Source organism: Euleptes europaea, chromosome 2 (genome assembly GCF_029931775.1).
Source record: "Euleptes europaea isolate rEulEur1 chromosome 2, rEulEur1.hap1, whole genome shotgun sequence".
NCBI lineage: Eukaryota > Metazoa > Chordata > Lepidosauria > Squamata > Sphaerodactylidae > Euleptes > Euleptes europaea.
In genome coordinates this window covers 137,453,004-137,523,830 of record NC_079313.1, presented here as the reverse complement: position 1 = coordinate 137,523,830, position 70,827 = coordinate 137,453,004, and the positions used below count along the sequence as shown (strand labels likewise).

At 51.1% G+C, this 70,827-nt stretch overlaps 1 protein-coding gene across 2 annotated transcripts; it reads right to left on the bottom strand.

Annotated features, from left to right (window-relative positions):
* Positions 1-34,687: 34,687 nt before the first annotated feature.
* Positions 34,688-67,374, bottom strand: HM13 (histocompatibility minor 13). Of its 2 annotated transcripts, XR_008933175.1 has the most exons (13): positions 67,184-67,374; positions 62,859-62,957; positions 60,265-60,347; positions 55,614-55,702; positions 54,408-54,493; positions 54,185-54,310; positions 52,142-52,199; positions 51,245-51,328; positions 47,912-47,948; positions 47,659-47,761; positions 43,774-43,859; positions 36,770-36,974; positions 34,782-34,830 (listed from the first exon to the last, which is right to left on the bottom strand). XR_008933175.1 is itself a non-coding variant. In XM_056844094.1 (12 exons), exons 1-12 carry the CDS (start codon positions 67,364-67,366, stop codon positions 34,749-34,751), a joined length of 1,116 nt encoding a protein of 371 aa, XP_056700072.1. In that variant the 5' UTR covers positions 67,367-67,374; the 3' UTR covers positions 34,688-34,748. The 2 variants fall into 2 exon arrangements, 1 of the variants encoding a protein (XP_056700072.1); XM_056844094.1 differs by lacking the exon at positions 36,770-36,974 and having other exon boundaries at positions 34,688-34,830.
* Positions 67,375-70,827: the final 3,453 nt, after the last annotated feature.

Genomic DNA, 70,827 nt, shown 5'->3' with positions numbered 1-70,827 from the left:
AGAGCTGTTAATTCTTCAGCGGGGCCAACCTGGCATTGCTGAGCTGGCCAGCCCAGCTAGTTGCAGGAGCTTCGATGAAGGTGAGGATTTCGTTTCTCAAAAACCTTCCCAGACAAGTGCTTATCGGCTCTACATCTTGAACACATGAACACATGAAGCTGCCTTATACTGAATCAGATCCTTGGTCCATCGAAGTATTGTCTACTCAGACCGGCAGCTGCTCTCCAGGGTCTCAGGCAGCGGTCTTTCCCATCACCTACTTGCCTGGTCCCTTTAACTGGAGATGCCGGGGATTGAACCTGGGACCTTCTGCATGCCAAGCAGATAGATGCTTTACCACCGAGCCACGGTGCCTCCCCAACACATGAAGCTGCCTTATACTGAATCAGACCATCAAGGTCCATCAAAGTCAGTATTGTCTACTCAGACTGGCAGTGGCTCCCCAGGGTCTCAGGCAGGGGTCTTTCACATCACCTACTTGCCTAGTCCCGTTAACTGGAGATGTCGGGGATTGAACCTGGGATCTTCTGCATGCCAGGCAGAGGCTCTGCAAACTGAGCCATGGCCCTTCCCCATCTTAAGCCAGCGTTGCATAGCTGAAGCATCACGTCTCCCTCCCAAGAACCAACCCGCCCACCTCCACAGCAAGCGTTCCCGTCTCCTGTGCCATCTCCCTGATCAGGGGCTGAGCTTTCCCACACTCTAACACCTGAGCCCCCCTCGGATCGCACACCTGCCACAGCCTGACCGATGCCTATCAGCCCGCCGGATGGAGATGAGAGCCGTGCAGAGGAGATGTCCTTGGCATGGTGGTGAACGCAGCTGGGGTGGGAATTGTCTGGGGGACAGGGCAGCCAGAGGAGGAGCGGCCAACACACCTTGCGCTGGCAGGCGCGGCGGCCAAATTTAGACCCCACCCCAACTGCGACGTCCTGAAAGAAGAAAGAGGAAGATAAATTGGAGGCAGCTGCAGCAGGCTTTTAAGGAGCTGATTGCAAAGTCTGCCTTGTCCTTTGCACGTAAGAACATCAGAAAAAGCCCTGCTGGGTCAGACCCAGGCCCATCAAGTCCAGCAGTCTGTTCACACAGTGGCCAACCAAGGGCCTCTAGGAAGCCCACAAGCAAGACAACTGCAGCAGCAGCATCCTGCCTGTGTTCCACAGCACCTCATATAATAGGCAAGCTCCTCTGATCCTGGAGGGAATAGGGATGCATCATGTGTGTGTGTTAAGTGCCGTCAAGTCGCTTCCGACTCAAGGCGACCCTATGAATTAAAGTCCTCCAAAATGTCCTATCTTTGACAGCTTTGCTCAGATCTTGCAAATTGAAGGCTGTGGCTTCCTTTATTGAGTCAATCCATCTCTTGTTGGGTGTTCCTCTTTTCCTGCTGCCTTCAACTTTTCCTAGCATGACTGTCTTTTCCAGTGACTCTTGTCGTCTCATGACGTGACCAAAATATGATAGCCTCAGTTTAGTCATTTTAGCTTCTAGGGTCAGTTCAGGCTTGATTTGATCTATAACCCATTGATTTGGTTTTTTGTCAGTCCACGGAATCCGTAACACTCTCCTCCAACACCACATTTCAAAGGAATCTATTTTCTTCCTATCAGCTTTCTTCACTGTCCAACTTTCACACCCATACATAGTAACAGGGAATATGATGGCATGAATTAATCTAGTCTTGGTGGCCAGTGACACAGACTTACAGATGCATCATGACCAGTATCAATTTTTACTAGTAGCCATGGATAGCTCTGTGCTCCATGAACATGTCCACTCCACTCCCCTCTTCAAGCCTTCCAAGCTAGCAGCCATCACCACATCCTGGGGCAGGGAGTTCCACAAGTTAACTATGCATTGTGTGAAGAAATACTTCCTTTTGTCTTAATGTATGTAGGGTCTAGGCAACAGCACCCTGCACATGCTAAGAAGTGGTCTTTGCTTGTTGGGCTTGTGTGTACAACAGAGGGAGGGCCCTGATTTAGAATAGGTTGCCGTTCTGCACCCACCTAAGATTCGGACCATTTCCCAAATTTATGAGAACTGAAGACGGTTCCCCCCCCCCCCCCGCATTAAAACAGGAGGCCCATTACCACACAATGAGAAGATTTACATGCTTTCAAGGAGCACAGCCTTTGCATTTCTGCATGAGTCCAGCTCTGGGTGAGCTTCTTTAATAGAATGAGAAAGGGCCAGAATGGTAATTCTCTACCACTTAAGGGAACATAAGAACATAAGAAAAGCCCTGCTGGATCAGACCAAGGCCCATCAAGTCCAGCAGTCTGTTCGCGCAGTGGCCAACCAGGTGCCTCTAGGAAGCCTACAAACAAGACGACTGCAGAAGCATTTATCCTGCCTGTGTTCCAAAGCACCTAATATAACAGGCATGCTCCTGTGATCCTGGAGAGAAAAGGTATGCATCATGACTAGTATCATTTTGACCAGTAGCCATGAATACCCCTCTCCTCCATGAACATGTCCATTGAGGGAGACTCAAACCAGCTTACAATCACCTTCCCTTCCCCTACACACAACAGACACCCTGTGAGGTTGGTGGGGCTGAGAGAGTTGTGACTAGCCCAAGGTCACCCAGCTGGCTTCATGTGTAGGAGTGGGGAAATAAATCCAGTTCACCAGATTAGCCTCCGCCGCTCATGTGGAGGATTGGGGAATCAAACCCGGTTCTCCAGATCAGAGTCCACCGCTCCAAACCACCGCTCTTAACCACTACACCACAGGACAGGGTGGGCGATTCCACTACCATTCTGTTCAGATTATAACTCATGCAGAGATGTGGTAGAATTACATGTCCCTTATGGATAGTTTCCGAGGGTGGCAGGTGTTGACCTGCAGTAGAAGAGCAATGTGCAAGTCCAGTATTTGGGTTGCCAGCTCTGGGTTGGGAAATACCTGGAGATTTTAGGGGCGGAGCCTGAGGAGGGCAGGGTTTGGGGAGGGGAGGGACTTCAGTGCCATAGAGTCCAATTGCCAAAGTGGACATTTTCTCCAGGGGAATTGATCAGTTGTAATAGGGAGAGATCCCCAGCCACCATCTGGAGGCTGGCAACCCTAGTCCAGGAGCACCTTAGAGACCAGCAAATTTTTGGGGTATAAGCTTTGGTGACACAAAGCTCCCTTTGTCAGATAGTACCTGTTTCTCAAAGGCGTATACCCTGAAAATCTTGTTGGTCTCTCAGGTGCTACTAGACTCGTATCTATGTCCCTTGGGTACACTGACCAGGCCCAAAGCTGTGACTCATACAGAGAAGCAGCAGGCACACTCATAGAATCATACAGTTGGAAGGGGCCACACAGACCATATAGTCCAACCCCCTGTTCAATGCAGCATCAGCCTAGAGCATCCCTGACAAAGAAGAAGAGTTGGTTTTTATATGCTGACTTTCTCTACCACTTAAGGGAGACTCAACCTGGCTTACAATCGCCTTCCCTTTCCCTGCTCACAACAGACACCCTGTGAGGTTGGTGGGGCTGAGAGAGCTGTGACTAGCCCAAAGCCACCCAGGTGGCTTCGTGTGTAGGAGTTGGGAAACAAATCCAGTTCACCAGATTAGCCTCCACTGCTCAGGTGGAGGAGTGGGGAAATCAAACCCGGTTCTCCAGAACAGAGTCCACCTCTCCAAACCACCGCTCTTAACCGCTACACCACTCTGGCTCTCCAGGGAGAGCAGGGTGACCTCTGAAGGTTGGAAAGGCACCACGCTGGCAACAAGTGTTTGTCGGGGTTCCTTCAGCTCCCTGGAGATGTCCGTCATTTCGGTCATGTGCCCATTTCTCGCAGCCTTCTCATAGATGCCCAACCCCACACTTTGGGTAGGACCGCTCTAAACCGAGCAGTGGGTGCTGGGGCAGAGCGTGGGGTGGGCGACGCGGTGCTTTCCCTCGGTCCCCGCCACTCTGTCCCCCGCCGCTTTCTGGCACAGGAAAGTTTCCCAGGGTGGCACCGGCCGGGGATTGTCCTCCCTATTCAAATCCCCCCACCCTGCGGAGGAGCGCCTTGCCGGTGCCCCTGTTCCCACACGGGCTATCAAAGCAACTAATTAGCCCCCATCTGCTGCTGGTGGACCCCCCCTTCCCCTCTCCCCGCCGCCGGTGGCATGTGAGGCTCCATTGAGGCGCTGGGGCAGAGGGCTTTGTCTGCTGGAATGCCTTTTTCTGGAGAGGCCGGGCAGCCGGAGCTCGGCAAGAGAATGCAAGGGGGCCGCCGGCCGGCCTCCGCATCCATCTACAGCTGGGCTCTCTGCTCTGATGAGATGGATCTGGAGTCAAAGCTCAGGTCTCCTGGGGTCAGAGATCACGGTGCTGAAAACCCGCTGCAGAGGGGTGGCGGTTTGTGTTGGAAGGAGAGGGGCCGAAGAAGGCAGCTCCAGCTCACCTCCAGGACACCGCTGGCCGAGCCCAAGGGCAGGCACAGAAGGCAGCTTCCCAAGGAGGGCCTGCCCTTTGCAACTGGACAAACTGGAGGACTGGAACACACCCAGGTGTAGCTTGGGGGCATGTGCAGAGCGCCAAAGGCAGCAGGGGAGTCGCAAGAGTAGGGTTGCTAACCTCCAGGTGGTAGCTGGAGATCTCCCCCTATTACAACTGATCTCCAGGTGATCGAAATTAGTTCCCCTGGAGAAAAGGCTGTCACTTAAGAGGAGGGCAGGGAGCTGTTCCTGTTGGAAGCAGAGGATAGGACTCACAATAACGGGTTTAAATTAAGGGTGGAACCGGCTGGATATTAGGGGAAAAAGTTTTACAGTAAGAGTTGTTCGGCAGTGGAATCGGCTTCCTGGGGAAGTGGTGAGCTCCCCCTCACTGGCAGTCTTTAAGCAGAGGCTGGACAAGCACTTGTCAGGGATGCTCTAGGCTGATCCTGTATTAAGCAGGGGGTTGGACTAGATGGCCTCTATGACACCCTCCAACTCTATGGTTCTAAAATAGCCGCTTTGGCAATTGGACTCTATGGCATTGAAGTCCCTCCCTTCTCCAAACCCCACCCTCCTCAGACTCCACCCCCCAAAATCTCCAGGTGTTTCCCACCCCAGAGCTGGCAACCCATGCAAGAGTCTTCGGTGATCTGTCACTGAACCAAGATGATTAGGGGGTTGGAGCACCTTGCCGAGGAGGAAAGGCTGAAGCCTCTGGGACTGCTGCATTTAGAAAAGAGAAGGCTAAGGGGGGGGGGGGAAACGACATGATTGAGGCTTGTAAGGTTATGTGCAGGATGGAGAGAGTTGACAAAGATAACTTTTTCTCCCTCTACCAAAATATTAAGAACTTGAGGGTATCCCGTGAAGTGGACAGGCACTCTAACACTATACCACACCAGATCCTAATTAGCAATTAAATTCTTGGAGAGATGGGGGGGGATATCTTATTTTCAATTTTTAAAGATAGTTTCAGAGGGCAGCCTGATTGGTCTGCCGTAGAACAGCCAGATTCGAGTCCAGCAGCACCTTAGAGACCAACAAGATTTTCAGGGTATAAATTCCCAAGAGTCAAAACTCCCTTCGTCAGACAAATTGATTTTTTTTAAATTAGTGCTATTGAGGCTCAGACTTTGCTTGAAGTAATAATTGGTGTCCTATTGTCCTTTACTCCAAAACCCAGGTGTATTCGGGGTGGTGGTGATTACAAAGCAGGGAAAGGCGCTCTTTGCATGCTTAGAGGCACAGCCTTCTTTGTTACCGGGTCACAATGATAATTTCTCTACCACCTTTTGACCCATTGGACTCACACACGCATACAGCAGAGATGGCAATTATACCTCAGCCCAATCCTTTGCTTCACTGGAATGGGGCTGTGGCTCAGGGGTAGAGCGTCTGCTTGGCATGCAGAAGGTCCCAGGTTCAATCCCCGGCATCTCCACTTAAAGGGACTAGGCAAGCAGGTGATGTGAAAGACCTCCGCCTGAGACCCTGGAGAGCCGCTGTCAGTCAGAGTAGACAATACTGACTTTGATGGACCAAGGGATTAATTCAGTAGAAGGCAGCTTCATGTGTTCAAGTTGTAGCAGAGCATGACAATTCTACGTGATTGTTGGTGCGGTCCAACAAGAAACGTGCAGTGTATTATTCTGCAGATTGTGTAGCTCAGTTTCCATTGTAGGAAGGGATCGGTGGAGGCTGAAAAAGATGATACTCCAGAATTAAAATCTAGCTAGTTAGCAGTCAGCCAAAGGAAAGCTTTGACCTCTCCTGCCTCGAAGCGGAGCAGAATTGACATGTTTTGGACAAGCTTTCTCAACATAGGAGGAGTCTGTGGGCAGGGATTCTGTAATGAAAAGCATTTGCAGAAGGTCCCAGGTTCAGTCCCCAGCATCGCCACTTAAAAGGATCACAAGAAGCCAGGTTGTAGGGATGCCAGCCTCCAGGTGCGACCTGGGGATCCCCTGGAATTACAGCTCATCTCCAGACTACAGAGATCACTTCCCCTTGAGAAAATGGAGGGTGGACTCTGTGCCATTGTACCCCACTGAGGCCTTTGTCCTCACAGAATCACAGAATTGGAAGGGACCACTAGGGTCATCTAGTCCAACCCCCTGCATAATGCAGGAAATTCACAACTGCCTCCCCCCTGCCACACACCCAGTGACCTCGACTCCATGCCCAGAGGATGGCTAAGATGCCCTCCCTCTCATCATCTGCCTAAGGTCATAGAATCAGCATTGATGACAGATGGCCATCTAACCTCTGCTTAAAAACCTCCAGGGAAGGAGAGCTCACCACCTCCCGAGGAAGCCTGTTCCTCTGGGGAACCGCTCTGTTAGAAAATTCTTCCTAATGTCAATGTCCTCCCCAGGCTCCACCCCCAAATCTCCAGGAGTTTGCCAACCTGGATCTCCTGGCCACCCTAAGGTACTGGGAGAGACCCCACTGCCTGAGACGCAGGGTGGTTGCCAATCAAATATTTATTTATTATTTATTTTATTTACCTCATGTGTCCCAATGGGGACCCAAAACACTTTACATCATTCTCCACTCATCCCATTTATCGTCACAACAACCCTGTGGGGAAGGTTAGGCTGAGAATATGTCACTTGCCCTAGGTCCCCCAGCAAGATTCCATGGCAGAGTCGGTATCTGAACCCGGTTCTCACAGATCCAAGTCCGACACTCCAACCACTGCAGGGTTTGGCTCCAACTGGGGGAGCCGCACAGTGGGCTACTCTAAGGTAGCTTGGGCTGACAGAGTGTGACTGGCCTAAGGTCACCCAGCAAGCTTCCAAGACACCAGTGGAGATTTGAACCTGAGTTTCCCAGATCCTAGTTGGTTCAAGACATTCTACTCCCTGTTCAATACTTTGTATTCCTTGGCTTCATCATCAGCCAAAAGGAAGACGGCAGCCAAGAACTCAGAAGGAGATTGAGACTGGGGAGGGCAGCCATGAAGGAGCTAGAAAAGATTCTGAAGTGTAAGGATGTATTACTGGCAACCAAGATCAAGTTAATGCGTGCCATCGTATTCCCTATTACTACCTATGGGTGTGAAAGCTGGTCAATGAAGACAGCTGATAGGAAGCAAGTAGATTCCTTGGGGTGTTGGAGGAGAGGGTTATGGATACCATGGACTGCCAAAAAACAACAACAAATCAGTGGGTTCTAGATCAAATCAAGCCTGAACTGACCCTAGAAGCTCAAATGACTAAACGGAGGCTGGCCTACTTTGGTCACATCATGTGAAGAAAACAAGAAGAGTTGGTTTCTATATGCCGAATTTCTCTACCACTTAAGAGAGACTCAAACCGGCTTACAATCACCTTCCCCTCCCCTCAACAGACACCCTGTGAGGGAGGTGGGGCTGAGAGAGCCGTGACTAGCCCAAGGTCACCCAGCTGGCTTCATGTGGAGGAGTGGGGAAACAAGTCCAGTTCACCAGATCAGAGTCCACCCCTCCAAACCACCGCGCTTAAACCACTACACCATGCTGGCTCTCACCACTTAAAAGGATCACAAGAAGGCAGGTCATAGAGATGCCAAGAGTCACTGGAAAAGACAATCATGCTAGGAAAAGCTGAAGGCAGCAGGAAAAGAGGAAGACCCAACAGAAGATGGATTGACTCTACAAAGGAAGCCACGGCCCTCAGTTTGCAAGACCTGAGCAAGGATAGGACATTTTGGAGGACATTGATTGATAGGGTCACCATGAGTCGGAAGTGACTTGAGGGCACTTAACACACACACGCAATCGGTCACTACACCACACTGGCTCTCCAGAGCTGGCATCGTTACGGAGAGGTCCAGCAGAATTCAGAGCCCACCGGAGCTGGACAGATGGGGGGGAAAGAGAAGGATCGGGGAGGGGGGCTTCACAGACTCTCTTTCCCCCTCTATTATTATGCCCCGTGGTGGGAAAATCAAACAGGTGGCTTAGAGGCCATTGACGGTGGGCAGGTTCCCCCCCTCCTTCCCCGGCCTTGTGGTCCGGACTGACCTGCGCCGGGGGAGCGCGAGGCACCACTTCATTACCATGTGAATTCTGGGAAAAAGGCGAGGGCTCCGGTACCAGCATCCCTGGCCATATGGCGCCCCTTCTTCAGCACTAAGCCGGGCTCTGCTCCCGCCTCCTCTGGGCCCGGCAGAGGTTGCCCGGCAGCTGAGAGGGGAGGGGGTGGATATCAAAGGCTTGCCGTTCTATAGACACTTCAGCTGCACAAGGTTTTGTGAAGAGACCACACAAGGCAGGGCGGGGGGCCTTCCTTCCCGGAGCCTCGGAGTCGCCCCGGAGCAAAGCAGCAGCACCCCTCAGCCGGCTGGGAAGTGGCTGGAAGACACCTCCGCCTAAGCTCCCTCTCGCTTTGAGAACGGGACTGTGGGCTCCGTCTTAGGGCAGGGATCGTGGCTCAGTGGCAGAGCATCTGCTTGCCATGCAGAAGGTCCCAGGTTCAATCCCCGGCATCTCCACTTAAAGGGACTAGGAGAGTAGGTGATGTGAAAGAGCTCCTCCGCCTGAGACCCTGGAGAGCCGCTGCCGGTCTGAGTAGACAATACTGACTTCGATGGACCAAGGGCCTGGTTCATGTGTTCATGCGTGTTACCAGCCTCCAGGTGGGGCCCGGAGTTCTCCAGAATTACAACTGATCTCCAAACTACACAGATCAGTTCTCTGGAGGAAACGGCAGCTTTGGAAAACAGACTCTATGGTAGAACAATAGAATCACAGAGTTGGAAGGGTCCATGCAGGACATCAAGTCCAACCCCCTGCTTAATGCAGGATCAGCCTAGAGCAGTGGTTCCCAAACGTTTCGGGCCACCGCCCCCTCGGTTCCACATCCTGTGGCAAGGAGTTCTGCAGGTTAATTACATGCTGGGTAAGTGGGTGTTCCTCTTTTAATAGGGGATTTCACTGAAAGGTGGGAGGCGCTGCAAAGGCCGCGCTGTGGCCCGAGCGCTCTGCTCCTCTCCAGCTATGCCACGCTGTGAGCTATGCTCCTCTCCAACCCCACCATGGGAATCACCTTCGCCACAGACTCAACAGGCTGCCGTCCGCGCCGCACCCTCACGCCGCATGTGAGCCGCCCGGCATGTGAGTTGCCCTGCCGCATGTGACGGAGGGAGGAAGCGCTCCCATTGGGCTGCTGGGCGGGTGATGTGAGAAATGGCCTCAGGCGCGCGTGGCGAGGGGGAGGAGAGCAGCCCAACCCAGCGTCCCTCTGGCTTTCTAGTAACTAACTCAGGCGAACTCTGTGCTGGGGTGATGGCGCGCGTGCCCACAGAGAGGGCTCTGAGTGCCCCCTGTGGCACGCAAGCCATAGGTTCACCACCACTGGCCTAGAGCATCCCTGACAAGAGCGGCAGTTTGGAGTGGTGGACTCTGGTCTGGAGAACCGGGTTCGATTCCCCACTCCTCCATATGAGCAACGGATGCTAATCTGGTGAACTGGGCTGGTTTCCCCACTCCTACACATGAAGCCAGCTGGGTGACCTTGGGCTAGTCACAGTTCTCTTAGAGCTCTCTCAGCCCCACCTACCTCATAGGGTGTCTGTTGTGGGGAGGGGAAGGGAAGGTGATTGTAAGCCAGTTTGATTCTTCCTTAAGTGGTGGAGAAAGTCGGCATATAAAAACCAACTCTTCTTCTTCTTCTTCAGTTTTCAAGCTAGTGTGGATCTTGTGTTTTCTTCTTCATAAGAAGAAAAAGATCACATTTCCAAACATGTTCCTTTGCACTTTATGCTGACTGCCTCTGGAAAACAGCTGGCATTCACAGGGCAAATTAAACCTCTGGGTAGCAGTCAATCCCCTGTAGGAGGCTGAAGTTGGTTTCCAGTAAGATTGTTTTGGGGTGCAGCTGGGCCTCATTGTCTGTATGTGCATTTGTCCTGGGGGCACCCCACTTGGGAGCAGCTGGCACAAGTACCGGACTTTGGACCAGGACCCAGCATGTGCCCCCTCGGAGGGCACAGTCCCCTGAATGTGGGGGTGTATGATAGGTGGTGGTCCCAACTTTCTTTTGGGGTACAGAGCTTTTAAATTGTCCTCAATATCATTCAGGAACTAGGACGTGTGAATAAGGAACTGGGAACGAACTGGGAACCAGCTTCAGCCTCCTAGACCCTAGCCCCTGTCCAGATTTAGCATTGAGAGAGGTAGATCATCTGATTTCCTTTGAATTTAGTTGTGAAGCGTTATGCATATTTAACTCATTGCACAAAATAGAACTGACTTCCAAGTAAACAGGCGTAGATCAGGGGGCAACTCATCTTTATGCAAAAAATGGCACGCTCAGAAATAACGTAAGCAACTTGGAAATTGCTGTTATTAACTTCAAGAATGCTTTTCAGAACTGCACTTCTGCCTTATATATATCCGCACTACAACCCTTCAAGGCAGTCCAAATGGACAGAGAATGACTTGTCCAAGGCCACCTGGGTAAACGTCTGGGTCTTGCTCACATCTGCACATAGCCAATTCTCTGTTTGGCCACATATATAATGTCTGCCCACGTGCATATAACAGGAAGAGTAATTCCAGAGGGGTAGCCATGTTAGTCAACAGCAGCCAAAAATAGACCGGAGCCCTAAAGACTAACTTTTACAAATTCTAACATATGTTTGCATGGAGGAGCACCCACTTAATCAGCTATACCTTGGGTTGCCAGCTCCCTCTTCACCACCGGCGGGAGGTTTTTGGGGCAGAGCCTGAGGAGGGTGGGGTTTGGGAAGGGGAGGGACTTCAATGCCATAGAGTCCAATTGCCAAAGTGGACATTTTCTCCAGGTGATCTGATCACTATCGGCTGGAGATCAGTTGTAATAGCAGGAGATCTCCAGCTGCTACCTGGAGGTTGGCAACCCTAGCTATACCTGAGAATTTGCTTTAAGAACTTGAGAAAACCCCTGCTGGATCAGCCCAAGGCCCATCAAATCCAGCACTCTGTTTACACGGTGGCCAACCAGGGGCCTCTAGGAAGCCCACAAGCAAGATGACGGCAGCAGCATTGTCCTGCCTGTGTTCCACAGCACCCAATACAATACACACGCTGCTCTGATCCTGGAGAGAATAAGTATGCATCATGACTAGTATCCATTTTGACTAGTAGCTGTGGATACCCCTCTCCTCCATGAACATGTCCACTCCCCTCTTCAAGCCTTCCAAGTTGGCAGCCCTCACCACATCCTGGGGCAGGGAGTTCCACAATTTAACTCTACGTTGTGTGAAGAAGTACTTCCTTTTACCAGTTTTGAATCTTTATTCAAAGATTTTTGAATAAAGATTTTTGAAGAAAGAATAAAGATTTTTGAAGAAAGAATAAAGATTTTTGAAGAAAGAATAAAGATTTTTGAATCTTTATTCAAAAATCTGCATGCCAATCGAGGAAGAGCTCTGTGTGGTTGAGAAGCTGGCATGCTTTGATGCTGGCAAGCACAGGGGCTCCTGAAACCCCCTGCTCCGCATCTGCTGCTCTGGGGGGGGGGGCAGCTGGAGAAGGGTTTGGGCAGGGCTTCCAGCCTCCTCTCCGGTTCCCATCCTTTCTCCTGCCTCCTCCATTCTTGTCTTGTTCTTTTCAGGGAATTCTCTGAAAAGCTGGGGAGGGGCTGGGCAGGGGGAGGGAAGAGGGTGGATGGGTTGTTGGCCAGCTTTCCTCCAGATGGTGTTCCATTCTGTCCCGATATGGCCGGTCCTTCAAATGCAGATGGGGGAGTTTGCACCTCTCTTAGCATGACAAAGCCCCTGCCTTGTGGGACCAGGAGAGGCCAGAGAAGCTGCTGTTCTGCGCAGGAGATTAGGCTGTTGCTGAAGAGGCAGGGGGTGAGAGGCAGCGAGAGGGAGGAGAGCCAAGCACAGAGGGAGGGGGGAAACTCCACACACTCACCCCATTCACGGTTTGGCATGGCCCGGCTGTTGCCGCCTCCAGATGCTGGCAGGGGACAGAAGGGGCGCAGGCTGGCAAATCTCTTTGGCAGCACCGGGTCCCATCTGCACCCAATCAGTGTGCCGCTGACACCGAGCCATGCTTTCCAAAAACCTTCCAATTTTTGTCAATCCAAAGAAAAAGCCATGTTAGTTTGTCAGCAGTAAAAAAGCAAATCTAGCGCAAACTATCATGGACTAGAGCTCTAGGCTACAAAATGCTGGATTAAACACTCGATTCGCCTTTAAGGTACCACTGGATTCCTGTTTATTTTCGTCCAAAATGTGGCACGCGAACACAGGGCCCTCCAACATTTGAGAGTTGAAAACGGGCCCCTCTGCACAAGGGCTTCAGCATATTGTAGAATCATAGAATCATAGGGTTGGAAGGGGGCACCAAGGTCATCTAGTCCAACCCCCTGCACAATGCAGGAGATTCACAACTACCCCCCCACAACCCCAGTGAGCCATTCTCCATGCCCAGAAGATGGCAAAAAACAAAACAAAAAAAAACCTCCAGGATTCCTGGCCAATTTGGCCTGGAGGAAAATTGCTTCCTGACCCCAAAGTGGCAATCGGCCTTCCCCTGGGCATGTAAGGAAGGGCCAAGAGAGCCAAACACTGGAGCAACCCTTCCTGCCCTCCCTCTCATGATGTGCCTAAGTTCACAGAATCAGCATTGCTGACAGATGGCCATCTAGCCTCTGCTTAAAAACCTCCAGGGAAGGAGAGCCCACCACCTCCCAAGGAAGCCTGTTCCACTAAGGAACCGCTCTGTCAGAAAGTTCTTCCTAATGTTTAGCCTAAAACTCTTTTGATTTAATTTCAACCCGTTGGTTCTGGTCAGACCTTCTGGGGCAACAGAAAACAACTTGGCGCCATCCTCTATAAAACAGCCCTTCAAGTACGTGAAGATGATTATCATATCACCTGTCGAATAATAATAATAATGTAATAAGCCCGTTGAATGCATGCCAGAGAGGCACGCCCTTCCAAACCTTTCGAAATATCGATGGCATTTGCCCATCTTTCTTTTGCATCATCCACATGCGGGGTGCTTCACAGAATTTTGTCATCAAAAAATGGTAGGGTACCCACCCCTGAGCAGCATTTCCACAGCAGGGAATACAGTAAAGGACATGAGAATGTAAGAATGCAAGAAGAGCCCTGCTGGATCAGGCCAGGGGTCAATGGAGTCCAGCATCCTGTCTCACGCAGAGGGCAACCAGTTTCTCTGGAGGGCCGACAACAGGGCATGGATGCTGAGGCGATCCCCTGGTGTTGCCTCCTGGCACGGACGTTCTGAGGTTTACAGCATCTGAGCATGGAGGTTCCCTTTAGTCACCATAGCTAGTAGCCACTGATAGGCCCGTAAATCTGTATCATCCCCTTTTATGCATCCTCTACCACTGGGGTTGCCAGCTTTGGGTTGGGAATTACCTGGAGATTTTGGGGGTGGAGCCTGGGGAAGGTGTGGTTTGGAGAGGGGAGGGACTTCAATGCTGTAGAGTCCAATGGCCGAAGTGGCCATTTTCTCCAGGGGAACTGATCTCTGTTGTCTGGAGAGGAGGAGGAGAAGGAGAAGAAGAAGAAGAAGAAGAAGAAGAAGAAGAGGAGTTGGTTTTAAATGCTGACTTTCTCTCCCACTTAAGGGAGAATCAAACCGGCTTACAATCATCTCCCCTTCCCCACCCCACAAGACACCCTGTGAGGTAGGTGGGGCTGAGAGAGTGTGACTAGCCCAAGGTCACCCAGCTGTATTCATGTGTAGGAATGGGGAAACAAATCCAGTTCACCAGATTAGCCTCCGCCTCTCGTGGAGGAGTGGGGAATCAAACCTGGTTCTCCAGATCAGAGTCCACCGCTCCAAACCACCGCTCTTAACCACTACACCATGCTGGCGCTCATGGTATAGTAGTGGGAGATCTCCAGCCACCGTCTGGAGGTTGGCAACCCTAACTGCCACCGAAATAGCCATCTTAATCTATCATTGTGTGAAGAAGTGTTTCCTTTTGCCCATCCTGAATCTGCCGCCCACCAGCTTCATGGGATGCCCTCAACTTCTAGTATTTGGGGAGAGGGAGAAAAAAGTTCTTCCCATTCTCCAGCTCCATCCGCATCAGCCTAGACCAGCTGGAGCCAAGCGGCCTTTCCTGGACCAAATCCAGTTTCCTGCCCCTCCTTGCCCTGGCCCGGGGCCTTCGCGCCTGTTTCCTACTTCTGCACCAGTTTTCGGGTCTCATCTGTCCCTCGACGCCCAAGGCAGGGAAAGAAAGGCGGCAAAGCCCAAGTCCAGAGGTTCCCTTCAGAGAGGGGAAGCCGGGGAGGGATTTCTTTACACCTAATGGATGGAACTAATTGAGCTCAGGGAGGTCATAACTCATGAGCTCAGAATGCCAGAGCCAGGTTGCTCCTCCAGAGCTAGGAGGAGCAGGCCTATGACACCTATTCTGCAGTCACTCCATCGGCTGCCTGTCAGGGTGCGGCTAAGTGAGACGCAATTATGTCACTTCCGGATTTACCCCGGATGCGCCGCATCGCGACAGGATGCTGTAGCACTCAAACCCCCAAAAGCTAGCGTTTGGAGGGTTTGAGTGCTAAAGCATCCCATCACAATGTGGCACTTCTGGGGGTAAGCCCGGAAGTGACGCGATTGGGTGGCATACGGCCCCATGGGCGTGTGATCGCCACTTTGAGCCAGCCCATGGATTGGTGGGCAATTGCCAACTTGGAAGTCTTTAAGAGAGGAGTGGACATGTTAATGGAGGAGAGGGGTATTCATGACTACTAGTCAAAATGGATACTAGCCATGATGCATACCTATTCTCTCCAGGATCAGAGGAGCAGGCCTGTTATATTAGCTGCCTTGGAACACAGGCAGGATTATGCTGCTGCAGTCGTCTTGCTTGTGGGCTTCCTAGAGGCACCTGGTTGGCCACTGTGTGTGAACAGACTGCTGGACCTGATGGGCCTGGGTCTGATCCAGCAGGGCCTTTCTTATGTTCTTATGTTCTAACTCTCTCAGCCCCACCTACCTCACAAGGTATCTGTTGTGAGGAAGGGCAGGTGACTGTAAGCTGGTTTGAGTCTCCTTAAAGATTGAGAAAATCGGGGTATAAAAACCAACTCTTCTTCTTCAGCCCTTTGGAAGTAGAAGGGACTGGAAACAAAGCAAAACATGAGATTCCTGGGATGTGCAGGCTGAGTAAAGGGATCAAGGTGCCAACTGCAGGGCATGCCCTTCAATGCGCTGTCAGGTTGCTTAGGCTGAACTCGCTAATTTGAACTGGCCATCTCAAAGACAGGAATTCATAGAATCATAGAATCATAGAGTTGAAAGGGACCACCAGGGTCATCTAGTCCAACCCCCTGCATAATGGCAGGAAATTCACAACTGCCTCGCCCCACACCCCCAGTGACCCCTACTCCACGCCCAGAAGATGGCCAAGATGCCCTCCCTCTCATGAACTGCCTAAGGTCATAGAATCAGCATTGCCATCTAGCCTCTGCTTAAAAACCTCCAGGGAAGGAGAGCTCAGCACCTCCCGAGGAAGCCTGTTCCACTGAAGAACCGCTCTGTTAGAAAATTCTTCCTAATGTCTAGACGGAAACTCTTCTGATTTCATTTTAACCTGTTGGTTCTGATCCGACCTTCTGGGGCAACAGAAAAAATAATTCCAAGGAGGACGGCCCAAAGCCCGGATTGCCAAATCAATTTCTGGTCATGGTAGTAGGCACATGCCTTTAAACACGGAGCTCCTGCAGCTTGGGGTAATTTGGCAATCTGTCATGAATGAAAATTTGTAAGGCTTTACCACCATTGGATTACTGTCATTAAGGGGAATCCTTTAACCACAATGAACATTGATTAATTTATCCATTCGGTGAAGCTACTATGATTCACGATTTATAACCAACAAGCTGAAGAAGAACCACGAAACGCAGCCAGGATCTAGAGGGCGCGTACTTGTTGATGTTGATTTTTGTCTATGCTGATAGTCGTACTTGAAGACTTTGTGTACAATAGGAGGGTCTTTGCTTCCTGTACTTGGATGGACTTCGGTCCTATATTTTGTTTAGAATTATTTGTTAGTACATTTTTTTTGTGATTTGAGTTTGCTAGCATAGAATAGATTAGTTTTAGGAATAATATGTGTATATGTTAATGAGTTAAGAATAAATATTGAATTTGTTGCATACTTAATATTGAGCCTTCATGCTGCCTTTTGATATATAGCCTATTCACATCTGCAGCATAGGTTGTTTGCTTTTTTGTATTCTAGTACCTGGAGGTTGGCAACCCTACCTATTCAGTCTGAGAGCTTTTCTCTGTTACTGGTTTAAGTTGGAAACCATTCACAGGGCCTGTTCCCTACATGTTGCCACTGGTAGATCGGAAGCTGCCCATCAAAAGAGAAGGGTAAATAATATTTCAGGAGGCCTAAACCCTACTCCTCCCCAAGTCCTGCCTTCCTAAGTCTTTGCCCCCCCTAAATCTCCAGGAATTTCCCAAACTGGAGCTGGCAACCCGGGGCCAGGCCAACTCATTCCGGGAAGTGCCAAGCGGACAGCTGTCTTTCCGTCCAGCTGCCCCCCTCCCCGGCTCCATCCAAGTCCATCTCTGGAAACATTCTCTGGGTTTCTGCGAGACAAACGGGAGACTTCCTGCCAGAACAGGCAGCCGTTTCCTCTGCGGGAGGACCAACCAAAGGTTTTCCCATCTGGAGGGACCCCACCGAGAGCAGGAAGGTGGTCCAAACAGCTGGCCAGACAGAGTGGAGCCAGGCTTGCGGGGGAGTGGGGGGGAGCCGCGACCCAGCCTGGGAGGGGCTGTTATTGCAAGAGCCCAGGTGCAGGCCTGCCTTGGCGTCGGGACAGCCAGAGGCAGGCGAGCGAGCCGGTTGCTCCGCAGAGAGACAGAGGCTCGCTGGACTGGTCATCCAGGAGCCCTCGGCGCTCCTCACATGGGACAGCCCGGCATTTCTGGGCGCCCGCGGCTGAAGGGTGCCCACTTCTCTGCTCTCCTCGAAGGACTGGTTTGCAAAAACGTGTTGCTGGGCGCTTCGGCAGTCTGCGACGTTTGGCCGCTGGGCTGATTGCAAAGGTTCAAAATCCGAAAACACACTGTTTATGAATGTCACTGGACTATGGTTGCCGGGTTCCTCTTCGCCACTGGCGGGAGGTTGGCAACCCTATCACACGTTCATGCAACAGTAGTGCAGGTTGGAACTCAAAGTGGGGGTGCATAGAACGTTGAGAACGTTGAGTGGGGGCCACCACCAAACAGCCGCCATGGGGGGAGGAGGAGGAGGAGGAGAAGAAGAACAGTTGGTTTTTATATGCCGACTTTCTCTACCACTTAAGGAAGAATCAAACCAGCTTACAATTGCCTTCCCTCCCCCTCCCCACAAGAGACACCTTGTGAGGTAGGTGGGGCTGAGGGAGTTCAGAGAGAACTGTGACTAACCCAAGGTCACCCAGATGGCTTCATGTGTAGGAGTGGGGAAACCAACCCAGTTCACTGCTCTTAACCACTACGCCATGCTGGGAGGGGGGCCCCAATCACGAAATCGTGGGAGGTTCAAGCCAAGCAGCATCTTGGGACGTGAAGAGCTGCTTCTATAAGGGTGCTCCCCACATGGAGTAGGGGTCACTGGGGTGTGTGGGGGAGGTAGTTGTGAATTTCCTGCATTGTGCAGGGGGTTGGACTAGGTGACCCTGGTGGTCCCTTCCAACTCTATGATTCTATGATCCTAACAGCCTCCCCACAAATAGCCTTTTGGACTATTTTGAAGTACCTACTGATCCAAAGCAATGACGAAAAGCCAGGATGAGCTCTTTGCCTTGGGGAAGAAGGAAGAGGGCACCAGAAAACACATGGGGGGGGGGACGATGTTTGGAATCACCAAACTCACCCCACTTCTCCCCCTTCCTTCGATTGCTTCTCCAAAACTTACCCTTTGTGAAGCCTTTGGTCTTTTATGCATGGCTGTTTCACCCACAGTCGCCCCTCCGATGACGTTGGGACTTTGTGTTGATTGTGCATGCCGTTTCCAACCGTCAGAGGTTGCCTTGCTCTCCCCCTGCCTTCCCCCCGCATTTTGTCCAGTTTCAGAGACCTGTTTCATCTCACATGAACACATGAAGCTGCCTTCTACTGAATCAGTCCCTGGGTCCACCAAAGTCTGTATTGTCTGCTCAGATCAGCAGCAGCTCTCCAGGGTCTCAGGCAGAGGTCTTTCCCATCACCTACCTGCCTAGTCCCTTTAACTGGAGATGCCGGGGATTGAACCTGGGACCTTCTGCATGCCAAGCAGAGGCTCTATCACTGAGCCACAGCCCCTCTCCTATCTCGAATTTGAAAACGCAGAAAAATACGGGGAAAGGCAGGGGGAGAGCGAGGCGACCTCTGACCCGAAGTCCTCGGAGTGGTGAGGGCGAGTGAAACATAAAAGACCTTTGATTTAACCCCTTAATCCAAACCCCAAAGGAAAAGGTATTCCACACACTCTTATGGCATGATCTATCTACTCTACCAGGGCTCCTGCCTCTTCTCTCTCTATTATCACCCACCTGTCAATGTTCTAGAGAAACAGCCTCCTCTGGCAGGGACTCGTATTCTTGCCTGTAGTAGTCTGTTGGTGGCTGTCTATCTATCCATCCTCCCATAAAGGAGAATAGCCAGTTCCCAGACATCTGCCACATGCTGGTTTGGTCACATGAACACATGAAGCTGCCTTCTACTGAATAAGACCCTCGGTCCATCAAAGTCAGTATTGTCAGCTCAGACCGGCAACAGCTCTCCAGGGTCTCAGGCAGGGGTCTTTCACATCACCTTTTCGCCTAGTTGCTTTAACTGGAGATGCCAGGGATTGAACCTGGGACCTTCTGAGTGCCGAGCACATGCTCTAGCACTGAGCCACAGCCCCTCCCCTTGCAGGAAACTGACTGATACTGAATCAGACTCTCGGTCCATCAAAGTCAGTATTGTCTACTCAGACCAGCAGTGGCTCTCCAGGGTCTCAGGCCACATCACCTACTCGCCTGGTCCCTTTAACTGGAGATGCCGGGGATTGAACCTGGGACCTTCTGTGTGCCAAGCAGAGATGCTCTACCACTGAGCAACGGCCCCTCCCAAGATAAAGCACAGGACTAGGCACAGAAAAGTAACCTTCATTCCTAACAGCTGGGGAGGGGTGTGTGCCCCCCAAGGTAGGAAGCTAATTCAGCCACCACCCACAGCAGTTCCGGAGACCATTGATGTGATTATTTATTAATGTTTACTATTAATGATTATTTATTAACGCATTTATTATGTGTCCTGAGAATCATTGATGTGATTATTTATTAACGGCTAGATTCGAGTCCGGCAGTGCCTTAGAGACCAACAAGATTTTCAGGGTATGAACTTTCAAGAGTCAAAGTTCCCTGCATAGGGTAACCAACTCTCTCAAAAGTTCACACCCCGAAAATCTTGTTGGTCTCTAAAGTGCTGCTGGACTCGAATCTAGCTCTTCTAGCCACTCACATGAGCGGTGGAGGCTAATCTGGTGAACCAGGTTGTTTTCTCCACTCCTACACATGAAGCCAGCTGGGTGACCTTGGGCTAGTCACACCTCTCCTAGAGCTCTCTCAGCCCCACCTACCTCACAGGGTGTCTGTTGAGGGGAGAGGAAGGGAAGGTGATTGTAAGCCAGTTTGATTCTCCTTCAAATCACGACACTAGAGAAATATGTCACCGTGATGCATAAGCCAGTGTGGTGTAGTGGTTAGGAGCGGCGGCAAGGTGATTGTAAGCTGGTTTGATTCTTCCTTAAGTTTTAGAGGAAGTCAGCATAAAAAACCGACTCTTCTTCTTCCTTCTCCTCCTCCTTCTGGTGTGTGCTGATGCCCTAAAGCAAGGGACTGGACTACTTCAGAGGGCTTTGCCAACTAGAGCCAGGCTGCCTCCAAGATGCCCGGGACCCCAAAGCGTAGGGCACCCTCGCTTCCCGCTGCCTCCTCTGGGCGAATGTCGTGGAGCAGAAGACACGGGGAGCTGGCAAGCCCACATCTGGAGTCTAGACTCGGCGGCTCGGTGGGCCGGGCCTGCCGGCTCGGCGGTGCCCGTTCCCCGCTGCACTCTGTTTGCTTAGCTGGAGGTATTTAATTGGAATTAAAGTGGCCTCTCTTGTTTTTGCGGACAAGGCCGCTGGAAAAAGTAGCTGCGAGTCATCGAAAACATCTGCAGGAGACAGGGAAGGGTCACTCGATGGCAGGGCGCGAGGCGCCAGTTTTAGTGCTTGCAGCCGACACGGGGAATAATGGCTCAATACGGCTTTTGTGGAGGGGCGGCCCGGCCAGCAAACAGGGCCTGTTTATTCTGGCAGAGGGTACCGCTGCCGAGATACTCCCGGGTGCCCAGCGCCGCCCTGCCAGTGGGGAGAGACCGCTCACGGCCCACCGGCACAGAGAGAGATACAACTCGGGCCTTGTCTCCAAACCCCCCAGCCCCCTCCCCAATTTCAGGCCATCTGAAAATGGGGAAGGGGGAATGCTACAACCTTGCCTGGGATGAAAACTCAAGGCCTGGCATGGTCAGTTCCCCTGGAGAACTTTGCTGCTGAGAGCATTTGTGGTGCTGAGACCTTCACACTTTAGGGTCCCTCTTTGCCACCGACAGGAGGTTTTTGGGGCGGAGTCTGAGGAGGGCAGGGTTTGGGGAGGGACATCAATGCCATAGAGTCCAATTCCCAAAGCGGCCATTTTCTCCAGGGGAACTGATCTCTGGCAGCTGGAGATCAGTTGTAATAGCAGATCTCCAGCTAGTACCTGGAGGTTGGCAACCTCAACATGAGACCCTGGAGAGCTGCTGTCGGTCTGAGTAGACAATACTGACTTGGATGGACCAAGGGTCCGACTCAGTATAAGGCAGCGTCATGTGTTCATGAGATCAGTTGTAATTGTGGAAGAACTCCAGACCCCACCAGGAGGCTGGCAACCCTATGCACCCCACTTTTGCGTTCGGTCCAAGCTGCAATTGTGTTGCATGGAAGCGTGAAGGTGGAGGGCGGCGACCCTGTGCGGCAGGGTGGATGGCAAATTTTGGTTTCCAGTGCAGAATGGCCACAAAATGCAAGCTGATGCTCCATGGTATCCACAAAGAGAGAAACAAGATACAGTAGCTTAGTGTGAACCAATGTGAAATTTTTGCATTCTGTGCTGTGATCCAGGATGTCTGTCATGTTCTTATTGCCCTAGGCATAGAGCGTATCAGCTTGCCGTTTTCTCTCAAGCACTGGGCATATTTGCAATTTTGCTTGAAGAAAATGAAGGCGTTTATAACTTCTACATTCCAGAAACATGTCAAACATGGCAATTTTATATGCTTTCCCAGAGGCAGCTGGTTGGCCCCTGTGTGAAACAGGATGCTGGGACAGATGGACCACTGGTCCGATCCAGGAAGGAATCATGGAACTCCCTGCCCCAGGATGTGGTGATGGCTGCCAACTTGGAAGGCTTTAAGAGGGAAGTGGACCTGTTTATGGAGGAGAGGGCTATCCATGGCTACTAGTCAAAATGACTCCCCAAACCCCGCCCTCCTCAGGCTCCGCCCCAAAAACCTCCCACCGGTGGCAAAGAGGGACCTGGCAACCCTACCCAGGGTATTTTGCAACCTGGAATTGGATTCCCCAAAAAAACTTTGGACCATCCCGTATCACACATCCCCAGACTCGGAAGATTATCCTCTACAAAAAGACATGTACCAGTGCCTGGTCTAAACAATGGTTCTGGTACCAAGGGTTTCTATCTGGGTTGCCTCAGTACTGGGAATAAGATTTGCATTAAAAACCAGCACAGCCGCGTGCCCTCTGCCCCCCAAAATAATGTTTGGACCACCAGACATCACACATCCCCACATTCAGGGGACTCTGCCACTTTCTCTGGTTGAGCATTGGGTGTGCAGGAACACCACTCGGCGTGGCCGCAGGGGTAGGGTTGCCAGGTCCCTCTTCACCACCGGTGGGAGGTTTTGGGGGCAGAGCCTGAGGAGGGTGGGGTTTGGGGAGGGGAGGGACTTCATTGCCATACAGTCCACTTGCCAAAGCGGCCATTTTCTTCAGGGGAACGGATCTCTATCGGCTGGAGATCAGTTATAATAGCAGGAGATCTCCAGCTACCACCTGGAGGATGGCAACCCTAACCAGTGCCTGGTCTAAACCCTGGTTCTGGTACCAAGGGTTTCTTATCTGGATTGCCTCTGTATTGGGAAGAAGATCTAAATAAAAAACTAGCACAGCCGCATGCCCTCTGCACCCCAAAATAATGTTTGGGCCACCAGATATCATACATCCAACTTGGAAGGCTTTAAGAGGGGAGTGGACACGTTCATGGAGGAGAGGACTATCCATGGCTACTAGTAAAAATTGTTACTAGTTATGATGCATACCTATTCTCTCCAGGATCAGAGGAGCATGCCTATGGTCTTAGGTGGTGTGGAACACAGGAAGGATAATGCTGGTGCAGTCATAGAATCAGAGTTAGAAGGGACCACCAGGATCATCTAGCTCAACCCCCTGCATGATGCAGAAAATTCACAACTACCTCTCCCCCCACACACACCCAGTGACCCCTATTCCACGCCCAGAAGATGGCCAAGATGCCTTCCCTCTCATGATCTGTCTAAGGTCATAGAATCAGCATTGCTGACAGATGGCCATCTAGCCTCTGCTTAAAAACCTCCAGGGAAGGAGAGCTCATCACCTCCCGAGGAAGCCTGTTCCACTGAGGAACCACTCTGACTTAGAAAATTCTTCCTAATGTCTAGACGGAAACTCTTTTGATTTGATTTCAACTCGTTGGTTCTGGTCTGACCTTCTGGGGCAACAGAAAACAACTTGCCACCCTCCTCTATATGACAGCCCTTCAAGTACTTGTTTGGGGGCTTCCTGGAGGCCCCTGGTTGGCCGCTGTGTGAACAGACAGCTGGACTTGATGGGCCTGGGTCTGATCCAGCAGGGCTTTTCTGATGTCCTCATCCCCACATTCAGGGGACTCTGCCATTTTCTCTGGTTGCGCATTGGGCGTGCCGGAACGCCGCTCGGCGTGGCTGCAGGGGTCAGCAGGGTGGCACATCAGATCTCTGCCATTGCACAGCCCCGCCAGTCAAAGGTTGCTGGACGAGTGGAAGAGATCCCTCCCCTCCCCGGCCCCGCCAAACGGCAGGGGACGGTCACTTGGAAACAGCCAAGCAACAGAAGGCCGCATTGATGGGAACAGGCTGGAGCCTCGTCCAGAGGGCAAAGAGGCTCAATAGTGGATCTAAAGCAACCCACCTGCATCGGGGTGAACAGAAGGGGCAGTGTGAAAAGAATGGGGAGGCCGGAGGAATCCTGCTGAGCCTCAATGGGGGGGGCCCTGCAGATGTTTTGGCTTTGGACAGCAGCGCCCCTCCCCTCTCCAGCTGCATCTGAAACTGCCCTGTCTTGTCCGGCTCGGACAGAGGGGATTGCTTCCCCCGTCACACGAGCACAAGCACACCCCTTCAGCTGTGTCGAAACAAGAGACACGACAACGGGGCCCTTATGGCCCCCCCCGCGCACGCCCACACTTCCCTGGCTGATGTCAAATGATCGACTTCTGCAAAAAGCCCCCCCCCCTCCATTAGGCCCTACCAAAATTAGCAGGGTGGCGTGTGTGCGTTTTCAAGTTACACAGAGCACCTCGTCAGCTCAGATGTTTCAAACGAAGCAACAAAGGAAAACTCTACTTTAGGAAACCAGTAGCCCACCGTAGTCTAAACCAGCCAGCGTGGTGTAGTGGTTAAGAGCGGTGGACTCTGATCTGGAGAACCGGGTTTGATTCCCCACTCCATGTGAGCGGCGGAGGCTAATCTGGTGAACCGGGTTGGTTTCCCCACCCCTACACACAAAGTCAGCTGGGTGACCTCAGGCTAGTCACACACTCTCAGCCCCACCTACCTCACAGGGTGTCTGTTGTGGGGAGGGGAAAGGAAGGAATGGTGATGGTAAGCCAGTTTGAGTCTCCCTTAAGTGGTAGAGAAAGTTGGTATATAAAAACTAACTCCTCCTCCTCCTCCTCTTCTCCTTTGATGGGCAGCTTCCAATCTACCAGTGGAAACATGTAGGGAATATGTAGGGAACTGTGAACGGTTTCCAACTTAAACCAGTAACAGAGAAAAGTGCTCAGACTGAATAGGTAGGGTTGCCAACCTCCAGGTACTAGCTGGAGATCTCCTGCTATTACAACTGATCTCCAGCCGATAAGAGATCAGAATGGCTGCTTTGGTGATTGGCCTCTACGGCACTGAAGTCCCTCCCCTCCCCAAACCCCGCCTTCTTCAGGCTCCGCCCCAAAAACCTCCTGCCGGTGGCGAAGAGGGACCTGGCAACCGCTTTACTGCAGCTTGAATTGAGTCCAGGAGAGCTTTTGATTTTGGGGGCAGAAACGTTCGAGAGTCCAAGCACCTTTCGACACATAGCTTTAGCGAAACAGTTTTCCAGGGATGCTCAAAAGAGGCTGCATTTGGAGAACTTCACAGGGGAGGAACAGCTGTGAATGCAGAGTTTCAGCACGTGGGCGTAGGGACTGAACCCCTTTGCAACTTGTTTGGCCACGAACTTGCTATTCGGCTGCAGGCATGAGACCAGCTCTCCCCTCTGAGCACTACAGGAAAGTTCTGACTTTGCAGGGTCGTTGTACGGGTCCACAAGCAGAGAAAGTACGAAGAGCACTCAGAACTCCCTCATGTCTTGTAGGGATACATTTCACGGTGTTCCTTTGCTTTCCAAAGGCAGTTGCGGATCACAGCCCTCCGCCAACTCCCTTGCGCTGCAGAGCGTCACCGCATGGGGCTTTATATGTACAAATGTGTATTCTCCAAGTTACAGGCTTTCACTGAATGTTCACAACAAAAAACGTTCAGGAGGGCACTCTTAGAAAGGGACGAGAACTTCACACAATGCATAGTTAAACTGTGGAACTCCCTGCCCCAGGATGTGGTGGTGGTTGCCAACTTGGAAGGCTTGTAGAGGGGAGTGGACATGTTCATGGAGGATAGGGCTATCCATGGCTACTAGTCAAAATGCACACCTCTCTAGTATCAGAGGAGCATGACTATTATAGGAGGTGCTGTGGAACACAGGCAGGATGGTGCTGCTGCAGTCGCCTTGTTTGGGGGCTTCCTAGAGGCCCCTGGACGGCCACTGCGTGAACAGACTGCTGGACCTTGGTCTGATCCAGCACGGCCTTTCCTTATGTTCTTAACTGTAGTAGAGCGGAACTGTTTAGCTGTCTTCTTCGCTTCTGTGTTGGCCTGCAGGACAAGAGCTAGATTCGAGTCCAGAAGCACCTTAGAGACCAAGAGGATTTTGGGGGGGGGGGCATATCTGATGAAGGGAGCTTTTGACTCTTAAAGCTCATACCTCCAAAATACTATTGGTTTCTATGTTGCTCCTGGCCTTGAATCTGGACACTCCGAAATATTCATAGGGTTGCCAGCTTTGGGTTGGGAAATACCTGGAGATTTTGGGGCTGGAGCCTGAGGAAGGTGGGGTTTGGGGGAGGGGAGTGACTTCAATGCCATGGAGTCCAATTGCCAAAGCAGCCATTTTCTCCAGGGGACCTGATCTCTATTGCCGGGAGATCAGTTGTAATAGCGGGAGATCTCCAGCCGCCACCTGGAGGTTGGCAACCCTAAATGAGGAGTTTGTCCGATCATATATTATTCTGGACAAATAAGACAAATGTGAAGTTCTGAAGAATATTTTTACGAAACGGGATTAGGAGCCAGCAACCCGTCTATATTTACCTACTGGTACTGAAGAGATGATTGATAGCTATTTTTCTACCGACATTGAAGAGATGATTTACAGCTGTATTTATTAACTGATCTACTGGTGTTGCATCCTTGCAGAGATATCCACCTCTCGTGGAAGAAGCTCAAGAACTGCATAAGGACTCTTGATTCTACACCTGTAGAATTATTGATTGCAACCTGGGATGTATTCCAGTCAGTATATATACGTAGTCATAACGTTTTGTACATGATGTATTAAATCCATGAGTATATGTCCCTTGGCCACATACTTTTGCATTTTGAGGTTTAACCCTAAGTAGTCACCATTGAAGACTCAAGCAAGCAGGACTACGCAAAGATAACAAAGCTGAGGCCAGGTGGACACCGGGGGGGGGGGGGTGGAGAGTTCCTTAGGGCATGACTACAAAAGAGGCCCCGGCTCCAGGGGAGCAGCAGCCTAATCTCCAAAGATGCACCTGGAAAAGCATCTCCAGCGGTGCTCACAGCTGTAGGGTAGGCCCGTTTGGTAAGAGGCAGCCCCGCACGTTCTCCCCCCTCCCCCCTTAGTCAGCCCATTCACCTCTTTGTAAGAATACGCCAGCACGATCCATTATGCCAAAGATTATGAAGAAGAGGAGTTGGTTTTTATATGCCGACTTTCTCTACCACTTAAGGCAGAATCACACCGGCTTACGGCTTACAATCCCCTTCCCCTCCCCACAACAGGGCTGAGGGGGCTGTGACTAGCTCAAGGTCACCCAGCTGGCTTCGTGTGTAGGAGTGGGGAAACAGATCCAGTCCACCAGATTAGCCTCCGCCGCTCATGTGGAGGAGTGGGGAATCGAACCCGGTTCTCCAGATCAGAGTCCACTGCTCCAAGCCACCGCTCTTAAGCACTACACCACGCTGAACTTTCAGTGCCGGTGACTGACCCGAGAGGGGAGCTTCGCCAACAGTTGAAGTGCAACAGAATTCCCCCCGCGGTCCGATGCAGCGCTCCAGAATAAGCCTTTTCCAGGCACCCCTACAAAACACCAGAAACATTTGGCTTCTAGCCTGGTCCCTGCACCTCCGCAAATGGCCTTTTCCTCTGGGTTTTTTTTTTCCGGCAGGGGACAGAGACAGCTCAAAGAACCTCTGATCTGCTTTAAAGGGCAGCAGGGGACTTTTGGACTGGCCGGCCACAAACCCCCACTGAATATTGCCAAGGCCCATCCACTGACAGACACAACCCTATCTTGCTTGGGCAGTTTCTCCCATTTCACCTACAATGATGATCTCAAAGGCCCTGACCTGGATGGCCCAGGCTAGCCCCATCTTGGAAGATAAGCAGGTTATTAGTACTTCAACGTGAGACCACGGAGAAGAGTTGGTTTTTTTATATGCTGACTTTCTCTACCACTTAAGGGAGACTCAAACCGGCTTACAATCGCCTTCCCTTCCCCTCCCCACAGCAGTCACCTTGTGAGGTAGGTGGGGCTGAGAGAGCTCTGACAGTAGGGTTGCCAGGTCCCTCTTTGCCACCGGCGGGAGGTTTTTTGGGTGGAGCCTGAGGAGGGCGGGGTTTGGGGAGGGACTTCAATGCCATAGAGTCCAATGGCCAAAGAGGCCAATTTCTCCAGGTGAACTGATCTCTATCGGCCGGAGATCAGTTGTAATAGCAGGAGATCTCCAGCTAGTACCTGGAGGTTGGCAACCCTATCTAACAGAGCTGTAACTTGCCTAAGGTCGCCCAGCTGGCTTTGTGTGTAGGATTGGGAATACAAATCTAGTTCACCAGATTAGCCTCCGCTGGCTCACTGAGCAAGTCCAGGGTTGCTACAGAGGCAGGCAATGGCAAACCAACTCTGTCTTTTGCCTTGAAAACCCTACGGGGGTTGCATAAGTCAGCTGCGTCTTGATGGCACCCTCCGCCACTCATGCCAATGGACAGACAAGGAATTTGGTACTTTTTAGCCTGCTCTTGTTGGCTGGCGTATACCGAAGAGGTAATTGGTATATGACGCTGTTGGCATGCCGAGGGAAACTTTGGGACCGACGTGGATAAGAGCAGTGGATAAGAGCAGTGAACTCAGGGCTGGATCAAGACCATAAGAGGCCCTAAGCCAGTGGTGGCGAACCTATGGCATGCGTGCCAGAGGTGGCACTCAGAGCCCTCTCTGTGGGCATGCGAGCCGTCGCCCCAGCACAGAGTTTGCCTGAGTTCATTCCCCCTGCTGAGGAGGCTGGGGACCAGCGGTGCCTTCCTGGCTCCTCCGGGAAGCGCCGGGCTCCTTCCCAGTGCCTTCTCTGCAGTCGCCGGCTGCGCGCTCCGGAAGTGAAGACAACGACGACGAGCCTTCTGCCGAGGACTGGAAGAGGTGGAGCAGGGACGGGGCTGGAGTGGGACGCCTGGGCGGCCGTCTGCAGCGGGCTGGTTGGTGACTGCAGCGCGGGGGATTGGCGGTGAGGGCTGAACGGGGGCCCGCCTGAACATAAGAAAGGCCCTGCTGGATCACACGAAGGCCCATCAAGTCCAGCAGTCTGTTCACACAGTGGCCAACCGGGGCCTCTAGGAAGCCACTAACAAGACGCCTAGGAAGCCACTAACAAGCCACTAACAAAACGCCTGGCGTTTGTGCTGGAGCCAAGCCCTTCACTTAGCTCGGGTTTCCACTCTGCTCGTTCATGCAACCGATGGTGCCTCTGAGCGTGTGCAGAGGGCTGTCCCCACCATCAGCCCCCCCCACATAACAGTTTTTAAATTCGTATGAAGATAACAGTTGGAAAAAGAACCAAACTGAAGGGGTGGGGGCTATGCTCCAGCTGCTTTCCTTCCCCCGCTCGGCCGCCCATGCAGGGTTGCCAACCTCCAGGTAGTAGCAGGAGATCTGCTATTTCAGTTCACCTGGAGAAAAGGGCCGCTTTGGCAATTGGACTCTATGGCATTGAAGTCCCTCCCCAAACCCCACCATCCTCAGGCTCCGCCCCAAAAACCTCCCACAGGTGGCAAAGAGGGACCTGGCAACCCCTAGCCCCATGTGGACCTCTAGCTGTGTTGGCACTTTGCGATAAATAAGTGGGTTTTGGGTTGCAGTTTGGGCACTCGGTCTTTAAAAGGTTCGCCATCACTGCCCTAAGCAGTTAAAAGATTTTGGTGCCCCCATATATATGTAAAAGTACAATAATTAATTTTCAATTCATTAATAATTTGTTAAAAATAAAAAATAATATATTGAGCCTAGTGTGATTATTCTCAGTTCCCAATTTTTCTTTATCATGCTTTTTTTTTTTAAGGAGAAGAGTAAAAATTGTGATGTTCAGTTTTTGTTTTGAGTTGCTATATGGATGTAATTTTTTTCATTTATTGCGGGGGGTCCTTTTTGCGGACCCTGGTTCAGCTGCAACATTTGCAGTTTTGCACCATGTGGTCCACGGTAAATCTGACAATGGAAAATAACTGTAGTGCCCCCTTTCCCTTGAGGCCCTAAACACCTGCTTATTTTGCTTAATGGTTAATCAAGCCCTGAGTGGACTCTAATCTGGAGAACCAGGTTTGATCCCCCACTCCTCCACATGAAGACTGCTGGGTGACCTTGGGCTAGTCACAGCTCTCTTAGAGCTCTCTCAACCCCACCTACCTTACAAGCTGTCTGTTGTGGGGAAGGGAAGAGAAGGTGATTGTAAGCCGCGTTGAGACTCCTTAAAGGTAGAAAAAAGAGGGGTATAAAAACCAACTCTTCTTCTTCTTTAACCCCCCCACCCCAACAAACAGAACAAAGTTGATTGAATGGGAGGACTTGGATTTTGCCCAAAGGACCAAACCATCAGTGCGGCAACTGGCTGAAACATCTCAGCCCACAAGGCTTTATGGCACCCCCTGCTGGTGGGAAAAAAAATTAAGAGTCACTCAGTGCCAACAGGCTGTATTAGAGGAGACAACCCCAGAACAAAAACTAAAATCCAGGCGACACCTTATTATCGGGGGCAATCCACAGTGACAGAACATTGTGCAAGATTTTGAGCTCGCCAGAGCTCTTCCTCAGGCTGAAGGTTACAAAATAAAAACATTTTTATTGGGGGGAAGCAGATTTTTAAAAGTTCATGGGACCCGTGAGCCCGCATTCAGTGTAGGGGCTAACGTCTTGCTTTGAATTGCTGTCGGTGTTACATTACATCACTCGCCCTCTAGGATGAAGTCACTACTCATCAAGTCCCGCAGTCTGTTCACACAGCGGCCAACCAGGGGCCTCTAGGAAGCTCACAAGCAAGACGACTGTAGCAGCATTGTCCTGCCTATGTACCACAGCACCTGATAGAATAGGCATGCTCCTCTGATCCTGGAGAGAATAGGTATGCATCATGGCTAGTATCAGTTTTGACTAGTACCATCCTCCATAAGAACATAAGAAGAGCTCTGCTGGATCAGACCGAGGCCCATCAAGTCCAGCAGTCTGTTCACACAGTGGCCAAACAAGTGCCTCTAGGAAAACCACAAACCAGACGACTGCAGCAGCACCATCCTGCTGGACCAATCCCCACTTCTGCCATGGAAGCTGGTTGGATGACCAACACAAGCTCCCAGCCAGGCCTACCTCACAAGGCTGTTGTGAGAAAGGAGGGGGGGAGAATGATGTCCTAAGCCCCTTTTGAGTCCTGTGTGGGAAAAAGTGGGATATAAACAAGGAAAAGCAAAATGCAAATGTAGCTATCAATTTCACTGGGGGACAGAACATAAGGAAAGCCCTGCTGGGTCAGACCCAGGCCCATCAAGTCCAGCAGTCTGTTCACACAGTGGTCAACCAGGGGCCTCCAGGAAGCCCACAGGCGACTGCAGCAGCATTGTAATGCCTGCGTTCCACAGCACCTAATAGGCCTGCTCCTCTGATCCAGGAGAGAATAAGTATGCATCATGAAGCCCACAAACAAGACAGCTGCAGCAGCATTGTCCTGCCTGTGTTCCATTACACCAGCATGGTATCATGGTTAAGAGCAGTGGTTTGGAGCGGTAGACTCTGATCTGGAGAACCAGGTTTGATTCCCCACTCCACATGAAGACATACTCTCTCAGCCCCGCCTACCTCACAAGGTGTCTGTTGTGGGGAGGGGAAGGGAGGTGATTGTAAGCCGGTTTGATTAATCCTTAAGCGGTAGAGAAAATCAGCATATAAAAACCAACTCTTCTTCTTCTAATATAATAGGCATGCTCCCCTGATCCTGGAGAGAATAAGTATGCATCATGGGTTTTTGCTCCAAGTTCTCATGCCCACTACTGGTTTCAGGGAGTATATGAAAGATTTTTGGGTTTAAAATATTGTCGAAGGCTTTCACGGTCAGAGTTCATTGGTTCTGGTCACACAGCCCGGATAACCCACAAGAACCAATTTTTGGTTTTTTTTTTTGGCAATGCTTCCTTTATATAGTACTTTGCAAATTGGTGACATCTGCTCGAGGAGACGGGTGATCATGGCTGAAGCAAAAGTTCACAAGCCTGGCTGGTACCCGTGGGATTCCTTAGCGCCCCACCCCATGCATGTTGCTTTACTGGCAGCTAATTCATTATTGATCAATGATCAGGCAATAGACTAATTTTCCAGTCCTGGGAGGGAGAGGGGAGGGAGGCGAGGAGAGAGGGAGGGGAGAGTTCCCCCAACAGAAGGAACTTCTGAACTCGGGGCCAGGTTAACCACCAGTTGCTTAACGCAGCTGTTGCTCCATGCTGAGAGCCAGCATGGTGTAGTGGTTAAGAGCGGTGCTTTGGAGCGATGGACTCTGATCTGGAGAACCAGGTTTGATTCCCCGCTCCTCCACATAAGCGGCAGAGGCTAATCTGGTGAACTGGATTTGTTTCCCCACTCCTACACACGAAGCCAGCTGGGTGACCTTGGGCTAGTCACAGCTCTCTTAGGGCTCTCTCAGCCCCACCTACCTCACAGGGTGTCTGTTGTGGGGAAGGGAAGGTGATTGTGAGCTGGTTTGATTCTTCCTTAAGTAGTAGAGAAAGTCAGCATATAAAAACCAACTCTTCTTCTTCTTCTCCAAAGGAGCTGTCCTTTTGAAAGCTGGAAACCTTCTGTCTCAACTGCAACCCCCTTCCCAGGGTCTCTTTGGCTTCGTGGGTTTTCACTGCTGAGCCAGGGCCTTGGGTTCTTTTTCCTTGGGGAGGGGGAAGAATCCCCATCCCACCCACCTCTTTCAAAGCGGTCCTGCCACTCACGTTCTTAAGCCGACCCGTTTATGACGGGACCAAAGGTAGGTAGAAAAAGGGTGCATGAGATTTCCCCCCCTCAGCTGACAGCCGCCACAGAACCCAGCTGAACAGGGATGCTGGGGGTACTCGCCACCCAGGGTTGAGTCTGTGCTCTTACACCACAAGAACAGCAAGGTGCAGCAGATGAGCCTCCAGGTCCCTACGAATTCAACTAGGCCAGTGGTCCCCAACATGGTGCCCATGGGCGTCCACTAACTCCTTTTCCACAAAGAGTGGAAAGGCTTCCGACTGGCCATGCAGATTTTTAAAAATGTTGCCGCTGCAGCACATGGAGCTTCCCAATGCGACTGAACAGAAGCTGCAGCAGCCATTTTGCAGCTAGTTTTGCCTTCGGTTCATCCATCTTGCGGCAGCCATTTTGTGGCTGCACCCGCCGTGGCATGCCGTGGAATTCCAAAGGTACCCACAAGATAAAATAGGTTGGGGACCCCTGCACTAGGTGATAAACCCGGGACTGTAAATATAAATATTGGGGCTTGCTCCAGATGAGGGAGGGGGGGCAACAGCTTGAAGAGCCCTTTCTCCTCATTCTGGATGATATCCCACAGGAAGGAGGCTTAGCAGTAGAGCCTCTGCTTAGCATGCAGAAGATCCCAGGTTCAATCCCCGGCATCTCCAGTTAAAGGGACTAGGTGAGTACAGTGATGCGAAAGACCTCTGCTCGAGACCCTGGAGAGCCACCGCCATTCCGTGTAGACATCATAGACCTTGTTGGACTGGGAGTCCGATTCAGTTGAAGGCACGTTCATGGAGAGGGGCCACAGCTCAGTGGCAGAGCCTCTGCTTTGCATGTGAAAGGCCCCAGGTTCAAACCCGGCATCTCCAGTTAAAAGGACCAGGCTGTAGGTGATGTGAAAGACTGCTGCCTCAGACCCTCGAGAGCCGCTGCCAGTCTGAGTAGACATAAGAAAGGCCATGCCGGATCAGACCCAGGCCCATCAAGTCCAGCAGTCTGTCCTCACAGTGGCCAACCAGGTGCCTCTAGGAAGCCCACAAAGACGACAACTGCAGCAGCACTGTCCTGCCTGTGTTCCACAGCACCTAACATAACAGGTATGCTCCTCTGATCATGGAGAGAATAGGGATCCATCATGGCAACTATTCATTTTCACTAGTAGCCATGAATACCCCTTTCCTCCATGAATATGTCTACTCCTCTCTTAAAGCCTTCAAAGTTGGCAGCCATCACCACATCCTGGGGCAGTGTTCCACAATTTAACGATGTGTTGTGTGAAGAAATCTTTCCTTTTATCTGTTTTGAACCTCTCACCCTCCAATACTGGCCTTGATGGACCAAGGGTCTGGTTCGGTAGAAGGAAACTTCATGCATGTCTGTATGGTTCACTGCTCAGTGGTAGAGCATCCGTTTTGCATGCGGAAAGCCCCAGGGTCAATCCCCAGCATCTCCAGTTAATGTGGAAGATCTCAGTCTGAAACCCTGGAAAAAAGCTACTGGTCTGAGTAGATAATACTGGTCTATATGAGCCAGCATGGTGTAGTGGTTAAGAGCGATAGCTTGGAGCAGTGGGTTCTAATTTGGAGAACTGGGTTTGATTCCCCACTCCTCCACATGAGTGGCAGAGGCTAATCTGGTGAACAGGGTTGGTTTCCCCACTCCTGCACATGAAGCTAGCTAGGTGACCTTGGGCTAGTCACACTCTCTCAGCCTCACCTGCCTCACAGGCTGTCGGTTGTGGGGAGGGGAAGGGAAGGTGATTGTAAGCCAGTTTGATTCTTCCTTAAGTGGCAGAGAAAGTCAGCATATAAAAAACAATTCTTCTTGTTCTTGATGGACCAAGGGGTCTGGATTCCTTACAAGGTAGCTTTGTACGATCTCCCTGTACCGGTCAGTGAATCGCAGCGTGAGCCCCGGCTCTCCCCTTCCCTGAGGGGTCCACAACAGAACTGGAGAACCCAGTTTGCGAGGGAGTCCTTCAATATATTTTTTTTAATACGAGAGGAAGCAAATCCACAATACAAAATTTAAAAATCATGTCCCCTGTCCCTCACCCCCCCCGCCCCATTTTTTCTTTTATCGCATCAAGACAAATAAAATAAGGGAGTGGGTGTCGAAGGCATTTCCGGGGTGGGGGGGGGAGAGACACGCCTGGCTCCTGCTCCTTCCTTCCCCTGGGGGGTGCTGGAAGAGCTTTGCACAGGCAGACCCACGGTCAAGGGTTGCCCCCGCCCCACCTCAAGCTCTTCAGACAGACGCAAACGTACGAATACACATGGCCGTTACACAATCCGTTTTTGCCTTGAAAACAAAACAAAACCAAAAAAAGATCACTTGCAATGGGGGGGGGGGGGAAGCAGACAAAGCCCAGCCCGGCTGAGCTGCCCCAGGTCACTTCTCCTTTTTTTCCAGCTCGGTCTTCCCTTCTTTGGCATCCTCCTGCACCTCCTTGGGGGTGGAGGTCTCCTCGTAGCTGGAGGATGAGAAAAAAAGAAGGGGGGGTGGAGAGTGAGACAGCGGAAGGGTACCCTAGGAAACCCCTCCCCAACAAAAAGAAAGTCTCCGGTTAGAAGGCCAGCTATGACCCAGATGTAAACCTGGTACAAGACGGGGTGTACTTGACTGCTACTGCTAAGACCCCCCCCCCAGGATTGCTTTGGCAAGCATAGCGAGGAGGGGTCCATGGGGGCTTGGCTGGATCCTGGCCCTCACTGTGAATTTAGTCGCATTTACTTATTTATAGCATGCTTTTCTCCCCCTATTTTCTCACAACAGCAACCCTGTGAGGTAGACCAGGCTGCGTCTGTGATGGGCCCACAGCAATAACAAAAAAAGGGGGGGACTTAACCCTAAAAACTGAAGAATTAAGTACCCTAAGATCAAGAAACAGCATACGAAAGGGCCAAAATGAATACTAAGTATGAACGATCTTATGAAAGTGTATCTAATATATTTATTACAATAAAACACAACTTGTGTAAGGCCCCAATATAGCCTCTATATTTCTATTGTATATATGAACACTTAACACAAATAGACACAAAATAACAACCAAACATTTAGATCAAAAGTGGGACCCATGTGTGCTTCAGCCATGTGGCCTTCTTCAGTGTTTCTTTTCTTTTTAATTATAAATATTTTGTACAATAAGTATGGCATGTTGCATAAACATTTCTTTCCCATTTACCTTTCAGAATACCATTTTAAACTCAGACATAAAGACTGGTATACTGACATATTTTTATGTAATTGCATTCTGAACTTTATGTATGTAGACCAGTTCAGAGTTGGAAGGGATCACCAGGGTCATCTAGTCCAACCCCCTGCACAATGCAAGAAATTCACAACTACCTCCCCCCCCCACGCCCCCAGTGACCCCCTACTTGATTCCCAGAAGATGGCCAAGATGCCCTCCCTCTCATCATCTGCCTAAGGTCAGAGAATCAGCCTTGTTGACAGAAGGCCATCTGTGTGTGTGTGTGTGTTAAGTGCCGTCAAGTCATTTCCGACTCATGTCAACCCTATGAATCAATGTCTTCCAAAATGTCCTATCTTTGACAGCCTTGCTCAGATCTTGCAAACTGAGGGCCGTGGCTTCCTTTATAGAGTCAATCCCTCTCTTGTTGGGTCTTCCTCTTTTTCTGCTGCTCTCAACTTTTCCTATCATGATTATCTTCTCCATCTAGCCTCTGCTTAAAAACCTCCAGGGAAGGAGAGCTCACCACCTCCCAAGGAAGCCTGTTCCTCTGAGGAACTGCTCTGATTGTTAGAAAATTCTTCCTAATGTCTAGATGGAAACTCTCTGGATTTAATTTCAACCCGTTGGTTCTGGTCCGACCTTCTGGGGCAACAGAAAACAACTCGGCACCCTCCTCTATATGACAGCCCTTCAAGTACTTGGATGGTTATCATATCCCCTCTCAAGTCTTCTCCTCTCCAGGCTAAGCATACCCAGCTCCTTCAACCTTTCCTCATAGGACTTGGTCTCCAGACCCCTCACTATCTTCATTGCCCTCCTCTGGACCCGTTCCAGCTTGTCTACATTCTTCTGCTCTGACCCGCTTCCGAACCTGGCAGCCCCCCTCGCCCCAGGCAGCATGCGCCTCTAGGTCACCCCTTTTGCCTTCCTGCACTGTTGCTCTGGCACCCTCCCTCTTCCTTGACAGGGTAGCTTGGTTCTCGGCCCAAAACCGTCTCCCCTGCCTGGCCATCCAGGCTTTCCGGAAGAAGTCTTCCCCGGTCCTGTGGCCAAGTGCTCTCTTGCACAGTGTGCTCCTTTCAACCCATAAACCCTACTACACGGGACAATGGGTGCTTCACTTCCTGACCCCTCCAGCCCTCTTATTTTGGTCAGATGCCAGCGGCGTTCCCCACGGGTTGGCTCGGGACTCCGCCTCCCCTCTCCCCCCTACCTGGGCAGAGACACACAGAGAGATGGGCAGGCAGGGCGAGGCCTCGCCCCAGGGCTACATGGCGCTGGGCGTTTGCTGCCGACGTCTGTGGGAACAGGGCAGCGTCTGCTGCATGGAGTCAGCCAGGCTGGATGGAGACCCGGAGACGTTAGGGAAGTGGGTGAGCCGCGGGGTGTGGGGCAAGATTTCGGCAGAAGATTCATAGCTGCAGGAAAGACACATACAGGGCGGTAGAAAAAGAGCAAGAAGAGTCCAGCAGCACCTTCAAGACGAGCAAACATTTCCGACGGGGCAGGAAGACGGGAGGGAAGAGGGGACAGAAAAGGCTGGCAGGAGATGCAGGCAGAACACGAGCAGGCGCAGGACTTCTAGCGGGGGTCCCTCTCCTCGCCTGCCTGCCCTTCAAGGACCTTGCACAGCTGCCACTGAACATAAGACAGGTTGGATCAGACCAAGGCCCACCAAGTCCAGCAGTCCGTTCACACAGCAGCCAACCAGGTGCCTCCAGGAAGCCCACAAACAAGATGACTGCAGCAGCACCATCCTGCCTGTGTTCCTCAGCACCTGATATAATAGGCCTGCTTCACTGATCCTGCAGAGAATAGGGATGCATCACGACCAGTATCCATTTTTACTAGTGTCCATGGATACCCCTCTCCTCCATGAACATGTCCACTCCCCTCTTAAAGCCTTGGCAGCCATCATCACATCCGGAGGCAGGGAGTTCCACAAGTTAACCAGGCGTTGTGTGAAGAAATACTTCCTTTTATCTGTTTTGAAATCTCTCTCCCTCCAGCTTCAGCAGATGACCCCACATTCTGCTATTATGAGAGAGGGAGAAAAGCTTCTGCTTGTCCACTCTCTCCACACCATGCATAATTTTATAGACCTCGATCATATCATTGGTGAGTGAAGGACAGGTTAAGGAAGCAGAGAGACTGCTCTGCTTGTGAACCCCAAAGATGGAGCTTTGGGGCGGAGCAGCCAGACTCTCTGCTGCCCCTAGAGGGACCTATGGAGCTGGGATGACCTCTGCCCTAGAAGAGTTGGTTTTTATATGCCGACTTTCTCTGCCACTTAAGGAGGACTCAAATCGGCTTACAATCACCTTCCCTTCCCCTCCCCACAACAGACACCCTGTGAGGAAGGTGGGGCTGAGAAAGTGTGACGAGCCCATGGTCACCCAGCTGGCTTCGTGTGCAGGAGTGGGGAAACCAACCCAGTTCACCAGATTAGCCTCCGCTGCTCATGTGGATGGGTGGGGAATCAAACCCAGGTATCCAGAATAGAGTCCACCACTCCAAACCATCACACCACGCTTCCTCTCAAAACTAAATGCTGCCCCGCCCCGCCCGCCGATACACAGCCCCATTCCCAATCTGAGCTGAGGGGCTTCCCCCGCTTTCTGGTCCACCCTTCCCTGCAGGTCTTCCTTACGGAGTGAAAGACAGACTCAGGGTGCTTTCACACACCACAAATAATGGACTTTACCGATGGTTCACAAGAGCATCCCACACGTATTATTTCCTCACTTGTGTGCCTCTACTGCCCTGGAGGTCCAACAACAGGGCATAGAGGCCGAGACCTTCCCCTGATGTTGTCTCCCGGCACTGGGATTCACAGGATGACTGCCTTTGAAAGGGGAGGTTCCCTTTAGTCACCATGGCATGTAGCCACTGATAAAGCCATGCATCTATCTACACCATTTTTAAAGCTGTCTGTAACTGGGGCCATTGCTCAAGCCTCTGGCAGCGAATTCCACATTTTAATCACTTGTTGTGTAAAGAAGTATTTCTTTTTGCCCGTCCTGAAGCTACCGCCAATCACAGAATCAGAGCTGGAAGGGACCACCAGGGTAATCTAGTCCAGCCCCCTGCACAATGCAGGAAATTCCGAACTACCTTCCCCCCCCACACCCCCAGTGACCCATACTTCATGCCCAGAAGTTGGCGAAGGTGCCCTCCCTCTCATCATCTGCCTAAGGTCATAGAACCAGCATTGCTGACAGATGGCCATCTAGCCTCTGCTTAAAAACCTCCAAGGAAGGAGAGCTCACCACCTCCCGAGGAAGCCTGTTCCACTGAGGAACCACCCTGACTGTTGGAAACTCTTTTGATTTAATTTCCACCCGTTGGTTCTGGTCCGACCTTCTGGGGCAACAGAAAACAACTTGGCACCCTCCTCTCTATGACAGCCCCTCAAGTACTTGAAGATGGTTATCATGTCCCCTCTCAGTCGTCTCCTCTTCAGGCTAAACATACCGAGCTCCTTCAACCTTTCCCCATAGGACTTGGTCTCCAGACCCCTCACCATCTTCGTTGCCCTCCTCTGGACACGCTCCAGCTTGTTGCATCCTTCTTAGCTCCATCAGTTCCATCGGATGCCCTTGCCTTCTAGTATTTTGGGAGAGGGAGAAAAAGTTCCCCCATCTAGCACAGAGATGTAAGGCCACTCACTCCTGGCTGAGATTGGGAGCCGTCCTCTCTCTGCATCAGCCGCAGAGACATGGACCTTTTTAGAGTCACCTATGGCCAGCCAGGACCAGCCGCCTCCGTTTGAGTGCATTGCAGGATCCAAGCTTGCTGCAGCTCGAATCAAGTGCCCCTTAAAGCCATTCTCAAAAGCCCCCCGCCCCATCCTCGCTCATACTTTTCAACAAACCCCAACAACGCCGCACCTGGAATATCGTGTGCAGTTCTGGAGGCCCCACTTCCAAAAGGATGTGGACAGAATGGAGCGGGTGCTGAGGAGAGCGATGAGGATGATCAGGGGCCTGGAGACCAAGCCCTACGAGGAAAGGCTGAGGGGGTTGGGAATGCTGAATCTGGAGAAGAGGAGGTCGAGGGGGGGACATGATTGCTCTCTTGAAGTATTTGAAGGGCTGTCCCTTGGGGAGGGCAGGGAGCTGTTCCTGTTGGCAGCAGAGGACAGGACTCGCAAGAATGGGTTTAAATGGCAGGCAAAAAGGTACCAGCTGGATATTAGGAAATATTTTTTTACAGTAAGAGCTATTAAACAGTGGAATCAGCTACCTCGGGAGGTGGTGAGCTCCCCCTCACTGGCAGTCTTTAAGCAGAGGCTGGACAAACACTTGTCAGGGATGCTCTAGACCAGTGGTTCCCAACCTTTTTTTGACCAGGGACCACTAGGACTTTTTTGTTCGGTGCAGGGACCCCAAGGTTCAAAATAAAAATTCCGAGAATTTGAAAATAAACTTTAATCATAACTGTTAGTGAAACATTAAACAGAATAATATTTGAACATATATTTTTATAATAGAGAACATTTAATTAAAATATTAATTTATTATGGGTTTATAACTTTGTTTCGCGGACCTTAATTTAGTTCTCGCGGACCCCTGGGGGTCCACGGACCCCCGGTTGGGAACCAGTGCTCTAGACTGATCTTGCATTGAGCAGGGGGTTGGACTAGATGGCCTGTGTGGCCCCTTCCCAACTCTATGATTCTAAGCCAACTTGCGTCTCTTAAATTCCTCTTCCGAAATGCCATCAAAGTCTCATGCGGCATCCGTCGGGACCTCCTCCTGAAAGCGCTTGCCCAGGTGAAGGTCAGGGCGCCCGAGAGGCGTCTGCCCGGGCGTCCTTTCCCATCACGGGCTGTCAGCACTCCCAGGAACCGGCTGCGCATCAAAGCGGCCTGGGAGGGAGCCGAGGGAGGAGGCGCAACACCTGCCTGGATTCCTGGGGGGGGGGGAGCCCTCCGCTCCACCAGGCAGATGCGCTTTCATCAGGTTCCGCTTCCCACCCACCCCTCCAAATACCAAAGCACCTTCAAGGTGCTCGAGGGCCCACATTCCCGCCCCCTCCCTTCCTGGAGCACGGCACACTCAGCAGCCAAAGTAAGCAGGCGAACTTTCACCGCCAGCTGTGGCAAGACAGCTGCGGCCCCCCACCCCACTTGACCCCTTGCTGATGGGCTGACCGATGCTGCAGGTCCCAGCTGTTCCAAGAAGGGATGGCAGCTCAATCCACAAGGGAGGGGGGTACGCACTGCCCACCACTGAGGCCACGCATTGGGTGGCTCACATGAACACACATGAAGCAGCCTTATACTGAATCAGACCATCAAGGTCAGGTCTTGTCTACTCAGACTGGAGGCTCTCCAGGGTTGCAGGCAGAGGGGTCTTTCCCATCACCTACTCGCCTGGTCCCTTTGACTGGAGATGCCAGGGATTGAACCTGGGGCCTTCTGCATGCCAAGCACATGCTCTACCACTGAGCCACGGCCCTTCCTGCAGTGCCCATTGTTGGAAGGGCAAAAAAGCAGTGTCTCTGTACCAGAAGGCCGAGACATCTACAGTAACAAGACTTGGACGGCAGAGGAAAAACACCCCAGGCACTTTGATCAACTCATGCAGCAAAGCGCCTTAGGGGAAATTGTCTGCTCAAGTCGCTTAACCCCCATCCCAAGTCTTTAGGTTGCTTGGCTGAGCTGTGCCTCAGTGGTAGAACACCTGCTTGGCATGCAGAAGGTTGCAGGTTCAATCCCTGGCATTTCCAGTTAAAAGTATCTGGAACTAGGTGATATGAAAGACCTCCAAGAAAGGGGCCTGTGGAGCAGAGTCCTTCTGGTGTCTCAAGCCTTGCCACAAACCCACGGGGAGTGGCAAATCTCTCTTGTGCCAACCTGACCCAGATGATGCTTTTTCTGCAATCGAGTCCGGCCAGCTGAGCTGTGCCAAAGAGCAAAGACACAAACGCAAATGGACACAAACCAAAGAGGGGGAAAGGAGTGAAACTCTGAAGCGGAAGAGTTCACGGAGCGATACTCCCAACAGAAAAGATGGAAATGCCCGCCAAGACTTAAAGGGAACCCTCAGACACAGGGCCCTTTGTTGGGCCAGAGGCAGCCCTGGAGCAGCAGAGGCCTCAGAGGACATTTTCAGCCTGGCGAGGGAGGCCTTGGCGGTTTGGGGCAGAGTTCTGGTGGGATCAAGATGACCGGGGGGGTGGAGGGATCAGCCTAATACACACTATCATCCCACCCTTACTTCAAGGAGTTCAGGGCAACATACATCATTCTCTCTTTCTCATCCTACCATCACAACAACCCTGTGGAACAGAGGAGGAGGAGGAGGAGAAGAGAGAAGGAAGAAGAGAGAAGAAGAGGAGGAAGATGAAGAAGAAAAAGAGGAAGATTTGGTTTTTATATGCCGACTTTGTCTACCACTTAAGGGAGACTCAAGCCGGCTTACAATTGCCTTCCTTTCCCCACAACAGACACCCTGTGAGGTAGGTGGGGCTGAGAGAGCTGTGACCAGCCCATGCTCCCCCAGATGGCTTCATGTGGAGGAGTGGGGAAATCAACCCAGTTAGACAGATTAGCCTCCGCGGCACATGTGGAGGAATGGGGAATCAAACCCGGTTCTCTAGATCAGAGTCCACTGCTCCAAACCACTGCTCTTAACCACTACACCACGCTGGCTCTCAGAGAAAGTGACTGGCCCAAGGTAACCAAGCCAGCGTCCATGGCTGAGTGGGGGTTGAAACCCGGGCATGCCAGATCCTGGCCTGCCACTCTGAACACCATCCTGCCCGTGTTCCACAGCACCTAATAAAATAGGCATGTTCCTCTGATCCTGGGGAGAATAGGAATGCATCATGACTAGTATTCATTTTGACTAGTAGCCATGAATACCCCTCTCCTCCATGAACATGTCCACTCCCCATTTCAAGCCTTCCAAATTGGCAGCCATCACCACATCCTGGGGCAGGGAGTTCCACAATTTAACCATGCATTGTGTGAAGAAATACTTCCTTTTATCTGTTTTGAATCTCTCACCCTCCAGCTTCAGCAGACGACCCCACGTTCTGGCATTATGAGAGGGAAAAAAGCTTCTCCCTGTCCACTCTCTCCATACCCTGCATAATTTTATAGACCTCTATCATGTCTCCCCTTAACTGCCTTCTTTCCAAGCCCAACACCCCTAAGCGTATTAACCACTCCTCATAGGGCAGCTGCTCCAGCCCCCTGATCATTTCAGCTTCTGCGCATGGGGGTTCCCTTCAGTCACCACAGCTAGTAGTACTCAATGCCCCTCTCCTCCATGAATCCGTAGCCCCTCCTCTCCCTTTAAAGTCACCTATGCTTGTGGCTACCACTATCTCCCCTGACAGTGAACTCCTCAGTGATGAGTATTTAGACGTTCAGGATCCTTCTCATGAAAGCAAGCCCTCCTTCCAATGGGCCCTGAGAACGGTCTCCCGACGGGAGGGAGAACGCAACCTGTGAGACCGGACTGTTTTCCTCAGCAGGTGGCAATGGCCCCTCCGGAGTCTCATTCGCAAGGCTAGCATTTTGAGTCACCATGCCTGTGATCCTAGATCCCCCCCCCCATTTCAGTGTCCACAGAGGATGCTTTTTAATCTATGCTGTTTTTTGGGTTACTTTATTGTGGGCTGGATCCTATCGACCCATTCCTGCCAGCGGAAGGAGCCCTTCCCTCATTATGACCAAGCATCCCAGGTCCAGGAACAACTTCTTCTGCTCGAAGAAAACACTTACATGTCCATTCCCCTCTTAAAGCCTTCCAAGTTGGCAGCCTTCACCACATCCTGGGGCAGGGAGTTCCACAATTTAACTATGCCAGCAGATCAGGGGGCTACTGGGCATGCTTCAGACCACCCTCCACATGGGAATGTGAGGAGTGGTACTGAAGCATGCCCGGTAGCCCCCTGATCTGGGAACTGGCTACAGAATCTCCAATATGGCACTGATAAGCCGGCCCTTGGTTATCTGGCTCTAACCTAATGGTGTAACAAATGCTTCGGTATAAATAAATGTTCCCCAGGAGGTGTTGGGAAGCATCCTGGGATTCCCCAGCACAGCCTCCCACCTCCTTTACCAGACCTGCAGGTTACTCTGAAGACCAGGGAACTGCCCGTGATCTTAGCCCCCACAGCCCCCCCCCCCCGCCGGGCACGGCGACCCCGGCCCAGCTGGATTGGCCACCGGGCCAGTTTTGGCCGGCGGCACGCTCTCACCTGAACATCTCCGCTACTTCTCCCTTTGCCAGAGCCACCAGGAGAGGGAAACCGATGCAGGCCGGGACCAGGTACAGCAGAGCCGGCTGGGAGAGGGAAAGGAAGGGGGCAGCGTTAAGGGAAAGCGGGTGCCACGAGGGGGGCGGGTCGGGCTCTAGGCTGGGGGGACACCAGGTGTCAAGGGACACTCCAAAGCAGGGGCACAAGGGGAAACTAAGGAGGTTCTTTGCAATCGGGACCCCTCAGGCTTGGCCTGTCCCCCCCACCCCCAACCTCAAAGCAGGCAGATTTGCAAGACCGCTCTGAACAGCCCCTATTTTAAAGAGATGACGAGGTTTAGAGGATCACTGAACAAAAAAAAAGGGGGGGGGGAAGAAACCCAGCCTTAAAAAACCGAAAGCTGTGTACACAAGGTTGGGTGGAAATGGTAAAACTATACAACAGAAAAATATTTTTATTTTAAGGCGCTACTATGTCGCTTAAAAACATTGAAAATGGTAAAACCAGGTACAATGGCAACTCATAAGGTTGATAGACCTAAGCCACACAGACCATACGCGTTTCAGCCTACAGCCCTTCACCTACAGCCTACAGTCAAATAAAAACTTGTATAATGCACACACAAGTGATATATAAGTGTATGACCATATATAGATAGAGAACATTCTTCATGTGTATAGGATGTATAATAAATATCAAATTAGAAATCTCTCTGGGTAGAATACCTGTGAGTTGTTCTACGCTAGGCTGCACTGGTCTCTCACACAGAGTGTGAATGCAAGTATCAAGCTGATAAAGCAGTTGATACTATGTTCAATTCTGGGCACCGCAATTTAAGAAAGATGTAGACAAGCTGGAGTGTATCCAGAGGAGGGCAACAAAGATGGTGAGGGGTCTGGAGACCAAGTCCTATGAGGAAAGGTTAAAGGAGCTACCGTATATACCCATGTATAAGCCGACCCGCGTATAAGCCGAGGTGCCTAATTTCTCCCCAAAAATGGGGAAAAATTAGGCACCAGCGTATAAGCCGAGGGTCGGCTTATAACCCCTCCCCCCCCACAGGCTTACCTGACAGGGCTCTCCAGCGGCGAGGGTCCGGCGGCGGCGCGGCCCGGGGGGTCTGGGCAGCCTTCCTGCGGCTGCAGGAGGCTGCCCCAGGCCGCTCCCGGCGGGAGGAAGCGGCGGCGAGGCCCAGGGGGACCCGGAGCAGCCTTCCTGCGGCTGCAGGAGGCTGCCCAAGGCCCCTCCCGCCCGGAAAAAATGGCGGGGGGCGGGAAGGGCCGGGGCAGCCTTCCAGGAGGCTTCCCATGGCCCCTCCCGCCCGAAAAAAATGGCGGCGGGGGGGGGGGGGCCTTGGGCAGCCATCCTGCGGCTGCAGGAGGCTTCCCAAGGCCCCTCCCGCCCGAAAAAAATGGCGGGGGGGGGGCGGGAAGGGCCGGGGCAGCCTTCCTGCTGCTGCAGGATGGCTGCCCAAGGCCCCTCCCGCCCGAAAAAAATGGTGGCGAGGCCCAGGGGGGGGCCGGGGCAGCCTTCCTGCGGCTGCAGAAGGCTGCCCAAAGCCCCTCCCGCCCGAAAAAAAAGGCGGGGGGGGGGGCGGGAAGGGCCGGGGCAGCCTTCCTGCGGCTGCAGGATGGCTGCCCAAGGCCCCTCCCGCCCGAAAAAAATGGTGGCGAGGCCCAGGGGGGGGCCGGGGCAGCCTTCCTGCGGCTGCAGAAGGCTGCCCAAAGCCCCTCCCGCCCAAAAAAAATGGCGGGGGGGGGGCGGGAAGGGCCGGGGCAGCCTTCCTGCGGCTGCAGGAGGCTGCCCAAGGCCCCTCCCACCCGGGAAAAATGGCGGCGGAGGCGGGGGGGGCCTTGGGCAGCCATCCTGCGGCTGCAGGAGGCTTCCCCCAGGCCGCTCCCAGCGGCAGGAAGAGGCACGGGCCCAGCGGCGGCGACGGCGGTAAGTTTCCCCCCTCCCTCCTCCCTCCCTCCCCCCGTATTGACCCGCGTATAAGCCGAGGCTGGCTTTTTCAGCCCATTTTTGGGGCTGAAAAACTCGGCTTATACGCGAGTATATACGGTAGGTATATTTAGCCTGCAGAGAAGACTGAGAGGTGATATGATAACCATCTTCAAGTACTCGAAGGGCTGTCACATGGAGGATGGTGCCGAGTTGTTTTCTGTTGTCCCAAAAGGTCGGACCAGGTTGAAATTAAATCAAAAGAGTTTCCGTCTAGACATTAGGAAGAGTTTTCTAACAGTTAGAGCGGTTCCTCAGCGGAACAGGCTTCCTCGGGAGATGGTAAGTACTCCTTCCCTGGAGGTTTTTAAGCAGAGACTAGATGGCCATCTGTCAGCAATGCTGATTCTGTGACCTTAGGCAGATCATGAGAGGGAGGGCATCCTGGCCATCTTCTGGGCATGGGGTAGGGGTCACTGGGGGTGGTGGGGGGAGGTAATTGTGAATTTCCTGCATTGTGCAGGGGGCTGGACTTGATGACCCTGGTGGTCCCTTCCAACCACTGATGAAGGCCTGTAGGCCGAAACACATATGGTCTGTGTGGTTTACGTCTATCAACCTTATGAGTTGCCATTGTGCTTTGTTTTACCATTTTTAATGTTTATAACTGAGATATAAAGGGTTTAGAGGACACCACGGCACAAGTGGCTAGAGACCGCCTCGTAGGGCTGAAACAACAGAAGTTCTCCCAAAGCCAGACTCCCCGGCCACGCCTGACAAGCCAGTGAAAAGGCCAGCGGCAGAGGTTACGGAGCATCATGCGTACGGAAGGAGACGGACGACAGGTGCTCTCCTCCCCTGCCAACCACACCATGGCAGCCCTACTACGCCCACAGCAGTGCTGCAAGCCAAGATGCCTTTTGTGCTCAGCAGTGGTCAAGGGTGCGCATTTGTAAAGCTTGCCCAAGTCAGGAGGAACAGCCTGAATAGTCAGACGAGCGTGTGCTTGGCAGAGCTTGGAAGCTAAGCAGGGTCAGCCCTGGTTAGTACTTGGATGGGAGACCGCTAAGGAAGACGAGGATTACTACGCAGAGGCAGACAATGGCAAACCACCTCTGCTCTTCTCTTGCTTCAAAAACCTATGAGGTCACCATAAGTCGGCTGTGAGTTGATGGCACTTTCTACCACCAAGTACCAAGTCACAGCTGACTTATGGTGACCCCTCAAGAAGTTTCCAAGGCAAGAGAGGAAAAGAGGTGGTTTGCCGTTGCCTCTGAAGGAGGGTTGGTTTTTATATGCCGACTTTCTCTACCACTTAAGGGAGAATCAAACCGGCTTACAGTCGCCTTCCCTTCCCCTCCCCACAGCAGACACCCGGTGAGGTAGGTGGGGCTGAGAGAGCTGTGACTGGCCCAAGGTCACCCAGCTGGCTTCATTTGTAGGAGTAGGGAAACAAATCCAGTTCACCACATTAGCCTCCGCCGCTCATGTGGAGGAGTGGGGAATCAAACCCAGTTCTCCAGATCTGAGTCCACTGCTCTTAACCACTACACCATGCTGGCTCTGCATAGCAATCCTGGACTTCCTTGGTGGTCTCCCATCCAACCAGGGCTGATCCTGTTTAGATTAAGAGATCCAATGAGATGGTGCCATCCAGGTCAGGGCAATAGCACTTAATTATTACTAAGTCAGGAGAAGCAAGAAAGGTGCTGCATGGGCAAGGAAGGCATGTGAGGGTGGGGTCAGGGGAAGGGGTAAAGCATCAGGTGAACCAAGCTCCTGCCTACTGCCCACCCCCTCTGCTCTCAATGCCAAGACTTCCATATTGCCCCAAACAGCAGCCAACCAAACAGACAAGGCAGCGGGGGCATCAGGCGCATGCCAACTTTTGGGGGTTTGGGGGGGCACAGGCAGACAGGTGTGGGTATGCACAGGTAAGCTCACCTGGGCGTGCTTGAAGATGTGCATGATGAAGATCGTGAACCCCAGCCCAAAAATGTAAGCCACAAAACTGGTGTAGAAGTACGTGTGCGTGTTCTTCTTCAGGCTGGGTCAGGAAGGAAACAGAGAGCGTGGGTTAAGCCATCCCTGGAGTCCAGCAGCAACCGCTGGGGTGGGGGGGGGGGAAAGAGGAGTCCAGACAGGCATCTAGAAATATCATGCTCCCCTCACCCAGTACATCCCACCCGGGACTTACCTGATATCAAAACGCAAGAGCAGAGCAATGAAGATTCCTGAAAGTGTGTGTGGGGGGGGAGAGGAGATGGGACAGGGAGAGAGAAGAAGCAGTTAGAACAGAAACCCAGTGCAGTGTAGTGGTTACAGCGTCAGAGACCCAGGTTCAAATCCCCCCTCTGCCACGGATGCTGGCTGGGTAACCTTGGGCCAGTCGCACCCTCTCAGCCTAACTTACTTCACGGGGCTATATTTGAGTCCAGCTGCATCTCAGAGACGAACAAGACTTTCAGGGTCTGGGGTTTTGAGAGTCAACTCACAAGCTTATGCCCTGGAAGATCATGTTGCTTTCTAAGGCGCTGCTGGACTCAAATCTAGCTCTCCCACTGCAGATCAAGAAGAAGAAGAGTTGGTTTTTATATGTCGACTTTTTCTACCACTTCAGGGAGAATCAAACCGGCTTACAATTGCCTTCCCTTCCCCTCCCCACAACAAACACCCTGTGAGGGAGGTGGGGCTGAGAGAGCTCTAAGACAGCTGTGAGTAGCCCAAGGTCACCCAGCTGGCTTTGTGTGCAGGAGTGGAGAAACCAACTCGGTCCACCAGGTTAGCCTCCACCGCTCATGTGGTGGAGTGGGGAATCAAAGCCAGTTCTCCAGATCACCGCTCCAAATCACACCACCATGCTGGCTCTAAACACAATTACTGAGCTGCAACTTACTTCGCAGGGTTGTTGTGAAGACAAAATGGAGGAGAGGAGAATGGGTCCCCATTGGGGACAAAGATGGTATATAAAGGAAGTAAATAAATAAAATGAGCAAGAAATGGGGAGGGGGGGAGAACTCATTCTTCTGCATACAAGGCTGCTCCTAGATCTGTTTGGCTATAGCACCCCCTTGTGGCTGACAGTCGTATTGGGGCTGCTCACAGGTACCCTTGGTAGGGGCAGGTCAAGTTAGTGTGCTGGATTAAGATTTGAGCACATGTCTGCGTATGTTTTTTTATGCATGACTGTTTCCTTGCAGTCACCCCTCCCCACTGCTTCAGGACTTCAGGACTGGGGACGGGCTGTGGCTCAGTGGTACAGCCTCTGCTTGGCATGCAGAAGGTCCCAGGTTGAATCCCCGGCCTCTCCAGTTGAAGGGACTAGGCAAGTAGGTGATGAGAAAGATGTCTGCCTGAGACCCTGGAAAGTTGTTGCCAGTCTGAGTAGACTTTGATGGACCAAAGGTCTGATGCAGTATAAGGCAGTTTCATGTGTGACTTTGCTTTGATTATGCATGCCTTTCCAACCGTCAGAGGTCACCTTGCTCTCCCTGGAGAGCCAGAGTGGTGTAGTGGTTAAGAGCGGTGGTTTGGAGCGGTGGACTCTGATCTGGAGAACCGGGTTTGATTCCCCACTCCTCCACATGAGCAGTGGACGCTAATCTGGGGAACTGGATTTGTTTCCCCACTCCTACACATGACGCCAGCTGGGTGAGATTGGTCTAGTCACAGTTTGCTTAGAGCTCTCTCAGCCTCACCTCCCTCACAGGGTGTCTGTTGTGGGGAGAGGAAGGGAAGGTAATTGTAAGCTGGTTTGATTCTTCCTTAAGTGGTGGAGAAAATCGGCATATAAAAAACAACTTTTCTTCTTTCCTGCACGTTTTCTGCATGCTGGCAGAAACAGCATCCAGAAAACATGGGCAAAATGCGTGAGGAATGTGAGGCGACCTCTGACGGTCGGAAAATGCATGCTTAATCAAAGCAAAGCACCGAAGCGGTCAGGGGAGTGACTGAGAAACAGCCTTGAATAAAAGGCGTCCATCTCTCTGTATTGTTTTTTAGCTGTAATGCACCCAGGATCTCAAGTGAGTAATGCAGACTATGAACAAACAGCATAGAGTATTTTAGGAATGATGGGAGGGGGAATGCCGTGGTAGAATCCCTGTGACCTCTGAGGACTGCCGGCCTGCTAGCCACTGTTGCGTGCAAACTGATACTTTCCTCTTGGGGGTCCGGCCTTTTGCAAACCTGGACCAAGGGCATTTTAGGTTGTTTTGGTGTGTGTGTTTTCCCTGCTAAAAGCAAAGTTTGTAAATGGGCACCCTCTTCTGAGATGCTGCTAAATGTTGCGCAAAGTCGCAAAAAAAGAGAAGGAATGATGGGGGAGGGGAGAGACCCTCTTCCCACACACACATACTAAATAATGCACTTTTCACACCACATTTAGTACATTCTCAGTGATTGTTTAACTAGTGGATTTTGCTGTTTCACACAGTAAAACCCAGTGGCAAAGTGCACTGAAAGTGGATTGGAAGGGCATTCAGAGCATTTAAAGGAACTCTAGGGCTATTTATGCAGGGTAGACTTTGATGCTCACTCAAAGCTCCTTTTTTAAATCCGACCTTTAAAATGACTATTCACGGTCCCAATGCAAGAGGAGAAAGTTTCACACACTCCACTCGCCTGCTCCTTAGTTCCTTTGTTTGCATAGCCATTAGCAATCGACCTTTGCATAGCTAAGCAGGGCTGTGAGTCTTCATGTGCATGCTTTGAGGCGGGGGCGGAGCAAATACAAAAGGTCTCTCGCAGTGATGTCTGGAATGATGGTTCAGCATGAAGAAATTTAAAAAGTATGTGGGGCACTTCAGCCTGCTAATTACCAAGCATAAACTGCCTAGGAGCCGGGGTGGGGGGGAGAGAGAGATAGCTTAGGGAAGGATTCTGTTGAAGAGGTGGGTTTTCAGAAAGAAATGGGGAGAGACAGCCTGGTGGAGAGAAAAGAGATGGCTGCCTCCCCTGTGCAGCTGCCCCCCCCCACTCCAGCCTATGAGACTCAGCTGCTCTCCAAAAGTTGCCCTCCCCCTCTGAAGGGAACACCTGCCCTCTCGCCCCAGATTAAGACCTGTAGAGGTCCTAAGCACTTAAAAGATTTTGGTGCCCCTGCATATGTGTGTGTGTGTGTGTGTATGTATATATATATATATATACACACACACACACACACAAACAATAAAATTAACATTAAATTATTTAATAATGTTTTTTAAAAATAAGAAATAATCTATTGAGCCTAGTATGATTATTCTCAGTTCCCACTTTTTCTTCACCCTTGTTTTTTTTAAGGATAAGAGTAAAAATTGTGATGTTCAGTGTTTTTTTTTAAGTCACTGGAAGTATGTAATTTTTTTCATTTATTGCAGGGGGCCCTTTTTGTGGACCCCGGTCTGGCTGCACTGTTTGCAGTTTTGCACCATGCGGTCCACGGGAAATCCGGCAATGGAAAATTTCTGTGGTGCCCCCCTTCCCTTGAGGCCCTCAGCACATGCTTGTTTTGCTTAAGGGTTGATCCAGCCCTGCGTCTCCCCCCTACCTGGAATGACGATGTCTCCCAGGCCCAGCATGGCGAAGTTGTCGGCCTCCAAGCCTTTCTCCAGCAGATCCTGGGGGAAAACCACTGTGGGGGGTGGGGAGGCAGAAGGAGAGAAGGGTGGGTGGATGATACCATTAAAGTTGTGTCTTCTATTCACCGGGAATGCAAAAGGTTACATGGAATTCAACACATTTTTATCCTCTCTCTCTCTTCTAGCACCCATGACAGGGGATGACAAATCTAACAGACACCATATATTTTTAAAAAATATGAACATGCCATTTTTTGGACGGGGAGAGGGGGTATTAAATTGAAACAATAATAATAATTTTTTACCCAGATGCCTCCAGCTCTGCATTATCTACTGCACATAAGCAGTGGATTGTCTTGCTCTTGGGCAAGGAAAGAGCCTGCCCAGCATTGTCATATAAGAACACAAGGAGAGCCCTGCTGGATCAGACCAGTGAGGGTCCATCTAGTCCAGCATCCTGTCTCACCCAGTGGCCAACCAGTTCCTCTGGAGGCCCAACAACAGGGCAGACAGGCCGAGGCCTTCATCAGAAAAGCCCTGCTGGATCAGACCAGTGGTCCCTCTAGTCTAGCATTCTGTCTCTCATAGTGGCCAATCAGTTCCTCTGGAGGCCAAAAGCAGGGCACGGAGGCCAAGACTTTCATAAGAACATCAGAAGGGCCCTGCTGGATCAGACCAATGAGAGTCCATCTAGTCCAGTCATCCTGTCTCACCCAGTGGCCAACCAGTTCCTCTGGAGGTCCAACAACAGGGCAAAGAGGCCGAGGCCTTCCCACAACGTTGCCTCCTAGCACGGGGATTCGGAGTCTGCCTGCCTCTGACATTCTTCTGCAGCGGCAGCTCAAAGTCATCACAGCCCTACTCACGTTTTATGGGCGCCTCGAATGACTTGGCCACCGTCACCATCACATTCGTGCCAAAGACCTGCAGGAGACAAGAGCCCAGGATGAGCAGGCCTGCAAACATCAGCCGACAGAGACTCACAAAGCCTTCTTTCAGAGAAACACTGGATGGCACCCCCCACCCCTTCAGATCTTGTTATTCCTCAGGTCAAATACATAAATTTACCACAATGGAAGACAACAATACTTAAGAGGTGGTGGATGAAAAGCACACACCACAGGCTGGAAGCAGCCAAACTCACACAGTACCCAGTTCTGTCCCCTGAGTCACCCCCTTACTCAACTTTTAACCAAAGATTGGCTCTGTTTCAGCATTCCCCCACTGGCGCTTCACCATTGTTAGTTGATATGTTAGGGGATGTTCTATAACATCACAACTGAGCCAACAGTGTGGGGAAGGGAAAGGCAGAAAGCCAAGTCCCTTTTGAGCCAGGATCTTCCCTCCCTTCCAAAGTCTGGGCTCTGGCAAATGTTGGGCTGCGCTCAAGAACATCTCTCTCTGCAGGGTTCTGGCATCTGGTCAGGCTGCCAAGATGGTGTTTTGAAGCTCATCTTTCAGAATTCCATGGAGAAATACCAGTGCATGTATTAAAGGGGGCATGAAGAAGAGTTGGTTTTTATATGCCGACTTTCTCTGCCACTTAAGGAAGACTCAAACTAGCTTACAATCACCTTCCCTTCCCCTCCCCACAACAGACACCCTGTGAGGTAGGTGAGAGAGATGTGACTAGCTCAAGGCTGAGAGGCTGAGAGAGCTGTGACTAGCCCAAGGTCACCCAGCTGGCTTCATGTGTAGGAGTGGGGAAACAAATCCAGTTCACCAGATTACCCTCCGTCGCTCATGTGGAGGAGTGGGGAATTAAACCTGGTTCTTCAGATCAGACTCCATCGCTCCAAACCACCGCTCTTAACCACTACACCACGCTGGCTCTCTACGAAGATAACAGCCTTGCTGGGTAAGGCCAGTGGTCCAGCACCCTGTCTCAACCAGTGGCCAACCAGTTCCTTTGGAGGTCCAACAATAGGGCATAGAGGCAGAGGCCTTCATAAGAACATCAGAAGAGCCCTGCTGCACCAGACCAGTGAGGGTCCAACTAGTCCAGCATATGGTCTCACACACTGGCCAACCAGTTCCTCTGGAGGTCCAACAACAGGCCAGAGAGAACGAGGCCTTCCCCTGATGCTGCCCTCCAGCACTGGCATTCAGAGGTTTACTACCACTGAACGTGGAGGTTCCCTTCAACCACCACCGCTAGCAGTCATGGAAGGACCTCTCCTCCGTTAATCTAATTCCCTTTTGCAGCCATCCAGGTCTGTGGCTAACCCATACTGCCTTCTGTAACAGGTTGTGAAGCAAGACTCTGCCAGCAGGGAGATTCCGGAGCAGATAAATAAGTACTGCGTGTTCTTCCCTGTTCCCATTAATGGAAATGACCAGGAAGCATCAGTGGATTAAGAACATAAGACAAGCCCTTCTGGATAAGATCAAAGTCCATCAGGTCCAGCTGTCTGTTCTCATAGTGGCCAACCAGGTGCCTCTAGGAAGCCCACAAACAAGAGGACTGCAGCAGCACCATCCTGCCTGTGTTTCACAGCGCCTCATGCTCCTCTGATCCTGGAGAGAATAGGTATGCACCATGAGTAGTATCCATTTTGACTAGCAGCCATGAATACCCCTCTCCTCCATGAACGTGTCCACTCTCCTCTTAAAGCCTTCCAAGTAGGCAGCCACCACCACATCCTGGGGCAGGGAGTTCCACAATTTAACTCCTGTCTAACTATCTATCATCTGACACCCTAATTGCTACACCTTACCCGGCTCTCACAGCAAGGCACACCAAAACTTAATTGCTTCCCAACGCGCTATCAGGATGCCTCCCCAAGAATTAAAGCCTGAGATCTGGGGGGGTGGGGTTCAAAAGCAGACCGCCCCAGCCTCCCCAAGACAACCCAAAGACCCAGGCGCCAAGCTTGAGAGGAAAACCCCGTAACCACTGCGATCCTCACCCAGAAGACGTCATAGATGAAGAGGCCGCCAAGCAGAATGCAGCCGGTGCTGACGTTGTTCAGGTGCAGCAGTTCCACCCCGTTGAGAGAGAAGGCCAGCCCGAAGAGGTTGTTGGCGATCCAGTGCTGCGGAAAGTGAAGGGGGCACGGGTCAGCCTGGCCGAGCCCCACGGGCTAGAAGCAAACCGCCCCCCCAGTTCTCTGGCATGGACTCCCACCTCACCTTCCTCAGCAGGTACCACACGCCCACAACACTGCTCATGGCCAGGCACACCAGGTCCTTGGTGTCGAATTCATAGTTCACGATCTCTGCAACGAGACCCACCACATCACTGCCACCCATGCCAGCTTCCTTACATGATGCAAGAGCAAGGAGGGGCCGTGGCTCAGTGGTAGAGCATCTGCTTGGTAACGCAGAAGGTCCCTGATTCAATCCCCCGCATCTCCGCTTAAATGTGAAGTGGAAGACTTATCTCTGCCTAAGACCCTGGAGAGCCACTGCTTGTTTGAGTGGGAGATACTGACCTTGACGGACCGAGGATCTGACTCAGCATAAGGCAGCTTCAACAGCCAAGGAGCGCCAAGAAGCAGCTGCTGGCGAGTTTTGCTCCAACATGGCAAAGCAGAGGAAACGGCTTTAGAGCGAGTCAGACAAGCGGTCCGTTCCACTTAGTACCATCCTGTCTTCTGAACCGACAACTCTCCTTTTATTTATATTTATTTATTAAAACATTTATATCCTGGCTTTCCTCCTAGTTCAAGGTGGCTTACAATAACAGTTCAAACATCCTCAGCTAAAATTAAAAGTAAAATAGTAAGTCTCAAATCACCCCCCCATTAAAAAGACTTTCTCTACCACTTAAGGAAGAATCAAACCGACTTACAATCACCTTCCCTCCCCCTCCCCACAACAGACACCCTGTGAGGTAGGTGGGGCTGAGAGAGCTGTGGCTAGCCCAGGGTCACCCAGCTGGCTTCATGTGTAGGAGTGGGGAAACAAATCCAATTCACCAGCTTTGCATCCGCCACTCATGTGGAGGAGTTGGGGAATCAAACCCAGTTCTCCAGGTCAGACTCTACCGCTCCAAACCACCACTCTTAACCACTACACCAATGCTGGCTCTCTAGATGATGTGAAAGACCTCCACCTGAGACCCTGGAGAGCAGCTGCCGGTCTGAGTAGAAAATACTGCCTTTAATGGACCGAAGGTCTGATTCAGTAGAAGGCAGCTTCATGGGTGTTCATACGACAGAGGAAGGGAGACAGCGGCCTCTGGGAAGCCCACAAGCAATTTGCTCCCTCAACCGGAAACTCTCAAGGCCTTCAGGGTGAAGAAGGGCAGGAAGACGACATTCTGGAGTGGGGTGGCAGGGGGAGAGGAGAGAAAGACGTCAGGGACCCAACCGAGTCGGGGCGAGACAGGCTTACCTTCCCTGGTTTCCCCTGAGCCCTGAGTGAAGAGGAGCTGGTACTGTTTGTTGGGGAAGTTGGCTGGGAAGAACCTGTTCATCACAGGGCTGAAAGGAGAGAAGCAGGAGACGGGGTTACTCCCGAGGAGAACCTGGTGAAGCAACAGAAGCTCCTGGGGGGTGGGTCTCAGCCCTAGCTGAGTTACGCACTCAGACGGTCAGCCCACAGGAAGATGCGACTTGCGGGATGGGAGGAGCCAGTGGGGAAAGTGGGGCATCCAAGGAGCGTGTCAGCCGACTGCTTCCGGTGGGCAACAAATTACCCACAGAGGCCCCCAGGGGCTAGCCGCAATTGCCCCACATGACAACACGCTCTAAAGGCTGGTCTCGCAGAAGCTTCAGGGGAGCTTCAAGCCAGAGTTCCAAATGTGGGAATCACAGCATCATAGGGTTGGAAAGGACCACTAGGGTCATCTAGTCCAATGCCCTGCACAATGCAAGAATTTCACAACTACCTGCCCCCCACACCCCCAGTGACTCTTGCTCCATGCCCAGAAGATGGCAACAAAACCCCTCCAGGATGCCTGGCCAATCTGGCCTGGAGGAAAATTGTTTCCTGACCCCGAAGTGGTGATCGGCATTACCCATGGCATGTAAGAAAAGTCCACGAAAGCCAAACACTGACGCAACCCTTCCTGCCCTCCCTCTCATGATCTGCCTAAGTTTGCAGAATCAGCATTGCTGTCAGATGGCCATCTAGGCTCTGCTTATAAACCTCCAGGGAAGGAGAGCCTACCACCTCCCGAAGAATCCTGTCCCACTGAGGAACAGTGTTAGAAGATTCTTCCTAATGTCTAGACGAAAACTCTTTTGATTTAATTTCAACCCGTTGGTTCTGGTTCGACCTTCTGGAGCAACAGGAAACAACTTGGCACCCTCCTCTCTATGACAGCCCTTCAAGATCTGTCCTATAGGAGGAGGAGGGCAGCACCCAGCATCGGAGATGCCGCTCTCAGGCCAAATGGAAGAGGCATGCATGGCACCAAGAACTGGATCACTCAACCGGTGGATCCTGCAGCTTCTCTGTACGTCAGTCAGTCAAAATGGATATAAGCTGCCAGCAAAACGGAGCATTTTCCTCTTGAAAAATAAAAAGGGGGATAAAAAGGGAACTGGAGGGGGGGTGCCGGTGCTGACTGCTACTGCCCACAAAGGTGAGCTTTGCAGACATACCCCCTGAAGGACATTGAGATCGTCCGATGAGAATTTACTGGTGGTCCCTGTCCCTAAGAGTGTGCGGCTGTCCTCAACAAGAGCCAGGGCTTTTTCGGCCTTGGCCCCGGCCTGGTGGAATGCTCTGCCTGGTGACATCAGGGCCCTGTGGGATCTGAAAGTATTCCGCAGAGCCTGCAAGACAGAGCTCTTCCGCCAGGCCTACGATTGAGGACAGCCCCTTATATCAGTTTATGTCACCTTATACCATCTTTACTGGCCTCGCCCCATCTTCCCTCCCTTGAATGGGAATAATATAAATGGAAGGGTTGCCACATGTATGGTGCCTACAGTTTACTATACCCTAGAAATCTCTCTAAGGTGCTATGGGACTTGAATCTAGCTGTTCTACTGCAGACCAACACAGATACCCTCTGAATTGTTTTTTACACAAGCCACTATGTATGCTGACATAACCTACCAAGGGGGGAGGAAAGAGACTCAAAGCGCGAGGGCAAAACACACATGGTGGGAACCGAGGCTCAAATGCCAACGTGGAATTTAAAACTCTCCACCGCAGAGAACATTCTGAACTTCCTCTTAGAGCACTCGGCTGCAGAGCAGAGGGTGATCAGTTGGAGGAGGAAGAGTCCCTTTAAGCCTGCCTACTACACTAGGTGGAGGAGAGTACCGGATGCTGTTTTAGTGAGAATCCAGAAAACATGGGGAAAATGTGCAAATGCGCAGGGAGCGAGGCGCCCTCCAACAGTCGGGAAAGGCGTGCACAATCACAACAAAGCATCGTCCAGAGCAGTGGGCGGTGTGACCACGAGGGAAACAGCCCAGCATAAAAGGACTATGATTCTACGATGCTGTAGCTTGTCCTCATAAGAAAGGCCAAGTCCTCAGTTATTTTGGGTCCCCCTTTCTGCACCTTTTCGAGCTCAGCAATATCCTTTTTTTGAGATATGGCAACCAGAGGTGTGCACAGGCTTCCAAATGAGACCTCGCCATAGCTCTGTACAAGGGAATTACAAAACTGGCTAATTTGTTTACAATCCCTAACACAGAATTTTCACTTTTCACCACCGCAGTGCACCTAAATGCTGCTAGTGTCAGGCCTGCTCTCTGTGTCTAGAGATAGTTGTGGTTTCTCACAGACTCCCCGTTCAAGGACTGTTTCCCTAACGATCGCATTCCTTTTCCCTTTGAAGCTCGGGGGAACTCGTGGAAGCCTGCCCTGTCGGACTGAAGGGTTACCATGCCAACCTGTGCTATCGTGATTAGAACTATTCCCCCATATATTCTGTTGTATGTTCCTTTAGCTCCATTCCTGCCTTTTTACTTTTGCAAGCTCTGAATACTTGTATGTTCTCCATTAAAGTCAACTCTTCTTTGGACTGCTTGTCTGCGAGTGTTGCTTGTGTGAGTCCATCGAGAGCAAGTGCTTACAGCTAGGTAGAAAGGTAGCTAATAAACGTGCCAAGTAAATAAATAAAATAAAATTCATCAAGCTCACCACCACAACCAAGATCTTCTCTGCTTGGGAGGGGAAAAAAGGATATAGAATCATAGAGCTGGAAGAGACCACCAGGGTCATCTAGTCCAACCCGCTGCACAGTGCAGGAAATTCACTACTACTTCCCCCCCACACCCCCAGTGACCCCTACTCCATGCCCAGAAGATGGCCAAGATGCCCTCCCTCTCATCATCTGCCTAAGGCAGGGCTCCTCAAACTACAGCCCGCGGGCCGGATCCATCCCGTCATGGTCCTGAACCCGGCCCCTTTAAAAAATTGCAGCTGCAAGGTAATGCTGGGAGGAAGTGACGACCAGTCACTTCCTCCCAGCTCCCTACACACGGGAGGCATTGCAGCAGGCTTGAACATTTCTCCTAACCCCTTACAGGAGAGGCAGAGTGATGGCGAAATAACGGGGCGGGAGAGGAGGGGGAAACGGCCTCTTTAACGCGCGCGCCGCCCATGAGGTAGAGCTCTGCGGCAGTTCGGTTGTGCGGTTTCCTCCGGCTGGGAGAGCGAGGGAGAGCGGCGCGCGCGGGGGAAAGGGGAGGGGTGGCGGTGGGCGGCGACCCTCTGGCGTTCTGAGGGGGAGGGGGGAGAAGAGGGGGGAACCGGCACCTTCACAGGAGAGCTGGCGTGACCGAAGCAGGAAATCTTGGTGAGGCGAACCTTTCCGCCACTCCCATCGGGAGACAAGTAGTAATCCGGCGTGGGGGGGGGGGTGATTCTGTCCCCCCCTTCTTTTCCCCGGCGAGGGGAGAAGGGCTCTCTTACGCCACCCTGGCTTCACTGCGCTTTCTCATGGCGCGAGAGGAGTCGTGATTGAAACCCCACCCCAGGGCTGAGGGGGAAAATGGTGTTGCTGGTGCGGGAGGGCGGTTAAGCGTACCCCGCTCTCAGCTGGTAAAGTGCTAGGCAACTCTGACTTAACTTTTCCTCTGTACCACTGGCAGTTTTGGGAGCAGAGAAGAGATGAGATATTGATTAAGAGAGGGGGGGAAAGGGCAATGGTGCTGCGGGCAGAATGACAGGCCATTTATGCATGGGGCATTTTGCCTTGGATTTGCCACTGGTTAGCCAAAAGCAGGCCCATACTTCCCGTTGAAATATTATTAGTTTATGTTGATTAAAATCGTTCTTCATTTTAAATATTGCATTGTTTCTCTTATTTTTTGTGCACTACAAATAAAATATGTACAGTGTGAATAGGAATTTGTTCATATTTTTTTCAAACTATAGTCCGGCCCCCAACAGTGTTTGAGGGACAGTGAACTGGCCCCGTTTTAAAAGTTTGAGGACCCCTGGCCTAAGGTTATAGAATCAGCATTGCTGACAGATGGCCATCTAGTCTCTTCTTAAAAACCTCCAGGGAAGGAGAGCTTACCACCTCCCGAGGAAGCCTGTTTCACTGAGGGACCCCTCTAACTGTTAGAAAGTTCTTCCTAATGTCTAGACGGAAACGCTTTTGATTTAATTTTAACCCGTTGGTTCTTGTCTGACCTTCTGGCAACCGAAAACAACTCAGCACCCTCCTCTCTATGACAGCCCTTCAAGTACTTGAAGGTAGTTATCATATCCCTCTCAGTCTTCTCCTCTTCAGGCTAAATATACCCAGCTCCTTCAGCCTTTCCTCATAGGACTTTGTCTCCAGACCCCTCACCATCTTTGTTGCCCTCCTCTGGACACGTTCCAGCTTGTCTACATCCTTTTTAAATTGCGGTGGCCAAATGTGCATGCGCACATGCAGAGACAGGTTAGGCTCTTAAGGGTAACAGGAGAGAGAACAGACTGATCGCAGTGTTGGGTGACTGATTACTAAGTCTGCACTCAGACCGTCTTTGGCTTGTAAGCTTTTGTGCAAAAAACTGCTGCCGCTTACCAGAACAACGGGGGGCTAAGAAACCTATAAACAACACGGTGCTCATTTGTCATCTCTTACCTGATGGTGTGAGAAAGGGCCAAGATCCCAAGGACAAAGAAGTACATGGAGAGCAGCAGGTTGATGTATTCTTGAGAGAATATCTAGAAGGCAAGGAAACCAGGACAGGTTAAAGATCCTAATTCGTAATTATGTATTGCTGCCCAGGACATCTATAGCCCTGCCTGGCAGCGCAATTAGCAGCTGCGGCTTCTGGCTCTCCCCAGCCAAGTCACCTGTTTCAAAAAGCTTCTCTCATCATCATCTTCATTCCTTTATTGGCATAAAGACCCAATTCAAAAGGTTACAAAAGGAATGGAAATATTAAAAGGTGCCCTTTATAATATGGTTAAAGAAAGAATGGATGGATACAGATACGAGGGCCATATGTGGCCACACACATGGGAAGGAGGCTCAGCGCCAGGGTCTCGCCTCCGGCTCTTGGGCTCAGAAGCAGCCCTGCGTGCCCACAAAACCGGTTTGGCATGCTGTTGTTAGGCACACATGCCAGGGGTAGCCGAGCCCAGAGACTCTTCATCTGACCAGGACAACAATCAAGATTGGCCAAACTTCTCCCCCAGGCAATCCAAGTAGCCCTTTTCTGTGTTTTTTTTAAACATATGTTAATTTTCCGTTGGCAGGAGAAGAATTTGTCCGACAGTTGCTATGTGGCAATTACAATAAACGCTTTCGAGTATGGAAAAAAAGGGACTCTTCCTTGGTCACCTGAACGTTTCTTTACCTACACCCTGCTCCTTCCTGCAGATGTTCCTTGCAAGAGGCCCAGGCCCTGAGCTCTCCGGACTGCAGCCGCTCAGGCGGAGCTTATCTAAAAATCTGAGATGTGAAATCTGTGAGGTGAACAAACAACCTCCAGGAAACAGCGCTGGCCAAGGGAGGGGAGCAACAGCCAGTTAAAGGAAGCCCCAGGCAACTGGATAAATTTTTTAAAAAGCAAACACACACCACCTGTTAATTTGACAATATTGGGGACTGTTAATTTCCTATACCTGACCATCAATATAAAAATTAAACAGCCCATGCAACTGGTCACTTGAAGCTGCTTTATGCAGTCAGACCATGCGTGGCAGCTCAAAAATTATCCCAGACGAATTCAGCCTCTGCAAGAATTAGGACTGGATCCACCGCTTCCAGTTAGAGGAGGAGTAGATCTGGAAGAGGTCACCTCCACACTTGGAAGCCTCCAATAAAAAAAATGAAATCAAATGCAGCCAGTGTGGTGTAGTGGTTAAGAGCGGTGGACTCTAATCTGGAGAACCGGGTTTGATTCCCCACTCCTCCACATGAGCCTCGGAGGCTAATCTGGTGAACTGGATTTGATCCCCCACTCCTACGCATGAAGCCTGCTGGGTGACCTTGGGCTAGTCACAGCTCTCTTAGAGCTCTCTCAGCCCCACGTACTTCACAGGCTGTCTGTTGTGGGGAGGGGAAGGTGGTTGTAAGCCAGTTTGGTTCTCCTATAAGTGGTAGAGCTGCCTCCTAAACATCAAAAGTGAGGGGGCCAGGCACACCTCTCTGTGGAGGTTGCTCCACAATTGTGGGGCTGCCACTGCAAAGGTCCTGTCTTATGTGCCCACCAGATGAGCCGCTTTGAAGGTGGGACAGTCAGAAGGGCTTCTCCACGTGATCTTAACTCCCGAGCAGGTACATACAGTAGAAGACCGTCCTTTAGACACCCTGGTCCCAAGCTATGTAGCGCTTTATTTATTTTATTATGTCTTTACCCCGCCTTTCCCAGCCCGAAGGCCAGGCTCAGGGAAGCTTACAATCCCAGAAATAAAATCAAGAAAACCTTAAAATATAATTTAAATACATTTAAAATAACCCATATCAATAGGGGAGTAATACTCCCCCCCATGGCGCTAAAATCACAAAATGTTGTCTGCAGTACGATAGATGGAACAGACCTCCCCCCCAGAATGGGGGGGAAAGGGCTCAGCAGTGGGGGAGGGGGAAAGGACTAGGGAGGCCAGTATTTATAGGGAGAACTGTTGCTGGCCTCAACCATAAGCCTGGTGGAATAGCACCGTCTTACAGGCCCTGCGGAGTTTAAAGGTCAAAACCAACACCTTGAATTTGGCTCAGGGAGGTATCGCGCATTACAATAATCCACCACCAATATTCAAAATTAAGTAAATTAAAATTAAGCTCAGCTCAGACCAGCCCTGGCTGCTGGTGGCACACATCCAAGAGGAGACGACCGTTGGCCACCATGCGGCCGATGGGCAGGAGCGAGGAGCACCCTCAAGTAGTCATGCTGGTAGCCTGGCCGGAGAACCAGCTTGGAGCTCACGAGTGCTTGCCAGCAGCTGGCAGCCCCAACTGCTCTGGGCACTGAGCGCTTGGCTTAAAAACCTGGTTCCCTGTAAGCTGCAGTTGCCTGTTGCCTGAACACCCAAGAACCTTGGCAATTCCTTCTCCAATTCTGCAGCAAGCTTGTAGCTCTCTCCAGCCCAAGCCAGCCTGGCAGCCCCACATTGGTCAACTATGACACCCCACCTGGAGAGGGAAACATCTGCCGCAGGCCCTCCCCAGAAGGGCAGCGCTCCTTTCCCTGCAAAACAGAAGCTTGTGGATAAACTACCAGCACTTACTTTGAAGAAGAGATAGAGGCCTAGGAGGGTGCAGCTGGCAACGATAGGAAAGCGGGCAGCGTCTCGGCTGGTGATGGTCTCTGGCATGTCCGAGGCATTCTGGGGAGAAATCCGCCTGATGTTAGCTGGCTTCAACAGGCTGCAAAGCAAATCTGGGACTCAAAGGAGTCCATACGTCAGCCCGGCACAAACACAGTTCATCTGAACTCTCCTTCAGCAGTGAAAGAACCAGAACTTAGGACGCATCAGCTACACGCACTTTCTGTTCAGATGCTTAACCAGTTTCAGTCGCGAACAGCAGATGAGCTGCCAACTTGGAAGGCTTTAAGAGGGGAGTGGACATGTTCAAGGAGGAGAGGCCTATCCATTGCTACAAGTCATAATGGATACTAGTCATGATGCATACCTATTCTCTCCAGGATCAGAGGAGCATGCCCATTATATTAGGTGCTGTGGAACACAGGCAGGATAAAGCTGCTGCAGTCATCATGCTTGTGGCCTTCCTAGAGGCACCTGGCTGGCCGCTATGTGAACAGACTGCTGGACCTGATGGGCCTGGGTCTGATCCAGCAGGGCTTCCCTTATATTCTTATGGAGGACAGGGCTATCCATGGGTACTAGCCAAAATGGATACTAGTCATGATGCATTCCTATTCTCTCCAGGATCAGAGGAGCATGCCTATTATATGAGGTGCCGTGGAACACAGGCAGGACAATGCTGCTGCAGTTGTCTTGCTTGTGGGTTCCTAGAGGCACCTGGTTGGCCACTGTGTGAACAGACTGCTGGACCTGATGGGCCTGGGTCTGATCCAGCATGACCTTCCTTATGTTCTTATGTTCTTAATCTGGATGCATCACACCGAGCTCAGCTCTGCCTCACAGACCTTTCTGTTCCTCGTTTCAAAGACAAAGCTGCCCCAGGCCAAAGCACATGGCCTCCCGAAAGAAGGGTGGGTGGCGCCAGACAGGAGAGCGAAAATAAAAAGTACCTTTTACGGCCAATGTGCTCTGCATCTGCTCTACTATTCAACCAGATATTGATATTACTTATTATACAGTGTATGCTAAATTAAAAACACTGGGCCTTAAATATACAAGCTGATCAATTAAAAGAATATATAAAAATAGTTGCTAATTTTCCAACATAGTTGATGATAAAAAATCAATGTAAATGACCAAGAGCAGGTGTGGCATAGTGGTTAAGAGCAGTGGACTCTAATTTGGAGAATCAGGTGTGATTCCCCACTACTCCACGTGAGCGGCGGAGGCTAATCTGATGAACCAGGTTGTTTCCCCCACTCCTACACAAGAAGCCAGCTGGGTGACCTTGGGCCAGTCACATCTCTTTAGAGCTCTCTCAGCCCCACCTGCCTCATAACGTGCGTGTTGTGGGGAGGGGAAGGAGATTGTAAGCCGGTTTGATTCTTCCTTAAGTGGGAGAGAAAGTCAGCATATAAAAAAACCAACTCTTCTTCTTTTTCAATAAACAACTCTAACGTGTTTGGGTTGTTTATTGGTCATTTACATTGTTTTTTTAAATCATCGACTATGTTGGAAAATTAGCAACTATTTTGATATGTTGGAAAATTAGCAACTATTTTTATACATTATTTTAATTGATCAGCCTGTATATTTAAGGCCCAGTGTTTTTAATTTAGCGTACACTGCATAATAAATGTCAGTATTTATTTATAATTTACAGCTCAACTTTTAGGTTCTTTGGGTACTTTAGGTTGAGTTTTTTTCTTCCGTCTTCCCTTTTCGGTACGTCCATTCTACCATTCAAACAGGCCTGAGAACAGCGAGCATCTCTAAGGGGAAAGGGAAAAAATATCCCCTCCAGGTAACCAAGCAAGGAACGCACCTGAATGTTGGGAGGAAGGTGGGCGAACTCAAGGCAAGAAAGTAAAAATGGAAGTGTCAGGGCTGAGTTAATAACACCGCTTCACCTGGGGCTCTTGTCACCTGTCGATCTTTCCTGCCTTTCTTCGGGCCCACTGCCAACTGCTGCTTGTGGCAAAGGGACTTTGCAAATAATGACAGCAGGCATCCTGAAAAGGATCTCCTCCGGACAGCTTATGCAAAACCCAACGCTTATGAAAGTGTGCCTCTAAACCACAGCATTCAAGAATCCAGAGGAGGGGGCTTTGCTTCCGGTCTTGGCCTCTTTGCTGTCAACAGTGTCAGCTGGCCTCATTCTGGGCTCCTTCCCCTAAGGCAATTCCCAAGGCGGGTATAGGGGGAACACGATTTTAGAACATGGGCTAAATCAGTTTACTAAGAATAGCACCTGTTCCTTTAAATCAAAAAGGGAGCAGAAAGAAAATTAGGGGCACTCAATCCCAGGAGCACATATGTACTTCCTGGGTGAAGGCCTCTGGGAAAACTGTTAGAACTTCCAGGCTCAGGAATGAGAGGAAAAGTCCCTTTTTAGAGCACAGAGGTGGGGGGAAATCAAGGCCTTAAGTCAAAGGCTCGTGGAAGAAGAAGAGTTGGTTTTTGTACCCCGGTTTTCTCTACCTTTAAGTAGTCTCAAACTGGCTTACAATCACCTTCCCTTTTCTACAACAGACCACCTGTGAGGCAGGCAGGGCTGAGAGAGCACTAAGAGCACTGCGACTAGCCCAAGGTCACCCAGCTGGCTTCATGTGTAGGAGTGGGGAAACCAACCCGGTTCTCCAGATTAAAGTCCGCTGCTCACAAGGAGGAGTGGGGAATCAAATCTGGTCCTCCAGATTAGAGTCCATCACTCTTAACCACTACACCATGCTGGCTAGTGGAATACAGCACACGCCACTACATCGCAACAGATGTGGTGGGGAACCATCATCACCGTATCACCCTTGGGGACGGCAAAAACAAAGGGGGAAAATGAGGGACAACTCGGGGCAGAGAAAGATGCTCTCATCTCACTGCACAGGGGCAAACTAGCCTTGACATTCCTGCTGGGACACATGCTGGGACACATGGGGGGGAATGGACCCAAAGGCTGTATGTGTGGAGAGCACACCAAAGGTACCTAGGGGGCGACTGCCCCAAATGTTTCAACGAGGGTGCATGATGTCCACTCATATTGCATTTGGGTCCGTTGTCCCCCCTTCCCATACGCCCTCTTTGGAACATACAGGGTAGCCTGATCCTAAATACTTTCTTTTGTTCTTGTTTGCTGCGCTCTCCACACCTGCTGCATTGGGGGCCTGTCTGGTTCACATAAAAGGAAGCCAGGGTGGTGAAAACCCAGCAAAGAAGGGGGGAGAAGGCAGACGGCAAACACCACCCACCTTGCTGTGAGTACAGAATTAGAGCAGATGTGGGGAAGAAGAGAAGCAGGGGATTCTCTGTGAGCAGGAAGAAGAGAGAAACCCTATCTCAGCAATGTCCCCCCTTCTCCACATCCAGGATTCCTCTTCCCAGGGAATCATTCAGAGCGGCAACAATGTCACTCTGTTGTGGCAGCCCCAACAAGACCAAGAAAAAATTTATTCCAGCAGAAACACTCTAGTATCCGAGCCTCTCTCTGGCCCACAAGAGTTTCCAACAGAATAAAAACGTGTTTGCCTTGAAGGAGCCATTAAGCCCCCTATTTATTTCCAGACAAGGAAGTCTGACTCAGCTGGCAGCTGCTGAGAGGCCGGCCTTCTTCCACGAATGGATCTCAACTCTTCCCCCCCCATCCCCCATCTTCTGGGCACTGGGTGTGTGTGGGGGAGGTAGTTGTGAGTTTCCTGCATTGTGAAGGTTTGGACTAGATGACCCTGGTGGTCCCTTCGAACTCTATGATTCATGGCCATTTATTCATGGGAGGTTTTGCCTTGGATCTGCCACTCTATTGATGCACATTCCCCCCATCTGAATTCTCAAAAATCTGCACGGGGGCTTATTGTTGAGTTCTGAGAATATGGATGGGGGAAAAGTGCATCGAAAGAGTGGCAAATCCAAGGCAAAACCTCCCATGCATAAATGGCACACGATTCAGCAATCCCCTCCTCTCCGCATCCAGGTTTCCTCTGAACAGGGAATCATTCAGAGAGGCAACAATGTCACTCTGTTGGGGCAGCCCCACAAAGGGCCCTTAAAAGACCAAGAATTTTTTTTTATTCCAGCAGAAACACTGTCGCATCGAGCCTCTCTTTTGCCCAACAACAGTTTCCAACAGAATAAAAAGAATAAATGCCTCGAAAGAGCCATGAAGCCCCCCATTTATGTCCAGCCAAGCAAGTCCGACTCAGCTGGCAGCTGCTGGGAGGGCGGCTCTCAAGTCTCCCCCTCCCCCCACTTCGGCCGGCGGCCCTCCAGTGGCGGGGAGTTCCCCGGGCTCCTCTCACCTTCCCCTTGGCACAGGAGACGGAGCGCAGCGCCCCGAAGAAGATGGGCAGGAGGGCCATGAACACCAGGCTGCCGTAGGCCAGCGCCATGCCCTCCGGGGTGGCGGGCGGCCTGGCCCCGGCCGACCCCGCCGGGGGAGCCTCGCCGGCCACGCTGCCGTTGTGCGCCTCGGCCTGCTCCATCGCCGCCAGTCCCCGACGCAGTCCGCACTTCCGGCCCGGCGGAAGCCGCCTCTCGCGCGGCCCAGGGACACGTTCCCTTAAGAGCCGGAAGCGCGCGGCGCGCACGCGCGGCTCGCCCCGCCCACCCCGGCCGCCGCGCCAGGTGGCCCCCGTTGCTAGGCAACGGCTCCCCGCCGCCTGCATCCCTGCGAAGGATGCTGGAGGGAGGGCTGCGGCCCAGCATCCTCTGGGGCTCGCCCCAAAGAGGGGTCAGGAGACCCCCCACCGGCCCCTGACCCAGGACATTTCGAGGCCTTTGAGCCGGGGTGGTGTAGTGGTTAAGAGCGGTGGTTTGGAGCGGTGGATTCTTTTTTAAAAAATAACTTTTATTATTTTTTTCATTTAATATATCAACATATAAAACAGTATCCAATACTAAAAATAATGATGATAATAATAAAAAGAAAAACAAATCATATTACAATTCAACAATAATATGACTTCCCCCTCACCCTCTTCCATCTAAATTTTTTTTTAAAAAAATCTTTTGCTAACGAAGCTAATCTTGTTATTGTTTAACATATGTTAATCTTATTTTATTTAGGGGGTGGAGCGGTGGATTCTGATCTGGTGAACTAGATTTGTTTCCCCCACTCCTGCACACGAAGCCAGCTGGGTGACCTTGGGCTAGTCACACTTTCTCAGCCCCACCTACCTCACAGAGTGTCTGTTGTGGAGAGGGGAAGGGAAGGTGATTGTGAGTCGTTTTGAGTCTCCCTTAGGTGGTAAAGAAAGTCAGCATATAAAAACCAACTCTTCTTCTTCCTCCTCTTCTTCCTCTAAGAAAAACACAAAGAAAATTCAAATGACACCTAGGGTTGCCAACCTCCAGGTTGGGAGAACACTGTGGAACACAGGCAAGAACATAAAAAAAAACCCCTGCTGGATCAGACCCAGGCCCATCGAGTCCAGCAGTCTGTTCACAGAGTGGCCAACCATGTGCTTCCAGGAAGCCCCCAAACAAGACGACGGCAGCAGCATTTTCCTGCCTGTGTTCCATGGCACCTAATATAATAGGCCTGCTCTTCTGATCCTGGAGAGAATAGGGATGCATCATGAGTAGTAGCCATTATGACTAGTAGCCATGGATATCCCTCTCCTCCATGAACATGTTTACCGTACTCCCCTCTTAAAGCCTTGGCAGCCACCACCACATCCTGGGGCAGGAAGTTCCACAATTTAACTATGCATTGTGTGAAGAAAATACTTCCTTTTATCTGTTTTGAATCGCTCACCCTCCAGCTTCAGCAGATGACCCTGCGTTCTAGCATTATGAGAGAGGGAGAAAAGCTTCTCCCTGTCCACTCTCTCTATACCATGCATAATGCCGTTGCAGTCGTCTTGTTTGTGGGCTTCCTAGAGGCACCTGGTTGGCCACTGTGTGAACAGGCTGCTGAAGTGCCTTGGTCTGATCCAGCAGGGCTTTTCTTATGTTCTTAAATTCTAATTCCTGGAAATTTGGCAGTAGAGCCTGGGGGAAGCAGGGTTGCCAACCTCCAGGTGGGGCCTGGAGATCTTCTGGAATTGCAACTGATCTCCAAACTACAGAGATCAGTTCGCCTGGAGACAGAGTTGTCAGCTCCAGGCTGGGAAATACATGGAGATTTTGGGGGTGGAGCCCAAGGAGGGCAGAGTTTGGGGAGGGGAGGGACCTCAGTGGGGTATAATGCCATAGAGTCCACCTTCCAAAGCATCCAACCAACTGTTCGTCTTCTTCTTCTTTATGCCCAGAAGATGGCAAAAAGCCTCCAGGAGCCCTGGCCAATCTGATCTGGAGGTAAATTCCTTCCTGACCCCAAAGTGGCGATTGCCTTGCCCTGGGCATGTGAGAAAGGGCCCCGAGAGTCAAACACTGGCGCAACCCTTCCTGCTCTCCCTCTCATGATCTGCCTAAGTTCACAGAATCAGCACTGCTGACAGATGGCCATCTAGCCAGCATGGTGTAGTGGTTAAGAGCGGTAGTTTGGAGCTGTGGACTCTGATCTGGAGAACCGGGTTTGATTCCCCACTCCTCCACATGAGCGGCGGAGGCTAATCTGGTGAACTGGATTTGTTTCCCCACTCCTGCACACGAAGCCCGCTGGGTGACCTTGGGCTAGTCACACTCTCTCAGCCCCACCTACCTCACAGGGTGTCTGTTGTGGGGAGGGGAAGGGAAGGTGATTGTACGCCGGTTTGAGTTTCCCTTAAGTGGTAGAGAAAGTCGGCATATAAAAACCAACTCTTCTTCTTCTTCTAGCCTCTGCTTTAAAACCTCCAAAGAGGTCCACCACCTCCCAAAGAAGCCTGTTCCACTGAGGAACCACTCTAACTGTCAGAAAGTTCTTCCTAATATTTAGTCAAAAACTCTTTTGATGTAATTTCAACTCATCGGTTCTGGTCTGACCTTCTCTAACAGAGTATAATAAATGGTAGGGATTTCCTTTTCTGAATTCTAAACCTGTTGCTCTTTATGGTTGCACTAAAGCTCGCTGGAAGAAAGACAGCAGCCCTAAGAATCCTAAACTCTTAGTAGAGTAACTACTTTGAGAAGGGCAAGCTCACCTCTAAGTAGTTTGTAATGGACACTTTCTGGAATGTGCGTCTGTTAAGCCTTATGGCCTCTAGAGGGCAGCACAAATCCACCATCTGCACTCAGCCTAAGGTTGCCAACTGTGGCTTGGGAAATGACTGGAGATTCTGGGGGCGGGAGCTCAGCAGGGGTGTGATACCATAGAGTCCACCCTCCAAACTGGCCGTTTTCTCCAGGGAAACTGATCTTTGTGGTATGGAGATCTGTGGTTTTTATTTTTAAATATTTCATTAAAGGTGTCACTTAAAAACATAACAGTTACATACATACATACAGTATATTCACACTTCTGGGGATATTGGTAAGTAATTGCCTTTACAAAAGCACTCTTTTTAGGCCTTACAATAAATTTATCTTATCACTGCACTCTTCTACAACCAACAAGTAATTCCATTTAGATTGTAAATATATTGTATATTAGTCTGTTTATCAATTCCGAACTTATAATTAATCTTATCTCTAATTTAAAAGTTATAAGCAATATATATTAATCTTAACTATGCTTATCGTCCCTAATTTAACTTTACTATAATTATTTTCTCCACTCTACTGCATATTAAATCCAGTTTTATAACCACTTCATCTAATACCATCTAATACCTACACCCTACTATACTGCTGATTACAAATATCTACTGTGATTCTGGGAGAGCTCCAGGCCCCCACCTGGAAGTTGTAATAGGTGTAACGATAGGAAGTATAGGTACTAAATATATGGAAGGAAAATGACAAAATAGTAGTACTTATAATAAAATATATATGTATGTATATTCAAAACACAAATAACTGTTAGTTTATACTGTATACATACTTTCAGTGTATAACACAATTTCCACAAGTATCCACTGTT

What these genes read in the sequence shown, in the direction of transcription:
- HM13 (XM_056844094.1), bottom strand. Translation starts at nt 67,366, where the DNA reads ATGGAGCAGGCCGAGGCGCACAACGGCAGCGTGGCCGGCGAGGCTCCC. An exon ending in CTCTTGCGTTTTGATATCAG is followed by an intron (nt 47,762 to 47,911) that starts GTAAGTCCCGGG and finishes TTCCTGACCCAG; the next exon opens with CCTGAAGAAGAACACGCACA. An exon ending in GAAGTAGCGGAGATGTTCAG is followed by an intron (nt 34,831 to 43,773) that starts GTGAGAGCGTGC and finishes CTCATCCTCCAG; the next exon opens with CTACGAGGAGACCTCCACCC.